This window comes from Telopea speciosissima, chromosome 4 (genome assembly GCF_018873765.1).
Source record: "Telopea speciosissima isolate NSW1024214 ecotype Mountain lineage chromosome 4, Tspe_v1, whole genome shotgun sequence".
In the NCBI taxonomy this organism is placed as follows: domain Eukaryota; kingdom Viridiplantae; phylum Streptophyta; class Magnoliopsida; order Proteales; family Proteaceae; genus Telopea; species Telopea speciosissima.
In genome coordinates, this window is record NC_057919.1 from 5,879,003 (window position 1) to 5,951,091 (window position 72,089).

The 72,089-nt window shown below is 40.8% G+C and overlaps 3 protein-coding genes across 4 annotated transcripts in view; 1 reads left to right on the forward strand and 2 right to left on the reverse strand.

The window, feature by feature from the left end:
- Positions 1-391: 391 nt before the first annotated feature.
- Positions 392-56,002, reverse strand: LOC122658355 (suppressor of RPS4-RLD 1-like). The gene is made up of 24 exons (XM_043853276.1): positions 55,810-56,002; positions 55,596-55,705; positions 52,749-53,281; positions 49,435-49,479; positions 49,232-49,333; positions 49,053-49,139; positions 42,310-42,376; positions 41,734-41,834; positions 41,505-41,612; positions 29,175-29,245; positions 29,025-29,081; positions 26,438-26,546; positions 26,233-26,313; positions 17,661-17,747; positions 10,717-10,923; positions 7,393-7,727; positions 6,877-6,963; positions 6,694-6,793; positions 3,007-3,098; positions 2,802-2,840; positions 2,616-2,706; positions 1,140-1,237; positions 744-1,052; positions 392-660 (listed from the first exon to the last, which is right to left on the reverse strand). The coding sequence occupies exons 1-23, from the start codon at positions 55,929-55,931 to the stop codon at positions 764-766; spliced, it is 3,018 nt and encodes a 1,005-aa protein (XP_043709211.1). The 5' UTR covers positions 55,932-56,002; the 3' UTR covers positions 392-660; positions 744-763.
- A 3,488-nt stretch (positions 56,003-59,490) lies between these two features.
- LOC122660603 (cytochrome b5-like) lies at positions 59,491-60,226 on the forward strand. Its single transcript, XM_043855982.1, has 2 exons — positions 59,491-59,618; positions 59,719-60,226. The coding sequence occupies exons 1-2, from the start codon at positions 59,535-59,537 to the stop codon at positions 60,067-60,069; spliced, it is 435 nt and encodes a 144-aa protein (XP_043711917.1). The 5' UTR covers positions 59,491-59,534; the 3' UTR covers positions 60,070-60,226.
- A 10,686-nt stretch (positions 60,227-70,912) lies between these two features.
- Positions 70,913-72,089, reverse strand: part of LOC122657318 (zinc finger SWIM domain-containing protein 7-like) — a 5,812-nt gene continuing 4,635 nt past the window's right edge. For both annotated transcript variants that reach the window (XM_043851982.1, XM_043851983.1), the window contains one exon: positions 70,913-71,199. In XM_043851982.1, coding sequence (XP_043707917.1) covers positions 71,155-71,199 — 45 coding nt within the window. In that variant the 3' untranslated portion in view covers positions 70,913-71,154. The remainder of the gene's footprint in view (positions 71,200-72,089) is intronic.

Consider the following 72,089-nt stretch of genomic DNA (forward strand, 5'->3'; position numbering starts at 1 on the left):
GACAGATATGCCTCTGGGCTCTGACCGCAAATTAGTTTTACAGGGAAATGCTGTTCTGAACTCACCGACTGTCACTGACCCCCCGTGCCCTGGGATATACACCATTGTAATATTACATGTGTAGTGATAACACAACCTAAGTAAAGCAACAAATACATGAACTTCTTGCACTACATGATCTATAGTCACTGACAATCCAAGAATAAAGAAACAAGGAAATACATGCTCTTCAGAATTTGTCAACAACAATAACTTCATTTTCTATTAATTCTATAATGGTCCTATATGAAGAAGAGGAGAAATTTCCTTGACCAGTCAATCAATAATCAGATTTAATGTTTTTATTATTTTTATTGTAAACAGATTTATATAAATGTGACAGCCAGGGCTTGTTTACTTGCCTAAGCATGAAATTAGGCCCGTAATTGGGTATAGACCTATAGTCTAGGCGAAAAAATCCCACTGCTTTGAGGCCTTGAGGGATTCTTACCTGGGTGGACAAATACCAATGGCTTGTTCCTATAATATGCAGAACATCAGAACCAATTTAGTGCAAAAGAATGAAGAATTCATCCTGCCTCTCAATCCCTCAGTTCCAAGGAACAAGACGTTCATCAATCAACTTCAGCAATGGTTAACCATATGTTCTCCCCCAATGTTCTGCACAGTTAGATCCAAAACCACAACTCAGAATGTAAGTTTTAATATAGACATCAAAGTACTAACAACTACAGCTTACTTACATCTTCATGGATCTAAAATCTCAGTCATCATAAGAGCTCAGAGCAGCAATGGCTGATCCTGTTGTTGTAAATGTTGACTGTACATCTGGATACTCTTTCCAGGAAGTCTTGATCTTAAGAGATGGGTACAACCAATGCTTTATAGAATCCACAAAGGAGTTTGGGTCAGAGGTCAGGATGACTTCCCAATCCACCTGCAAACCCTGTGGGATGCTCTCCGTGAACTCCATATTGGCAGCAAGGAACAATCCAAGCAGAACCACAAATCCAACAGATGCAGATCCTCTTGACAGAGGCATGAAGTTGTACCTGCAAGATGGTTTGCTTTTAATTCAAACGAAACTCTACTAATTAATGTCCAAAACAAAAGTGATCTGTGTTGAAATATTATTTTACCAGTAATAAGTCATCCTCAGGATTGCATCTCGAACATTCTCGAGCATATCAAAATCAGTTGATCCATATGTTTCACCACAATAAGCACTGGATATGGCCTGTAGGCATAGAGGTCAAAGTCAGCATTATTGCATCCTTGAGATGTGACATGGAGTAATTCCTAACTCTTAGTTGATAGATATAATTTTCCTCTACAACATTTTAGATTAGGAGCAATTGACAAAGGAGCTAAGCTCCTAAAAAGGAGGGAAAGCCCAATGGTCATGTAATACGCAGGGATAATTGGGCTTTCATGATAAGCCAAAAATATGAGCCTAAAAAGGGTAGGTATTAAATGAGCCAAGACTACATAGGCACGTGGATTGATTTAGGCCTAGTCCACCTGTCCAGCCACTAGGATGAACTGGGAAGCTAAAAGAAAGGTACTAAATCTGCAAATTATCTAGAGCCAGCTTCAGATCTGTCAACTTTTTGTTTTGATAACTGCACTGAATGTATGTCATAGTCTGTCATTTGTTTCTTCCTTTTGGCATTCTTATTTTGTTTAGAAGCTCCTAATCAATAGAACAAGACTCAGTCACATATAATTGCAGGTCTTGCATTCCACCTAGACTATCTCTATCTGACAACTTCAAAATAGAGGAATCCACAAGATGCAAAATCACCCTGATCCAAAGCTGGGGTCCTGAAGTCAATATGCTACTCCACCATGAGCTCACCAATTTAGGGCAAAAGAGATGTTCAGCAAGGACCTCTCTGATGGGTTGAGGAAGCTCCAAAAGACCTTTTGCTGCTAACTGATCCATCAAATCACAGTGGATTAATTCCCCCACTGAAATCCTCTTATGGACCAAAGAATGAACAGCATTAACTCAGCCCTAACAAGGCAACCCTCAACAATTGACCCAAGTAATCTCAGGGCTACAGCACAGCCCCAAGTCTCTTGACAACTCCAGTGCCAGATGAGACACGATTCCCTAATGACTGATCATCAAAGTTGACTTTGGCAGTTTTCTCCAGAGGCGGACCAAAGCCAAAGGCCTAGAGATAAAAATGGAGGGGAGGTGGAGATAATATGGAAATCTCAAACCAATTGCATAAAATTGGCCCAATGGGAAATTCCTAAAATTAGTCCACTGTTGTGTGGCAAAGTTTGTCAGTCTGATGCTAAAATATCAATGTCCTTCTTTGAGGAAGGACTCCTAGTGGAAGTTCATTCATTTGATCATGTGGTTTATTCTCACCAACAACCTGCTACTCATAGAAGTTGAATTCTAAAATGTTAATGCGAATCAATCTCATATTTTAATTTACATCGCATGAAGAAATCAAGTGAGCCACTATAGTGGTGTAAGTAATTCAACTTGACGCCATATGTACAAGCACTGTAGCCCAAAGTAGCAAACAAAATGCCATACATCTCAGACAGTTCAAAGAAAGAAACCATTACTGAAGTTTTGATCTCTAGTTACATACTTCCCATGCCATAGCCATCTCTGCATCATAATCATTCCATCTAGAAGGCGCACAAGGTGTTCTAATCCCAAATTCAAATCCATGTTCACCCCTGTAAGAAACATGTAGAGTGTCTGAGATGATGAGGCAAAATTATGATGATCATTACAGAACAAACAACAACAACAACAACAATTAAAAGAGTACATTTTTTGTAGGGTGATCCTTGTCCCTTCAAGACGTTTCCTGTAGTGCATGCCATTAGAAATTAAAATGATGCCAATAAACATTAGTTGTATTAGATGTGCTTTACTTTTTAATTCTGCTAGAGAGCAACGTAAACTTGCTGTATAACAGCATACATTATAAACAAAGCAACAAATAGTAATTTAACCTCTATAGAGATTATTACCCCTCAAATGCTGTGCTTTCACACCAAGTAGCTAACCAGAAGTCCTCACCAACGACATCGTAAAGATCAGAACAGGACTGTGCGTGCATTATCTGTATTTTGTATATGCTAAGTCACGGATTAAGCAGTGAAACTATGAACCAAATTAGCTAGCTGAGGCAAACAACTAGCAAGTGAAAAAATCTAATCAGATAAATCAATGTTGTATTGAATCAGTAGAAATTAAACTTCACATTATCTCTAAAAGAGGTAGACATGCATGATGCCAGAACATTTCACTAAAGTCAAATGGCCTCATCAACTTTCACATGCATCATTCAGTTTCAACCATAATCATTTTGAGACCTTTATTCATTTATTGTGGGACCTTCTTCCCCTCATTTCCAAAACCTAGCTCATTCATCAATTTGTAAAGGAGCTGGTTCAAGGGTTGACTGGTGTAACTGTTCAAGCCAAACCATAAGAATGCAGAAAACCATGGGTGTTGGATCCAGCAGTCAACTGGATGGGTCAATTGGATTTTAAAACATTGCTCCTCTCCATTCAATAGACTCTCAAAACCAGCCAAAGTTTTAAATCTGGCGCAAATGTTCTAATCAGAAATACCTGCTCAAGGGCCATTAAGTGGCTGAAGTATTGAACCGATTTTATCTACTATCCCCTACGATAAAAGGAATGGAGTCTTTATTATACATTAATTATGACAGATGAATTTTATTTACTTTTCTCAAAGATTTTAAGTATCTTAACATATCTGCCGATACTAACCGATATGTATCTTATTTGAATGGTACCGATCCTATACATAAAAAAGGGTATCAACTGTATATGGTGGATACGTGACCTGACATAGTTGATACTTATTGATACAGTTGATACGTTGCTTATAAACTATATAACTCGATCAACGACTCAAAACACTTACCAAGAGCTATTGCAAGGCATTATAATCAATTTTTTTGGCAAAATCAACTTGATTACTTGTTTCTACTTGCAAAAGTGACTCTAGTAGTGTTATTAGGTAATTTAACAACCTGCAATCAAGGATTGAAACCGGATTTGCGCTAGAGCAGATTTCTATCAGAACTTTGATTTGTTTGCTCAAATATTGATTTTTAGTGTCGTTTTTTTCCTTTGATCACTAGGTTAGTGAAAAAAAACCTGAATGATTGCATCATTTTTTTTGGGAAAATTACAAAAAAAACCCTTGTAGTTTGAAAAAATTTACACTGATCCCCCTCAAAATTACATTCACCTCCCCTTTGGAGGGGGGTAGGCATAATTTTGAGGGGGATCGGTGTAATTTTTCCAAACTACAGGGGTGGTAAATGTAATTTTCCCTTCTTTTTTTTTTGGCAATGAGGTGTGTATCTAAACCCTAAATCTTCCCCAAACTGAAAATGACTTTTTTTTTTTTGTATAGTACAAGTAAAAAACTTCATCCTTTATAAATAATCAATTGAATGCACTTGTCTCATCGTAATTTGTTCTCTTCTTTATAAGTCCATTTTATTTCCTCTGACCATGGAAGAGGAAAATATTGAAAGCTGACTCTAACCTCCCCCAACCCACCTTTTATTTTCTAATTTGGTCTTTCAAACAAGCTACCCTTCGTAAATCAAGGTAAGAGTGACATATTCATCTGTGACAAGTCACACAACCTTCTCTATCACTGAAATTGTTCGCCTTCCTGAAAGTGCTATCTGGTTCAGCTGGTAAAATCTATGACATGTTTGGTGACCTGGGATTGAGTCACTCCATCAACTTACTACCTATCTCCCCCACTCCCTCTCCACCACCCCAGAAAAAAAATGTTTTTCCTTCTCCAAAGAGAAGAATGAAGCAGAGAAAGCATGGCTGCTCCTCCATTGCTGCTTGAGTTTTCTAGGACAGACTTTAAGATGATAGAAGGGACACTTGTGAAAAATGGAGGTGAAGATGCATTAATTATTTGAATTTAGAAGGAATAAATGAGAAATTTAAGCTATCCAAACCTGGGATTCTTGAAACAATGAGGGGAAAAGGATAGGGTCTTGTAGTAATCCCCTGTGAAACCCAAACAAAGTCCCCAACACCCCCACCCAATGAAAAAAAGTAAGGTTCACTGTTAGAAGCTGTCTCCTATCCATAACTGGCGCAGGTTGATCGTCTGTAAAGCACAACATCTCTTTCCCGCCCAGACTACCATAGAGCAAGGCACAACAGACCACCCATTCAATCTACCTTGATGACATTGCCAAATGATAAAGACTTCAAGATTGGAAACATAAAAATTTGGTATGACCATTAAAAATTCAATTGAACAAAATGCAGCTTTTGTATCTCTCATTGCACAAATCAAGGCATATTTAAGTATAAGTAAGTTGGAAATGAGGATGTTGGTGATCAGGACTTCCACCTGAGTCTCCAATAATATGATTTATGCCCAGCCTCCTTGAATCCAGTTCGCCGTTATGCCCAGCCTCCTTGGGGTGGCTCCACCACCTCCAGGCTCTTCCTCCCTTCTTATCCTGGCCTTCTCCCAAGACCCTGCTGCCCGCCCCCATATCCCCCTGCCTCCCCCCTCCTTGTCGTATTCCCCTCTCGTCTCCACCTCTCCCTCTCGGTGGAGTGACCTGGAGTTCCCCGTTTGGCCAGACAGGCCTTCCATCGGGTGGAGGTCTTTCCCTCCATTTAGTTTCTCCATCCTTCATCGGGGATTCAAAGGTGCCCGTTTGTCCATCCAGTTTACTGGAATCTGAAGCTAAGAAATGGCATTGTGCGCTTGTTGGCCACTTTCATCAGAAGCAGGCCACCCTTCAATCTTGTTAAGCTCTCACTGACTAAACAATGGAAGCTGCGTGAGGTAGTTGATACATACCTATTGGATAACGGGTTTTTCATCTTCAAGTTCTCTGATGAAGCCGACAAGATCTGTGTCCTAGAAGGAGGATCATGGAATGATGGTCTGAAACCTATTGTGCTGCGGCAGTGGAACAGATTTTTGCAGGTCAATTGCGTCAACCTTTCCCCCATCCCTCTATGGATGGCCCTTCCAGGCCTCCTGCTGCACTAATGGTGTGAAGATGGCCTAAGTATACTTGGATCCGTTCTTGAGAAACCCTTGTTCTCAGACAGGAGAACCAAGACCATGGACAGGCTTGCTTACGTCTGTACTGGCGTTAGTCTCTACAGGGTGCAGACTCTACACCTCCGCCTCCATCATAGTGGTTGTTACGATTGGCTCCCTCCCCATTGCCTGATCTGCAAGGTCTTTGGACATACCCGGAACGCCTCCTGCACCCCCTTCTCTATTGATCCCTGCCTTCCACGTGACTTCAGAGCATTAACCACCACTGAAACCCTTGATTCTCATCCATCCACATCTGAAACCCATCACTCCCACCCACCTACCCCTGAAACCTATCTCCCCCATCCGGCGGGAAGTCATATGTCTTCAATCTCCCCCTCCTCATTTACCGCCCCAGACAGGAGAACCAATCAGCTCTATTCAAGGTCATACTTGATACAAGGCCTAGGCTAATCATGTCTTTCCTCACTTCTCCTAAGGTCATTTTAGGTATAAAAAAAATTTGGTAGCACATGCACCCCCCCCCCCCCCCCCCCAACACACATATACACAAAAAAAAAAAAAGAGGAAAAAGAAAAGAAGCTAACACATAAGAATGGAAAATGACAGGAACTCACCTTTTGTAGCCTCCCATCTTTGGATAGATAGATAACATCATCAGTCTTGTTGTTTACAAACATTGATTCCATGATCACTGTTTTTGCAACACTCAGTGTTCTGCAGACATTAACAAACAATAATGGCTTTTGAGAACACTTTTGCCAATTTTCTTACAAGCTGAATTGAGAAAAGGTTTACACCTTCGATAATTTGGAAAGTAACGGACGACTCTTGCTTGTCCAAGAACCATTGGAGTGTGAGACCCAAATCCAGTACTGTAATTTTCACTGGATTGCAGAAAGAATCATAGTTATATTAAAATAAAATAATAAAAGTCACAAGAAGTAATATCGTCAAGGTTTAAGAGTTTCAAATTTTTAAGGATAGACGAGGAAGAAAAGATACAAGAGAATAGAAATCTCAATGCTAAGCAGCCTCAAGGGTATAAAATGAGGCAGTGATTAGCTGGACTCTAACATAAGAAAATAAGTATGAAGAGAAATGGAAAGAAGGCCTGAGCCCGGGGCATTATTAAAGACCACCTCTTTCAAAAAATATAATCTAATTTTGAATCAGACAAAAGGTCAACAAAACAATAAGGACAAAAAAATTTCTATAATACCAAACCCAAAAGAGTCTGCGAGATCAAGTAGCAACAGTGACAAGACACTATAAAAGCAAGCATATAAGTAGAAATAACAAGACTGAAAGATAACCTTAGTTTGTTAACCCAGACAACTGGATCACAGGGTTCTGATATCTGCCTCCACTTAACAGCCAAGGAATAAAGATCTTTCCAAGACATCATAGAATGGCTTGAACCTTTGTCATCACTAATACTATATGAAGCCGAAGTTTCAGAGGAACTGCTGGTACTACAACCAGCACCCCCTCTGTTTTGACTGAGCACATAGGCTTTTTCCTTTCTCCTAACTGTCTTGCCAATTTTTGATCCCCTCTTACTTGAATGTTTCCTTTCTGCTTGCAGAGAACGCCAAGCCTTTGAGACCTTTTGGGCAATTTCAATAGCAGCTAATCCCGCCATACGATGCTGCAAAACATTTTAACTAATAAGTTTCGAAGACAAGCAAATGCAAATACAAGAGCATAGAGACAATAATTGTAGGACTGTGGAGGCAACCCAAGAGTGGGGTGAATTGGGTTAATGCGGAATCTTAGCCCAATTAAAATTCTTCAGCACTATCTTTGCAAAAGCTTTCTCAAAACTTCAATCAAACGTTAGTAATAAAAAAAAAAACACAATAAAAGATTTCATCAAAAAAAAAAAAAAAAAAAACACAACAAAAGAGATTGAAGGGAATATAGAAAGAGAGAGTGCACACCCAGATTTATCGGCACGGCCTCAATACCATCCTACGTCCACTCCCAAAGCCCTTGCAGGCTTGAAATTCCACTAAATCAATCTCCTGGAAAGGTAAGAGAAACACCCGCACAATGATCTCCCCGAGATCAACCACACTCAACTTGCAAGGTAGGAGAAACCCCTCACAATAGTTTCCAGGGACTATCAACCCTCCCACTGATCACCTCGTGATCAGAACACAATCACTATAAAGTGATTCACAATGGCTATGTTGTGATTTGGGGAATGATGGCTTGTCAATGTGACAGAGGCTAAGCTTTATTTATAATAAAATAAAATAAAATGGGTACAAGTACAGTAATGCCCCTAGGACAATTCTACCCGTATACCCATATTACAACACTCCCCCTCAAGTTGGTGCATAGATGTCAAACATGCCCAACGTGCACACAATTGGATGAAAAACTCTACTACTAAGACCTTTGGTGAAAACATCAGCTATTTGATCATCATAATTAACAAAAGGAACACAAATAAGACCCTGCTCTAACTTTCTTTTTGGATAAAACGCCGGTCAATCTCCACATGCTTCGTCCTATCCTCCTAGTCTCACTAGGATTCCCTATTATTCTCCGATTCAACCATTGGATCCTGCTGAAACTTTCAGCAAGGTTCTCATACACTATCAGGAGATCTCGACCTGAATCTTAGGTTGATCTGACATTTCGCTTTGTATTTATTAGAAATCTCTTACTTTCTGGATTTTCAATTTCAGCTTTGATTATTCTGCAATTACTCTTAATCTGACCATTGGATCCTTGTTGTATTTTGAAGAACAACCATTCTATTTATTTGTGAGTGATTGCTAGAGTTTCACCTTCGTCTAAGACGGTTGATTTTTATTGACTTTTTTATTTGGGTTTGCTTGGGATCCTGTCCGAGGGATGTTAAGCCTGAACCTAGGGTTCATTTCATCCTACCTCTTGTGGACAACTTCAAGTGGAGATTTCAGCTCATTGCGGAAGCGGGCATTGTTATATACCAGCCAAATATGCCAAATGACACTGGCCATGAGAGCACCCATCCATTCACGGTACCACCTTCTACATCTATCGGTCGGGTATCTTTGGGCTTCCCAAATACACCATTAATAAGCTTGAGTCCCTCATTTGGGCTTTTGTCTTGGTCTGAAAAGAATCAAAGATGTCATTATCTGGAAGCTTGTTGCCAAGAAAAACATTTGGTTGACTGGGCTTATTCTAGGCCTCTCCGAAATAATTCTGTTGGGACCGCTTCTATCCCTCCAGATGCTCCCTGGATTTGGAGAAAAATTTTGAAGCTCGAATACCTAGCCTACGGGATCATTAAATCCCTTATTGATGATGGTGCTGATACCCGCCTTTGGTTGGACCATTGGCACCCCCTTGGGATTCTCATCCATTGAACCATATTCAGGCTCGGGCCCCCTTGATTCCTTGGTGCAATATTGTCTGGTTCAAGAAGCACATCCCCCTTGCTCGGTGTTTGGAATGTGCTCTGCTGATCATTCCCAGCAGGCCCCATGGGAGTGGTGATCTTGTTGTTTAGTTTACTTCTTCTTCTATTCTGCCCCAAGTCCGCTTTGAACCATATTCGGGCTTGACCCCCCTGGATTCCTTGGTACAATATTGTCTGGTTCAAGCACATCCCTTGCCACAGCTTCACTGTTTGGCGAGCCTTGACCCGGTCCCTTCATACTCAAGCTTTCCTCATTCAGAGGCAAATTCCAGTACCACCCCCCCCCCCCTCTCCTGCTGTCTTTGCTGGAATTCGGCCGAAGAGGTGGATCACCTCTTTTTTGCTTGCCCTTTCTCCACCTCTTTGGAAAGGGCTGCTTGCCAAATGTTGGCCTCAAAGGAAAAAAATTCTTTCCTCTGATCAAGAATGTAATTAGGTGGACATGACCTTTGCCGGAAAATCAGCCGTGACACTGTCCGAAAGCTTCTTTTCAGCGCCGCCATTTACCACATCTGCATGGACTGCCAATTCCAGAACCATCCAGCAGATTTGGGATACGATCATTTTCGATGTTAGAAGCAAGTTGTCAGGGGCCCCATCTTTGTGCATAGATTCCCCAAGGAACATGATGATTATTGTTGCCTGGGGTATTCCTTTATTCTGTATGATGTCCCCCCCCCCCACCTGAGGGCAGCGCTTTGCTTTTTGGTTTGTTTTTTCCTTCCCACTCCTTAGCTTGTGCTTGTACATTCTTTCCCTTCGTAATATATTCTCTTATTCACCAAAAAAATAAATAAATAAATAAATAATAACTCGATTAAATTTTACGAGGAAAAACAGAAGATAAGGTAAGTCTAGTAGGTGTGGTTTCCCCCATTTCTTTCTTCACATAAGGCATTGCAAGCACCCTCTTCCTAAAGCGCAAATCCAATGGGTAAAATTCACAAAACAGATGGAAATGGAAATCAATAACCAATATTAGATACTGAACTGAATTAAAAAATGTGGCTTCTTCGAGAGGTTTACTTGTAAGCTCTAATTATTCCTAATAGAAGGACCTATATAGGAATAATTTGAATGGATTTTGAGGGGAGGAAAAGAATAAAAGAAAATATGAACACATCCACTCACAATCAAAAACAAAAAAATAAAATCATACAACAATGACAACAGTGAAGATTAAATCATAATTTTACAATAATTCGTGAAATAAAATCACCTGACGCCTATTAGGTAAGAAGCCTGGACAATCATATTGTATCCTCTCACCAAGAGAGTCTGCAGCTTGTAAGAGAGTAGCTTTTTGCTTCGTAACAACAAAATCTTGCTTCGTATGCCTGTTCTTTTTCAAAGATTTACGCAGAGGGGGTTGCCTGAAAACCTTGTCACTCACATACTGTGGGTGCAACCCTTTGCACCAGTACTCCTGAAGAAAGTAGGTCAATTAACATACAAATAAGTTTCAACATATTCATGATGAAAAGTAAATCAACATATAGTACTTAACGAATACATCCTTCATAAAAGCGAAAAGGCCTCATATTTTTTCCTCATAAAGACAGTAAGCCCTGAAATCCTTTCAGACAAAAACTTTCCAACTAAAAAATTTTATGCCCAAGTGTTTTTTATGTGTTAGTCCATGGAACAAAGAAGACACCAAGTAAATAATGGTCCACTGCAAAATGCTCAGACCCAAAGGGCATAGTTTTTTACAATTGACTAGATACCTTCATGCACTTATAATGTGAAAGTGTATTCTCTTATTTACTGAGAAATAAGAACAAATTTCATGTTTCTTTCTCTATTAAACGTTCATTGTACAAGGAGACAAATGGGGCCAAAAAGGGGGAAAAGAGTTCAACATCCTTCAAACAATTTTTTCATCTGATAAACGTGAAATGAAATACAGAATAAAATATCAACTATACACTAAAATCATACATAACAATTAAATACAAACCAAAACTACTCAGAATTGTGCAACTCAAACGGAACAACAAATTTTCAGCATTTCCATGAAGTCTACTAATTCAGCAATCCATGTTGGACGTCACCAATCACACCAAGACACAAACAGAAGGCCTATCTGATTCAAAAAAATAAAAAAATAAAACAGTACTTGAAGATGACATTTAAATTAAAGAAGAAAAAAAGGCCACGTGCAGCATCTACAGAGGACACTCCCAAAGCTACGGAGCTTCATGCTTGCTAAATCAAACTACTTGTAGTTGAAAGGGGAATAACTTCATGATATTAGGACAAGAACCTATGGAAGAAATATTGAACTGGCCTCAAGTGTCCTTGAAATGTAGGGGGGGGGGGGGGGAACAAAAAAGCCCAACATGATGAAATAAATAGTCATTCATATGCAGTCCTTAATGCAAAATCAACCTCGAACCAGGGGGAAGAACCAGTGAGAGATTGATTCGCAGCCAGGATCAACACAATAAGGAAGAAAATATTGAATATAACCGAAACTTTATTGCTTTTTTTTTTGGTTTACATATGAAAGAAGAAACATAAAAGGATAAGAATAAGAAGAAGGGGATATAGAAGGGGGAATAGGATCAGCTCTCTCAGCCAGGCTCTCTCAGCCCATCATCCTCTCACCCAGGGCCTCTCACTGACGGTCTCTGACCGTTGCCACGTCTCACAGTTTCAACCATAACTCTTTTCTCTTCAATCTCTGTCCTCTACGCAGCCTCATACTCTTATTTATAATAACTCAATTACAAAGCAACCCAATCCCAATCTAATTAAGAAACTAAATAAATCTAGAAAAGGAAACTACTAATTCATAAAACCTATAAAATAGAAACTTAAGAAAATAGAAACTTCTAAATAAAAGCTAAACAACTAAAATAGAAACTCTAACTTACCTAAGACTAATAAGGACTGAAATAACAAAAAGGCAATAAAATCTTTAGAAGCTATCCCATCGATCCTTCAGTGTCTTGCTATCGAAGGCTTCTAGAATATTGGAAAAATAGATGCACACATAATCAAAGCTTGGCTCACAACACTGTTCACGTGAACAGTGTCACGTGAACAATAACCTCATGATACTGTTCATGTGAACAGTAACTTTTTCCTTTTTTTCTGAATTCTGTCTTCGTCCCTTCTCTTCCTTTATGCTTCTATCTGGAGGATCTTCCACAAACTATGCTGGATAGATGGAGGGAAATCAACTGGACAGATTCTTTCTCTATTCAACCACCATCGATCTACATCAGTGCCTGAGAATACCAGTGGCTTTTGGCATTAACTTCCAATTAAAGGTGTCAATACTGAACCAAAACCGAAAATTGGAACCGGGTGGTAACCACTTTTAAAAGTTTTTATTCCAGACTCTTCGTCTTCGACTAAAGAGGATGAGATGGAGGAAAGCCGACCAAAAAAGGGGAGACTGACAGAGGATCAGACCCATAAAAGGAGAGAGAGCACATCTCAGTGTCGGATTCTCTATTGGAAGATTGTGATCTACCCAAATACCCCATCCTTAGTGTTGGTGTTTTGGTGATGTCAAACATGGACTCCTATGTGTCAATATACTATGTGGACCATAGTTGTCACGGCGTCTAAGCGACCCAAGGCATTGGAGAGGGTCCAAAATCAAGGCGACACCAACAAGGCGCCTAGACACCTAGGTGACGCCTTGAAAACTATGATGTGGACATCTTGATGATGACCAGAAAGACGGTCATGATGGTTTTGGAAATACTAATATATTTGTTTAAGTATGAAAGATTGATATATTCCCAGAAAATTTTAGTTGACCTAAATTGAAGCTCCAAGCATCAAGCTTGTACTGACCAGGAAGTATCAAGCAGGGCAGTTTTTGAAGAACAATAGAGAAGCTGGCGAAAACAACATACAAGCTTCACCAAACCCCGGTTATTCAGAAATTGACAAATGGCAATGAATTGGAAGGATCTCATGCCACAAAAGTATGAAGAGATCAAGTCCAGGCTTCAAGAGTTCATAAGATTAGTCTTATTTCATATATCTCTAAGTAATCCTATGTAACAACTCCAACAGCCTAAATGCCCTTTAAACATGTGTAATAAGTCACCCATAATGCATAGGTAGTCAACCAACCTCTTAGGAGTTAGGAGAACAAGTTGACAATCTTTTATGACTTAACAGAGAGTGATCTACCGGCTACAAGCTGCAGTCGACCGAAAGGGTTCGAAGAAGGGCTAGCCAGTCAGTCCCTTGCATTATATGATCCAACCGGATGTCCCTTTTGGTACGTACGACCAACCTGGACGGTCGACTGGACAACACGCTTTGTCAGGAAAATCTTCCCGAGAGCAAATAATTTGGGCAAGGATAGTGGACAGTCGACCATGTACCCAAACGGACAACCGGCCAAAAATAGCCTTTGGAATGTAACAACTATAAAAAGAGCCGTTGAAATGCAACGGCCATAAACAGTTAATTTGACAGTCAACTGGACCAAGCCATTGAAATGTAACGACTATCAAGTATGGGCCTCATTACTCCTCTCACAAGTCCTTCGTAGCATTTTTTCCCAACACTGAGTATTTAATAAGGGCCAATAGGTTGAGGGAGTTGATTTTTATCTTCTAAATCAACCTAAGACAAAGTCACAAAGGTTTTTTATTTGCATTGTATCTTGCATATTTACCTATTCTAGAGGTTTGAATTCCTAGGTTCGCAAAAACTCAAAAGAACTCTTGCAAAAGTCAAAAAGTTAGGTGTGCACCTGGAAACACCCTGGGGGTTTGGTTGTTGCCAAAAAACAACTGGATTAATTGTTATCACTGAAAATGCGACTCCCCACCAAGGAGCGGCAAATTGGCTAGGTGTGAACTAGAGTAAAACACCCAGATTTGGTTGTAATCCAGAAAAACAAGCAAGTGCTTCCCATAGTAAGTTTGCATATTAAGTGCCGTACCCGACCGTATAAATCAATATCCCGACTCTTACCGTATTTTATGAGGTAGCTTAATTCCGTACGCGACTCTTAAGAACAGGTGTATTAATTGCCGTATTAAGTGTCGTATTAATACATATTTATGTGTTTTAATTTAATTAACCAAAATAAAAAACTAAAACCTAAAACCTAAAATCCCAAAAACCGGTGAGAAAACGCCCAACACCTGAAGACTTGTTCTATTGCACCAAAAAAAAGAAGACTCTCAAGCACTCTCGTTCTAGGCTTCTAGCAAACCATGTACTCTCAAGCTCTGTAATTCTAGTTCATATCCATCAATTCCAGGTATCTTTTATCTTTCTTTCTTTCTTTCTGTCTCTCTCTGTCTGTGTTTTTTTGTGTTGAAAGATTTATATAGATTTGCAATTCTTCACAAACTAGGGTTTTTTTTAATTTGTGTTATTTGTTTTCGATTAATGATGCAGGGTAATTCCTTTCTTCTTCTTTTTTCTCCTTTTTTTTTTTTTTTTGCTTCGTTGCTTGTGAGTTGTGACCTTCAATATAACTCTGATCGACCTGAAACTTTGCCTGAAGGTTCTTCACTAAGGGGCAATTCAAGCTCTAGAGTCTACATCTAATATTTTTGTTAAATGGTTGTCTACTTATTATTATTATTATTTTGACTGATAGATGCTATTATTTGCTATGATAGATTGTGGTTGATGGATTACGTATCAACATTTGTTTTGATAGACATGGTTAAACTTAATTAATATTAGATGTAGAGATCCAAAAGAATGGGAAATGATTTCAAATTGGAAATATGAGCACTTAAAACCAATATGGGGCTTTCCAAAACCCTTTTAATATTTAAATTTTTTTAATGATTGTCCAACTTCTTCCAGCCATTATCCTCTTTCTAGAGAGTTCCAAATTCATTTAAGATAAAACTTTTATAGTGTTCAAAATTTTTCACTCAGAAAACATAGTTTATTCAAAACCCTAACTTTTTCATAAAGATCCAACATCTGATTTGAAATTGTTAGTTGTTACTGCATAAAACTAAGGAATATAGATACCCATTAGTTACCCCATTTGGGATCACCAAAGTATCATGTGAAAGAATAAAAATCTGGATTTTTTTTTTGGCACAGGTGAGGGGGTAAGTACTAGGAAGGATCAACAATTTAATTTTGTTCTTCAAAAGCCATGAACAACTTATATTTCAAACTTTCTTTTGGACCAACACATCTACTTCACAGCTTCTGAACCAATACATTGGACATCTTGTTATTTTCTCTATCAAATAGAAATAGTTTTTATTGAACAGAAACAAACTCAGTGAGTCGAGTACAAGTCATCATTGTAAAGAATTCAAAACAAATGCCAGCTAAAAGAACCATCCCACAAATTTTCCACCAACTATTAATTATAAGGAGAAAAGTTCCCTGCATGGGACGCAGGGGCCACACCCATAGTACTATATCTCGCGATATATCGGTATCTCGGGCCTACCGAGATATCCGAGATATCACGAAATATGACCGAAATATTGCATTTTTTCTGCAATATTTTGGGGGTCCATCTCGGGGGGTATTTGGCCATATCTAGGCTTGAAACTTCATGGACAGCCTTATTTAAGCTTAATAAACACATTTAAACCATAAAATTGTAAAAATGTGAATTCAAATTGGTGTTTTGGGCTTGCACCCTTGATTGACATACGGTCGCCAACCCTAATGTATAAATAGTTAAATACACATAGATTAATGAAATCACAACTTAAGTTACAAATTACAAGTGCTAAACTGCTAATAGTAGTTGTTGTGCCTCCCTGGATCAATCCCACTCATGCCTCGCTGGAGTCGATGTCCATTGCTCTCTGTTTGAAGGACATATGTGAACCACGGTATAGAATCGGAGAAGAAACGAGTGTAGTCATCCACAAGTGTCACGTAAATGGAATCATCAACATACTGTAGGTAACCTATCCTAGGATATAAACTAGGGTTACCAATCGATCCAGTCCGTGAAGAAGATGATCCACTGTGATATGATGTTGGCGCCGGCACAAGAGGCGATGGCATTGGCTGCATGTATGGCTGGTGAGGTTGGTAGCTAGGTCCGCTAGGGTATGCAAAGATGTTATCTACAAAAGATGATCCAAGATGTCCCTGGGACTGGGACGTAGTCATAGTCCCCTACCCCACTAAACTGCCCATATGATGATGATCCATATCCATATCCACCGTAAGGTTGTGATGCACCATAATACGATGCCAATGGCTGCGAAATATGGTAGCAAAAAATGAGAAAGAAGAGAGAAAAATTGATTTTCAGCAGCTCTTGGTCGATATTGAAATATGGTATAAAAGGGGCCTTAGTGTGACACTATTTGTCACTTTTTCAATATCTTGCGATATATCGTGAGATCCACGATATATCGACGAGATATTGTATTTTTTTGTTTCGGAAGTGTTTCGTATCTCGGACATGTCGAGATTTACGAAATATGGCGATATATCGCCGATATATCGCGAGATTTTATACCATGGCCACACCCAGACACATTGGGGGAAGAAATGACCTCCCCGCCCCCATGAATGGCGGAATTGCTGCCCCCAATGTGCCAGCACCGTGCTCTCATTGGCTGCCGCGCACACGTGGCCCCTGCGCTCCCATGCAGAGAACAGTTCCCCTAATAATAAATTGCTTAATATGGTTCTTTGTAAACTCTCCATTGTAAGTTACAGAGTACTAAAAGCATAACTTTTATAAGAAAGAATACTTAGTTCTTTGTAAAATCTCCATTCCACAAGAACCAGTAATATTTAGTTCTTGTAAAATCTCCATTCTACAAGAACCAGCACCACTAGCGAAGCCATGCCTCCATGCTTGCCTCAATGGAAAACCACAATTTCTGCAAGTAGTTAACAACAAATTTGTAGCTCCAAGTCTGACTCTTGAGGCGTAACACTTCTTTTTAGGGTTAGTAGAGTTAACTCCGGTACAGAGAGAAAATGATCACCATCTCCTAAAGTAAGAGTTTTGATCTCTCCTGGACCGCTGGACGTCAAGGAAAATATCACACTATAAATCTCTTGGGCGTGCCTTTTTCAATTTGGCCTGAACTCAGTTTAGACCAAACAAGCAAGATAGGTTATTTGATTTCCAAAAACATTTGTCATTATTTAAAAAATGAAAGGACATCCACCCATGGGTCATTATATAAATTCTACTGTACTATTTCTACAACACATTACCTTAAAAAGGGGATCAATATCACCATCGATATCGAACCAGCAAAACTCCATATTGATCTTTGAAGCAGTGTACAGAGCAATTTCTTTCTGCAAGAGATTTTGTATAAAGTACAAGAAAAAGAACAGGTAAACGCTACCATCAATATTCAATGATCAAAGAATGAAATAAAAGAAGTAACAATGGCAAAAGGGCCAACTGACAAACTGATGACAATTATAGCATTGGAGTTACACAATGTGCATCAGGCTGCAAAACAGCTCAAGAAAAGTAATATCCAAAACCAGTAAAAGAAGCAAAAGGCTTCAGTAAGTATATCATTATAACGGCAGCTAAAGCATGTTTTAGACATGGGAACAGGTTTTCTGTGTGGGCAGTGGGCCTCCCAAATAGGTGTCTGTTGAAGACAGCGCTAGATGCCCTTAATTTATGATATCAAATCCAATAATCCATTGAAACCCCTCCTCCTACTTCCCGTATGAAACCTCCATTAAAGCTCTATGAAAACTCAACTAAATGAAAACCCCGGTGAAATCTTCAACCTTAAAACTATGAAACCATGAAAAACTCCGGCAAAATCACCGAAAAACTCTATGAAACATTAAACCGTAAAATCATGAGATCTGGACCTAAAATCTATAAGCATGAACCCTAAAGCGAAAATGGTTGCCAGAGAAATTGTTGGAAATTGAGATGCCGGTTTCTGGGGTGGAGGGGTTAACCATAGCAGTTGCAGGTTTGCCTGAATCCAATCACCAGAATTAGGCCACTGGAATCTGTCACTAGAGTTTTTTGTTGGAGGAGGAGAAATGTCAGATTAAATCAGACGGTTGTGGATTACCTGCTAAGAAATTGCATTCTGGGCATGCCACCAAATACATTTTTCCTTTACATGTGCATAAAGCAGAACTAGAATAAGCTGTTTAATGCAGTGTTAAGTTGGAAGGAAAAGGAATTGCAAAGCATATTCAAGCATTCATGGATGTAAAAGTGAGTGACTGAGTCTCATTGCCCCTTGCCAAGACAGCATGATGTAGATAGGTTCCTGGGCCAGAAATATAGCCGCAGGAACCTAAGGGGTCAGGTCCATGTTGCCACTAGTGGACCAGGCTCATAGGCCTTTGGGCCAACCCTCTGTGTCAGTGTTACTGGTTCAGTCAAAACCAGATCGTGGGGGCTAGATTTGCTGAGATTTTACTTCTCATCTTTATTTTAGTAGTTTCGATTTCTGAGTTTGTATCTCAGTTTTCTTATCGTACTAGTCCCACTATTGAGTTGTAAGGGACTTTCTATTTTGCTATTAGCAACATTCATTATACATGTAAGTATATAATTAAGAGTCCTCCCCGTGATTTATGAAGCATGAATTCTGGTTTTTACCAATGACTGTGTGAAGCAGTGAGCATGGTTTAAAGTACCAGTCTGTATCGTACCGTATCGGCCGATATGTATTGGTATCAGTCGGTGCCGATACGTATCTTTTAAAAAAAAAATAGTGTATCCTGTGATGAAGATACACTACCTTGGACTGACCCGAACCCAGTTGGGTATCCAGACGAAGATGAACCGGGTCCAGTTTGAGATTTTGGATCTCCTAGGATTTTAGGAATTTATGTTATTTGGGGAAATAATGTCTTTTAGTTTATTGTATTCTGTTTATTTTAGAAGTTAGCTACGTAGGGATATTTGGTTCCCAATTCTTCTTAGTTTCCTAGTTAGAGAGTTAGTCTTTATTTTTTGGAGTCTAATATATGATGTAATTCCCCATCGTTGGACAGATTTGAAGAACGAATTAAATTTATGAGTAGCCTGAGGGCTGTGTGCGTGTGCACTCTTCCCCCACCCCATTCTTCTTATGCAATTTCTTCTCTCTTCCCCCCTACAACTCTGATTTCTACCAAGTCCCCCTCTTCTCCTAACCGACCCTCCACCGTCCTGATTGGTATCATATTATATTAACGGATACGGCCCAATAGGCCGATACGATATTGATGAAATGGGTCCAAGGGTAATATTGTCTATATGGGTATTATTGTCTTTGTATCAGTTCTGGAAGGTTCCTCTTCCTATTATAAATAAAGAGGATGTGAGCACATTGTTCACAAGCCAGTATTCACAAAATTCCACATGACATCAGAGCGGGAATCCATCCGGGATTCCTGGAAATAATTTTTTCTTTTTCCGGTTCTCCTCTCCCTTTCTCTCTTGCGATTGTGACCTAGCCCCACCACCACCGCCGACCGCCACCCACCTTCAGCCTCACCCCCACCCTTCTTTCGCCTTCTTCCACCCCCAGCTACCCTCGGCCACCACCCAGGCCTTCCACCCCCCTTCCACCACCTCCTTTCCGCCTTCCCAAGGTCCTCCCGAGAACCTCTCTTCCTCACGGGAGGGTTTCCCCACCACCTGCTGCTTCTGCCCCCCTTTTCTCACCCTTAGTGGTGAGTTAACTCCCACCAAGGGGTGTTATTGGTCCCTATGATTTAAAAATCCCCTTTGCAATTTTTTTTCCTTCCCCGGTGATTTTTTTTTTGGTACAGAAGCCATGTCAAGAGACTCCGACCTTACCACTGCATCCTCCGGACACGAAGGCGCGACTCAGCGCGATTTTCTTTCGTTCCCTACTAGCTCCATTAAATTGAATGGAAGAAATTACCTGATATGGTCTCGCTCCTGCCTTTTCGCTATCGGTTCTCGTGGTCTCTCTAGCTATATCACAGGAACGGTAGCCAAGTCGTCTGATGCTGGTTCTGCATAGGACAAGTGGGTGACTTTCAATTTTCTTGTCATGTCCTACCTTGTTAACTCTATGGAACAAGATATCGTCGGGCGTTATCTTCTCCTTGATACAGTTGTGAAGATTTGGAAAACAGCCAAGGATACTTATTCTCAGGTGGGCAATGTTGCCTCCCGTTATGAACTCTGCCAGAAAATTCTTACGACCAAACAATTGGAGTTGTCTCTTTCCCAGTATTATTCCAAGTTGTGTACCATGTGGCAACAACTGGATTTTTATGGGACCTTTACTGCTACTTGTGATGTGAACACTACTGCGTTTCAGAAGTGGGAAGAGGACTTGCGTGTCTTTGATTTTCTTGTCGGGCTAAATATTGAATTTGATCAAATCCTGGCAACAAAGCTTAATCGTGATCCTCTTCCTATTCTTGAACAAGCTTATGCCATTGTTGCTGCTGAAGACAATCACCGGACAGCTATGGTTCATCCTGTTACCCAAGAAAGATCTGCTCTTCTATCTGGCTCACAGACCACTTCTAGGGGTAATACTTCTCGCGGTGTTGGGAATGATTGTATGAGCAGTGATCGCTCTCCGGTCAAATGTGATTACTGTGGTAAGGAACGACATAAAAAGGACTAATGTTGGAAGCTTCATGGGCGTCTTGCAAATACTCATGAGCATGGCCCAAATCGTTCTACCATGGCCAGGGCCAACCAGGCATCCTCTGACGATCAATTTGCCGATCAGACCGGGCCTCTTTCCCAGGAGGAGATGTAGCACCTTCACACTTTGATGACTAGGCTGGACCCTACTGCTTCCTCTTCCACATCTACGGCTCCTTCAGCCATTTCCTTACCCGAAAATTCTGGTTCAGGTATTTCCTTTAATGGTAATTGCTCCTCTGTCAATTTCACCTCTTGGGTAATTGACTCCGGTGCAACGGATCACATGACAGGTTCTCCTTCAATTTTGTTTGAAATACTCTCCTTTACCTGATAATACCAAAGTTCGCGTTGTTGATGGTTCTCTTTCCTCCATCTCTAGGAAGGGGATTGTGCAGTGTTTGCCATCTATGCGTCTTTCCTATGTTTTACATGTCCCCAAATTTTCTACTAATTTCTTGTCTATTAGTAGCCTCACCAGGGACTTAAACTGCAAAGTAACCTTTTTTCCTACTCATTGTTTATTTCAGGACTTGGACATGGGTCGTATGATTGGTAGTGGTAAGGTGGTTAGTGGTCTTTATGTGCTTGATAGTTCATCTCCAGAAAAATCTGCTTTGGCTTCTCAGGCACCAAAAACTGGCTCTTTGGACTCTGCCCTTGCTGAACTCAATAAATGGCATCGTCGTCTTGGCCATCCGTCTATTGGCGTGCTTTCTACTTTATTTTCTAGTTTGATTAAACGTTGTAAGCCCAATAATTTTACTTCTGATGCTTGCATTTTGCAAAGCAAAGTAGAATTTATCCAATTTCTAACAAAAGAAGTGTAATTCCTTTTGGTTTAATTCATTCGGACGTTTGGGGGCCTACTCGGTGTGTGTCAACTTTTGGGTACCGGTGGTTTGTTACTTTCATAGATTGCTTTAGTAAAACAACCTGGGTTTACTTGATGCATTAGAAAAGTGATATGTTTACTTGCTTCCAACTATTTCACAAGATGGTTTAGACTCATTTGATGCTCGTGTGAAGATTTTTCATACAGACAATGGGAAGAAGTACATGGATAGTTGCTTTCGCAGTTACTTCGACTCTCATGGAATTATACATCAAACCTCGTGTGTTGACACACCAGCTCAAAATGGTGTTGCGGAGCAAAAGAACCGACACCTGTTGGAGGTTGCTCGGTCTCCCATGTTTACAATGAGTGTCCCTCCACGGTTTTGGGGGGATGTTGTCCTTGCTGCCTCCTATCTCATTAATCGGCTGCTTACACGAGTTTTGGATGTTTGTTGTCCTCTTGAAGTGTTTTTGGGAAACTCCTCTTTTGTTGTACCTCCAAAGGTGTTTGGGTGTGTTGTCTTTGCCCGAAATCATCACCCTATTGATAAACTTGATCCTAAAGGGTTACAGTGTGTCTTCTTGGGATATTCCGCCACTCAGAAGGGATACAAGTGCTATCACCCTCCTACACGGAGACTGTTGGTCACTATGGATGTTGTCTTCCATGAGTCTAAGGCATATTTTTTACCCACTACACCTCTTCAGGGGGAGCCTAGGAGTGAAGCGGTGTCTCCTCTTATTGAGCCGCTGGAAGTAGATGTTCCCATTGTTGAAGAACCATCTACAGAAATAGAACTCCAAACAGGGATCAATGGGCAGGAACAAGAACAGCCCCTAATCCAAGGAGAATTTGAGCAGCCTCTAGTTCAGGGGGCGACTGGAAAATATGGAAGCTTCAAGGAGACATTCTCCAAAGGAACATGGCACAAAAGGACTACCACCATTGAACCTGCTTCATCTCTATTCTCTACTACCTGCTCCAAGTTCTACTCCTGGTAAGCCTGTCATGATCTTAGTCTTGATTTACCTGTTGCTATCCGGAAACCTAAAAGGAGTTGCACTCAACATCCCATCTCTAATTTTGTGTCATATGAATCTTTATACCCTTCCTTTCATGCATTTGTCTCCTCTCTGTCCTCTGTTTCTATTCCTACTCTTGGCAGGAGGCAATTGCCGAATAGAAGTGGAGAAAAACAATGGATGAGGAAATGTGTGCTCTGGGAAAGAATAAAACCTGGGAATTGACATCTCTCCCACCTGGAAAAAAAACCGGGGTCTGCGCCATTAAACACAAGGCATATGGGTCTGTTAAAAGGTATAATATACCCCAGATTGGTTGCAAAAGGGTTTACCCAAACCCATGGCATTGTTTATCTAGAGAAGTTTGCCCCAGTTGCGAAGATGAACACAGTCAGAGTGATAATCTCCTATGCGGTCAACCAAGGTTTGGAACTTCAACAACTAGTTGTAAAGAATGCCTTCCTCCATGGAGATTTAGAAGAGGAAGTTTACATGGAAATTCCACCTGGGTTTGCTATTTCAAAGACCAAAGGGAAAGTCTGTCATTTGAAGAAAGCATTGTATGACTTGAAGCAATCACCAAGAGCTTGGTTTGGGAGATTTTACAAAGCCATGGTGTCAAATGGCTATGAGCAGAGTAACGTTGACCACACTTCATTTATACAGAAGGTGGGGCAGCACATCACTGTGTTGATAGTTTATGTTGATGATGTAGTAGTCACTGGAACTGGAAGTGAAAAGGTTGAAAAATTATCTGGGAACGTGAAAGATCTAGGGAGACGTAGATATTTCTTGGGAATTGAAGCTGCCCATTCAGCTTGTGGCTTCTCTCTGTCCCAACGAAAATATACCCTTGATTTTCTAGGTGAAACGGGAATGCTAGGGAGTAAACCTACAGATACACCACTGGAGCCAATTACACATCTGAAGAGCAAGGAAGGAGATCCGGTTGACAAAGGCAATTACCAAAGGTTAGTTGGTCGCTTGATATACTTATCTCACACCCGACCAGATATAGCCTTTGTCGTGAGCTTGGTAAGTCAATACGTGCATGATCCTTACTCTTTACATTTGGAGGCTGCCTACAGAATTTTGAGACACTTGAAGTCCTCTCCAGGAAAGGGAATTTTATACTCACCTCACAATCATACTTGAGTAGAAGCATATACTGATGCTGATTGGGCTGGTTGCCCTGATGACAGGAGGTCTACATCAGGTTATTGTACCTTTGTTGGAGGTAACTTAGTCACTTGGAGAAGCAAGAAACAGTCTGTTGTTGCTCGGTCAAGTGCAGAAGCTGAGTATAGGGCTATAGCACATGGAGTTTGTGAGCTACTTTGGCTACAAAGTCTTCTACAGGACTTATATGTTCCAGTGGATCTTCCCATGCATCTCTATTGTGACAGTAAATCTGCCATTAGCATTGCACACAACCCAGTCCAACATTACCGCACCAAGCATGTGGAGATTGATAGGCACTTCATCAAGGAGAAGCTTGAGCAAGGAGTTGTGTGTGTCCCGTTTGTTCAGTCCAGTGATCAGTTAGCTGATGTTCTCACTAAAGGTCTTTGTCATAAGTTATTTTCTTCTGTAATTAGCAAGTTGGGCATGCTTAAAAAGTTGACATACATGCACCAACTTGAGGGGGAGTGTTGTAATGGGTACAAGGGTAACCGGGACTCTCAAAACTTGCCTTTAACCAAGTTTTTTCAAAAAATTGGAGTTGCAGGTTCTAATCTACACTCAAAAACGATTTACGAGGTGCTACAAAAACTTAGTTTGCATCATTCAACAATCTGAGATCAGAGATTGAAGGAGATTTCATAGAAAAATGTAGGTTTCAGAAAACCTTGATCTTTGTGTTTAATCATGGTTTTTAATCCTATTTTTTGCTATAACTCAATAGAGTTAGGTAAAACTAAGTTAGCTGATGCATCAAACTTGATCATTTGCAAGGACAGTCTTCATGGTAATAGATTATTACAATATGTAAGACACCTCATCTTTTACAACATTTTCAATTTAAGGCACTTGTCTCGTTATACGTTGTTCTCCATTTTAGTGTTTATGCATGATACATGTTATATATTGCTTATTTATATTGTTTTTTTCTCCAAAAGTGTATTTCCATGTGTATCTTGACTATTTCCATGCGTATTTTTAGCGTATCATGCGTATCTCCTTACAATATGATACATCTCTTAAAATCATCCTTCCGATACGATACCCGATACTGATACTTTAAACCTTGGAGGTGAGAAGCCTAGGTGAGAGAGAGAGAGAGAGAAAGAAAGAGACTGAAAGCCTTATCCTATCTTCTTCTTCTGTTTCCTACCAATCGATATCCTTGTTTCTATTTTCTGTTCCGTGACATTCAAAACATCTGAGAGATCTTCAAGCCCTGCTGTTGCTGCCGGAATTATTGTTTGGCTATTTGAAGAGTGCGTTGTTGCTGTTTCATCAGTTGCTGGCAGAAAAAGGCAAGAATATACCCTGCGGTTCAACTTCTCTGGTGTTTTTGTTGAAGCCTTCAAGACCTCAAAACTGCAGATCCATCCATCAATCGAAACTGATATTTTGACAGTCAAATATACTCCTTGTAGCCTTCCTTTCGATGGTAATCTGAGGCTGATCCATTGGCTAGGTTTGTAATACCAGTGAGTTACTAATTCTGGATTTTAGTTTCTAATTTGAGAAATCCTTTATAACTTAACATCTAACCAATGAAATAGGCTAAGATTTTGGAAACTTAACCCTACCTAAGATTATACCTTCAACTGGAGAATAATCCCCATCTAAAGTGTTGGTTTCTAATTCTGGTACTCAGTCAGTTTCTGGTTATTTGCACGCTTTTATCCTGCGATAGACCAAAACTTGTGTGGGTTGTTTCTCATGGTCAGGTCTCCTTCTTAGTTACTGTTATGTGCTGTTGGAAGTCCTAAGAGTTGTGATGAACTCTGTCGGGTATTCTATTATTCCTGTTCTGGACATTGGTGAAACACTAACCTTTTGTAGTGTTGAGTGATCCTATTGGGGCCATATTCATAGTTGCATTGTTGTGAATTAGTCCAACATTACGGTAGGGACAGGAAGATGTCATTGAACTGCTACAAGGTAATGATACACCCAGAATAAACCAAATAACTGGAAGACTTCGTTTGTACAGCAGCTGTATCTTTTCTAGGGGGCTCTTCTACAGTGTGGCCTGACCTTTTGTACATCCTTTCCTGGGTAGCTCCTCATTCTTAGTAAAACCTCCAACTTTCCACGCACACACACAAACACACAAAAGGAATCCCATTTCAAATCACAGACCTGATAATACGCCAGACATTGAAGCACAAATTTTTCCATGGATTCTTGATCCAAACTCAAAAGAGCATCATAGTCTTTGACCTGTAACCATGGGATCTAATTTAAGAAACAAGCAAATGGAGCAAAAGGTTTTATGAAGACAAAGGAAAAGTAAAGAGGTAAGGAAAAAATAAAGAGAGAAAAGAAAAGGAAGAGCATCCAATACCGCATTCCTATATTCTCCAATTGCATGGTAACAGGAAGCTCGCAGGTACAAACACTCAATGTTCGAGCTCTCAATACTCAACCCAACAGATAAATCTTTGATAGCATTCCTGCAAGATTTAACTTGGCCAACTAACAGTGAGAATATTGAGCTGATAGTGGAAAGCAGACAGAATATCTCAACCAGAATAAAAGCCTATGCATGATCTGGCATCGCTTCCCTCATATTTTTAGTGGATGAGGGGGAGGAACCATTTATTAATAATTCTTCCCATTTTTTTATCATTCTTCTCTTCAGAACCAAACAGAAGCAATACAAAGAATTAGTAGAGATTACAGTTAAGGAGAGTTCCCCTTGCCTTTAATGCATTTCCTCTAAATCACCCAAAACATTCTTATGAATGAGATGTTTATTGTTGATTAATTAGATAAATCAAACATCTGCTGGTTCCATTAAAAAGCCTCACATGATACGGTTTGAATGGGGTTATGAAAGGGGCTTGTGGGGCTCATTTAGCTCATTCTTTTGAGAACCAAATTGGAGAAACTGTAAGGAGAGAACAGATGAGGAGAAGAGATAGAAAGAGAGATTATGAGCTTTGAATCCACTCACCTACCATCATCAATGACATTGAAGCAACATTAAAGGAGTTGAATGGTAGTTGAAGCATATCATTGAAGACTTGGTGAAGCTTCCTTGCAAAGAGAGAGAAGAAAGAAAGAAAGAAGGGTCCCATAAGCTTGTGTTCACTTGAAGATTCAAGTTTCTCACTTCATTGGGCTAGTTGATAACAATTGTTGTGGAACCTGGGTTTGCTTTGATAACAATTGTTGTGGAACCTGGGTCACAAAAACCCTATTGGGTTCGCTTATGGGGCCATGGGCCCACCCAATTATCACATGGCTCAACAATTGAAAAGAATAGCAAAATTATAAATAACCAGGATATTAGAGAGGCACTTGTTTGCAAAAGAAGAGGGGATAAAATGAATTACTATTTATTGGGGAGGGATAGACTTGGAACGAACCCAAACTATAGGACAAAACTGGATTAAGTAAAGAAGGAGCGGTAATAGGGGAAATGGACCTTTTAAAGATAACAACATAGGGGGTTGGAGGTTGTCTTCAACCTCCCAGCTCTGAACCAAATCAGAAAATCAGCGGAAGAAAAGTTCAGTTCGAATGAAAAGAGTTCCCTCGCAAGAAACCCAATCGAGCTGGAATCTGGGGCTTGAATCGCAACTATGGGACCTCTGAAACCAGGTATTAACCAACTCAAATATCTGCTCTAATATCAGAAGAGAATCTGTGCAATAGTCACTAGAAGTAAATTGCCAAGTTCAGAACTGAACTCGACGTATACTCACAACAGAAGTCACATTCAGACCTGAGCTTCCTAGGCTTGAGTCGCCTTATAGTGATGATCCGATGCCCAAAATATGAGGGGAAAATAAGAAGACATGAGAGAGGTCAGTTAGCTATAGTGAATGGCTGTTAGGTCGCTCAGAACAGGGTAATGATATCAATAGCAGTAGAATAGAAACAAAAGGGAGACTGAAAGAAGAAAGATAAGACAGCAAGGAAGATGGAAAGAGAAGAGAGAAGGAGAGAGATCGAACAGAAGAAGAAAAAAGTGGGGGGGGGAGAGGAAGTTCGCACACTCACTGGCAACCGAGGCACTCAAACAAATTCAAATCATTTCATTATCTTCAATCAGCTCCACAATAGGGATTACAAGCATATTTGAAGAGAAATAAAAGACTCCTAAAAATAAAAACTATCAACTAAGAAACAAACTCAATAGGGAAATTAAAGCAATTAGGAAACTTGAAATCCTACGTATATAACTCTAACTTAAAGGGAATAGGTTTCTCTCTCACTTGAAGACAGGGATTTGATATCTCACTAAATAATAGAATTTTCAAAGAACCACAAATTATAAATTAACAAAATCCTAAAATATCCTTCAACACCAATACCAGAATTTGGACCCAAACCTCAGTCTGGGTACACTGGAAACAGCCTCTCTGTGAAAGCAGGGGTAAGGCTGCGTACATTATGACCCACCCCAGGCCCCGCAGTGATGGGAACCTCATGCACTGGGTACGCCCTTTTTTTTCTTGGTCTGGGTTCCCAAACGCCAAACCGGTTTGGCCCGGTCCAAGGAAATGCTCCTGCATCAAAGTTGCATGCAATATCGAACTTTTTACCCTTGGTTAAGGTTATTCAGTTGCTTTTCCAACAAACCCAATACCTTGTGAATTTGATAGGGTTTGTGAAAGTTGAAGATAAAATACGATAGTGGTATCAGCATGTGACAATTTTTTTCAAAGTCTCATCAATGAAGATTCGTTGTATATTATTGCCAATCAAATGTCCACATTTATCCATGATAAGTATCTTAAGTAGGCATTGCAATAAAATAATACTAATATTTTGAACTTCTCCTGTAGTATAAACTATAATGTAGACTAAACCAAGATAAAAATGATCCACAATACTCAAATCAACTCAACTCAGCCTTATCCCAACTAAATGGAGTCTGCTATAAAAATGAACTACAATGAAAAAAAACATAAATAAATGACCTGTGCTCTCCCATCCCATGACGCAGTAACCCACGCAAATGATATGCTTTGGTGAACCTACACATCATATGCCATAAGGCCCATAAAAACAATCAAGTAAATGTAAGGGAAAATCCAAACTAACAAACCAGACCAGTCCAGCAAAACTACCTCACATCAATTTGTAAGACTTGTTGAAGGCATTCCAAAGCCTTCACTGGATTTGCCAAATCTTGATAAAACTGCCACATTATGCACATATCAATGCCATTAACTGGAAAGGGAAAATCTTGTTGTAACCAAGGTTGGTGAAAAAAAAGTCATAACATTACTTTTTTGCCCTTTTAGTATAACACCCTTTTTTTATCAACGAGGAAAAATCCTGTCATTTCACATGCTTACACAAAAAATTGCAGCTTTTAATAATGACATAATCACAAGTCACTTCAAATTATTGTGAAAACCTTTTTTACCCCTATATTAAATAAATTTTAGGAATAAGACAAGGGGCAATCAAAAAAAGGTTACAACTTCTCACTTCACCGCTTTGGTGACAACAAGAAGCACCCAACTAGAAATGTCCACTTTCGTTTCTAAAATATAATTCAAATCCAAAGCATAGAATAAGTATACAAACTAATACAATAATACCCACAGTAGTACATTCTTTGTAATTTGACATTGCACAGATAAGTGGTTATTCATGTATCCATATGGCCGATGACTTTACGACTTGAGAAAGCAAAAGTTATAGTATAATTCCTTCCTATATGGAGTGTTCAACTTCAACAACAGACCAATTAACAGAACCTACATGGAGCAGCACAATGATAAACCAATTAAAACATCAGAGAGTAAATGTTAACCTTTCCATTTCTGTATGCTATTCACAAACAGTGTTGTCCATAAGAAACATATTTCATTGATTTCATGATTCAACTATATAGCAAGGTTCTAAAACTCGGGTCTCAGTACCAACTCGACCCTTGGAAAATCAAGTCAAGTCGAGATCTCGCCGAGATCTGGCCGAGTTGGTGCATTTTTTTTTTTCGACTCGAAGCCTCAACTCGGCGGGTTTTAGACCTAGTTTGGGTCTGAAACTTGGTATTCAGCCTATTTTAGGCCATTTAAACACAATGGCACTATCAGATTTTGCAAAAACAAAGTCCAAATAGGAGTTTTAATTCGGACCATAGGTTGGTAGGCGATGATGTACTAAAATACCCTACTCTACACATAATTTAGTAATAGAAAGCAAGCAAAACATTCAATTAACAGCTAAACAACTTAAATAAGAATTAGAAATGTTAAAGTGATACATCAAACTGTTTAACAGTGTTACAACTATCATCACATAAAATGACTTTGAATCAAGTATTCAGTCCCCGCTAGTGTCACATAGTCTTCCCATGACATAGTGTTGCTGCAATGTTGCATATAGTGCTCCATAGCAAGCATATAAGAGTTCTGTCGAGTTAGGTAAGTAAATACATAGTAGATGAGTCATTTCCATGGGTCAACCCGAGATCTCGCCGAGATATGTCGAGTTCTGTTGAGTTAAGTAAGTAAATACATAGTAGAAGGGTCATTTCCATGGTCAACCCAAGATCTCGACCCGAGATCCTCGGCGAGATATTGCACTTTTATGTACCGTACGCCATCTCGTCTCGATTTCTCAGAACAGCGAGTCGAGACGAGCCGAGACGAGTTTTAGAACTATGCTATATAGATATTGCAAAGGTGTCAATGTCATACAAAACTCTAGCAATCATTTCTGAAGTCATCTACCTCCCTATATATATTGATTACTTAACACCATAGGACGGCATTTTACAATACACCGTGGATTAAGATAGCCCAATAAAATGAAGTCTATTGGACAAATAGAACGCAAACAGCTGGCATGTTGACTATGGTCTTAGTACGACAACCAAAACATATTTTCCATATGACCCAGCTATACATAGCTGAAAAGGTGGTTGATCTACGTAACAGCCAAATTCTATTTTGAAGGGACAAATTCTAGATTACTGTTCTCTACTATTTTCATTACTACTCTTTTGTATCAGTTCCAAAGAAATTTCTTGACAAGAAGAAGAGAAACAAGGAAACACAATTCATAGTGTTCATTTGTTATGATTCCTTCAGTTGAATACTTTCTTCTCTCTTTTCTTTTATATTCAGTACATATATTATAATATGTATGTCCTCTCAGACCCTGCACGAGCAGGACCCTCGTGCACTAGGATGCTCTTTTTTTACATATATTATAATATATGAAAATGCTTCTGATAATATCCACCTACAAGCACTACATGTTATCTTTGGTCTTAGAAGTCTTCTCCAGAAGTATCCAATCAAAGATAGACCAGCAGCTCCCCTTCCGAACTGCAATGCTCTCCGTATTTCCATCTGGCCTTCACGGACAACCTCATCTTCTCTAAAGGCAACCATTCCTCAGTGTAGGCTTTTATGACCTGCTTGCGGTCCTTTGGAGATATGTCTGGCCTGCGTGTCAACCACCAGAAATCCCTTTTATTCTTGGTCGGTGTCTCCGAGGTTGAAAAGATCAGCCAACCACTCCTCAGTGTAGGCTTTTATGACATGCTTGCATTCCTTTGAAGGTATGTCTGGTCTGCATGTCAACCACCGAAAAATCCCTTTCATTCTTGGCCAGTGTCTCTGAGGTTGAAAACCTCAGTCTAAAGGGCGTAACTGGTTTTCCTTAGGCTGTCTTCTGGTAAAGTACCTTAGCCCGCCCTTGATCCCTTTCAAGCTGTCATCTGACCACTGCTCTCCCATCATGGATCTTATGTGCAAGAGGCTCCAATTATGGAAGGGCAAGCTCCTCTCGTATGTTGGTCGGTTCGAATTGATCAGATCTGTGCTCCAGTCCTCCTACATTTATTGGCCAGGTATATCCAGGCTTCCCCATTCCACCATCAAGAAGCTAGAGTCCTTGATGTGTGCCTTCCTCTGGAAAGGCTCTGACACTTCCAAATTTCTTCACCCTATTAGTTGGGCTTCGGTTTGTCCCCAAAGATGAAGGGGGTCTTGGTCTGAGAATAACAAAAGATGTTACCATCTCTGGCATTCTTAAGCTGACTTGGAAGCCAGCTGCCAAAAAGGAGAGCATTTGGGCCATCGGAATGATTCCATCTGGACTGCCCCTTCTATAGATGCTTCCTTGGTATGTTGAAAAATATTGAAATTCAGGCACCTTGCCTCTGGTGTCATTGAATCCCTTATTGACGATAGAGCAGACACTCGTCTTTGGTTGGACCACTGGCATCCCCCTTGGGATTCTCATCCACTCAGTCGGCGACAGATCCAGATATAGCTCTGGCTATGGCAGGTTGGCACCTTCATAACAATTGTTGAACCCCTTGGCCTTCTTCCTCCCCCTTCTTGCTCTCCCCTCCCTATTATTTTCTTCTTCTTTTATCCTTTAAGCTTCGTACTTCAATCCTGTTAACAAATGTTTCCCTACCCTTTTTACTGTTTTTCTTTACATTTTGTTATTGCTAATCACCTAACATGCTAGTACACTGCCATCAGTTCACACTTCTTAGTTCATTTATATTGAATGTTTGCTGATTCCATATGTTAGTTGAATGGTCAAATCATTAACAAGGCACACATCATTTTAGAATATTGAAAGTCCATGCCATAGTTCAAAATCTAGGCGAGATCTCGGAAAACTCGAGCTTCTCGAGACGAGTTATTATACGAAACAAAAAAAAAATGTAAAAACTCGAAAAACTCAACCGAGATTTCAAATATTTCGAGAATCTCGGAGAAATCTCTGTGAAATCTCGAATATTTCGAGATTTCACCTCCTCAGTACTCGGAGTCAATATTATGTGCATAATTTACTTGTTTTACTTGCCAATTATGTCTCATATCATTCAAACAAAGTGTAATAGGCAATATTACATTAAGGGTTCGGCCTTTACTACCAACCAAGGGTGCAAATCCAAAACACCAAATTGGGTGTTTTTTTTTTCAATTTGAACCATTAAATATGTTTATTAAGCCTAAAACAAGCTTACCTTAAAGTTTTGGAGCCAACTATGGCCATATGCCCACCGAAACATAATTCCGAAACATTTAAAAAAAAAAAAAAAAACATTAGTCTCGCCGAGATCTCGGAAAACTCGGCCTGGTCGAGACCGAGTTTTAGAACCTTGGTCCATGCATTCAATTTGATATCTTGCTGCCCATACTTCCCTACCCCCTCTCCCCATGTTCCCAATTGGTGCTCTGTTAAGTTGATTGCATTCAGCTGGGACTATATGTCTATATTGCTCATTGTTACTCTAATTCTATGTTTTAGTCTCTATGTTCATCATGTATGCTGCTGCCATTCCCTGACTTTAGTCCACCTTTAGGGTTTGAATAGTCTTGCATAGCCTATCCTAACCAGCCTAGTTTCTAGGTAATCCCGTACATCATTACCACAAGGGCTTGTGTTTTAGGGAGCTTTCTGTATGAAGGCATTGTACAAGAAATGATCTACATTGGTGACTATAGTAGTATAGGTGATCTGCTTATTTCTTCTTTGACAGGACTCTTGCTTCTTCTATAAGAATCTTTCCCACGAATGCATTATGATGAGCCACTGAACTGTGGAAATGATAATACCTTGTTGTCAACCATTTCATGGTAGTTTTATAAGCTCCATAAGGCATTGTCTTGGTTTTTTGATAGGTCCCAACTTTGTCTTTCTATAGCAAAGCAGGTTTAGTTTTGACCACACAGAGAAGTTAAAGGTAGAAGATTAAATATGATATCCATTTGCTGCCAAGGTATGTGTTTTAATGATTAATTTTTTTGGGTGAACAAATATGTATTACCTTACCCCGGGGGGGGGGGGGGGAGGAAGAAGAAAGAATATACAAGGGAGAGGGGGGGGAGGGGAAAAAACAACAACCTACGCAGAGGTGGTAGAAAAAAGAGAGGGCAGGTCAAGGCCCCAGTACACGGCAATGTGCCTGTTCCTAGGGGTGTCCCTGACAGCGCGAAGAAGGGCACAGCTGAGCTTGGAAGAGACTCCAAATGAGATGGCTTTCCAAATCAGATCGAAGGATCAAGAGTTGGAAGTCCATCTCCTAAGGTTAATTTATTAGTATTTAATTGATTTTGTGGTTCATTGATATTATTATCGTACAATAATATAACATTTGCATTTGATTCAGAAAGGAATGGAATTCATGAATCTGAGAAACATGTGTTGACCACTATTCGAGGAACTCAAGGAAGTTGTGGGTGAAGATCATGCCATAGTAGAATGTTCTCAGTCGAACAAAGATTCTTTATGTCAACCAAAAGATAAGGGAATGACTTCTAAAGAATCAGGGCCATACATCCCTCTAGCGGACCACTTGGAGATTGGTGAGAAGGGTGGCACCCAAGTCCTGATGTCCACATCACAAGTGGGAGAGGGGAGTAGAGCTGGTTCATCAAATGATGTGCCGAGAGAGAGAAAGAGAGCAAAGGTAGCATTGGGTGATCAAATGTTTGTTGTTACTGCCTCCATAGAACGTTCGGCGACAGTGGTCCAGGAGCGGCATGGTTTCTTTACTTCCAAGCCATTGTTGGAAGCCATACAAGAAGTAGATGCATTTAATGAAGATAACACTGGACTACGTCTATGATTTCCTCATAACAAATGAACCTCAAGCAAAGGCATTTGTAGTTATGATTGTAGAGCAATGGAAGAGGTAGATCTTGAGGTTTCTTGATCAAGGCCATTGATGTGGTAAGACAAATACAAAACAGCAATTTGGACTTTTTAATTTTCCTAAATATGAGTGATATTGCCATGAAAGTGTTGTGTTGGGTATGTTCCGCGGTTGAACATGTTGTTAGACTGACTGAATTCTTGAATCTCCATTGCATTGCAAGCAGTAGTCGCCACAATAGACTTCATATGTGTTGACATCAACTCCCTCGTCATTGTTGATGCAACTGAAGAATGAAGCTGAGAAGAACGAGAAGAAGAGGAAACGGAAGAGTAAATTGACCCAAGTTGAACTTGTTTTAGAGACACGAGATGAGTGCAGCTTTAAGTGCTTGAATAGTAGGAGTATAACTGATCTAAATCAATAGGGATACACTTGTACGCCTTCAACTTCACAATATGACAGTCATGATAACATTGACTGATTGGGGATCCCTCATAGTAAATATATTACCTAGATGCCTAGTTCCTTCATATAAGATTATGATGCAAATGGGATTGTCTGAAATGCAATTACCAGGCTATATTGCTTATAAAGTTTTTATGGTTACTGGTCAGAAAACAGTGTTGTAGGTTGGGTCTCTATGTGGTATTACTTTAATAATCTGATAAAAACAGTCCAACACCTGAAAATTTTACCACGTAATAGAATTGATGTTTAAGTTTCAAATTGACCTTCTTACCTTAGTGCATAATGTATAGGATGAAGCGAATTACTTTGGAATATTCATTTTGGTGTACTTTTCTGTCTGGAACATTGTCCTTCTGGTTTATGCGTGCATCTTGTGCTTTACTGCCGTCCATGTTTCTTCTATTCTAGATTGTCATTTAAGGGCAGAATTCTAACAGGGTAAAGATTGGTTGCCCAAACCAACTATCTTATTCAAAATGGTATTGCTACCAGTTTGTTGGTTTAACTCCTGAAAGGAAATCTTTGACATTCCTCCTGCTGTTGAAGGTGTGATCGACAATTTTCCTATTTCATTCTGTGGGTGACATACTGACATGGAAAAAGCCAAAAGTTGAGGTTTATAAAAGTATCCATATGATTGCTAGACCTATGCAAGAAGAGGGAAGAAATGTGATTAGAATGATAGGAATACACAAGGTCAGGAGGTCTTTTATATTTTATATCAGATATCAATGGTGGATCTGTATAACTTTAATTCTTTAAATTTCAGATTTCAAAGTGGCTTTTTCGAATGTTAATTTAAATTTCAGATTTCAAAATGGTATAAATCCTCTTTTGGCGAGACCCCCTTTCCTCTCTTTTATTTCTTTTCCCTTTGTCTATCAAAAGCGTTGGATCTGTCACTATTGTATACTTCTGATGCTGTAAGAGCTGGACTAGGTAAGATTCTACAACTTTGTTTCAGAAAAGATGGTTCTGATGCTTTTTTTGTTAGAGTTCCAAGGCTCTCTAATTGCCCATGCATCTGCTAACACACGTGTGTGGGTATGTGTCTTAGCGAGGTAGCTCTGGTGTGTTTTTGAAACATTATTTCAAGGGTAATTTACACATACCACCCCTGAGGTTTGACGAAAGGATGATTTTACCCACCAGTTTTGGAAAATTCTGCGTACCCCCCTGAGGTTTGCAAACTGTAACAAATAAGCCCATTCCGTCAGTTCATGACTAACTGTGTTAAAATTTAGATTTGAACTGACGGAATTACCCTTGCAAAAAAAAAAAAAAAACCTGCAACCCATCTTCCCCAAAGATGAGTTGCAGGTTTTATACAGAACCTCTCCGACTTCCCTAAATTTTCTAACAACTTGTTTGCTCCATCTCCCTAACCCTCACCATTTCTAAATTCGCAAGCTTGGGCCCTCGTCGGAGGTTGGAATCGAGGAATGAAAGAAGAGGAGAAGGGTTTCAGGTGGACAAAGTTAGGGTTTTGGAGAGATGGGGATTTGGCAGAGAGGGTTCGAAGGATCTAAAAAGAGAGTGATCATAGGGTTCAATTTCTAATGACTTGGTTGGATCAAGCAGCCCTAGACACTAACTCGATTTCGTCATCTTGGTCTGAACAATGGGACCTAAATTAGATGGGTATCCTTCTACCGAATTCACCATTGAAAGTGAATTAAATGGGAAGTTGCAGGTGGGGCTGGAAGGTTAACCTCCCTTTCCATGGTTGTATCTAGATGGCAACCCATTTTCGAATCTCAAACTTCTCATGCCCTAACTCCAATCTTTCTGTGATATACTTCCTTGAAATATACTTCCTTGAAACCAGAACTGTTTTGTAGCTATCACCCCCGTTGATTTCTGGAGATTACTTATAATGGGTTTTGGAGCTATGGTGGCATGGATTCAAGAGATTCCTTGGTATTTTGGATGAGGGGGCTGCAACTTTCGAAAGAGAAATCACCTTCCCGTGCTCTGTTTCCATTGGGAGGTAGATGATGATCTATTTCAATATCTCACATGTACAATAATCCAAAAAAAATGGAGATGGCGGCAGGGGGAAAGATGGTTGCTGTGAGTAACTCAATTCAGTAGTAGAAGAGAAACCTGAAATTAGGATTTGAAAACGGAATCTGAAACTGGGGTTTTTGAAACCATACTTGCCATAGGACTCTAAGAAAACATTATCAAAATCAAATTTTGCAACCACAGAGATGTTCAGAACAGAAACTACGATGCTATGTATGGAACCAGATTTGAAACCCAGTGGCTCGTAGGGGAACCCGAGGATTTGGAGAAGGAGGAATCAATAGAAGGTTCTGAGATCTCCATCAGCAAAGAAAACGAAGGTACCCCCGATAGCTCCTCTTAGCAATTAGTATTAGAGATTCAATTAGGAGCAGAGAGCAACTCATCTTCCCCAAATCGATTTGGGGAAGATGAGTTGCAGGGTTTTTTTTTTTTTTTTTTTTTTTTGCAAGGGCAATTTTGCCATTTCACCCCATGTTTTTAACGGTGTTAGTCATAAAATGACGGAATGGGATTATTTATTACCGTTTGCAAACCTCAGGGGGCTATGCAGAATTTTCCAAAACTGGGGGGTAAAATCATCCTTTCGTCAAACCTCAGGGGTGGGATGTGTAAATTACCCTTATTTCAAATTCATCAAAATTTTGTGATATTCAACAAAAGTGTGTTCTCAGTATGGTTCACTAAAACTGAAATTTTATGCTTTGGGAGAAGTTCTGTTTTCTTTTGAATTTCAAATTGTTAATTTAAGTTTGTTTTATTTATTTTTTTTAAATAAACTATTAAGGAAAAATAAGTGGGCCAGAGCAAATGGGAATGGGGTCAAGTTGGTTACAAGTTAGTAGAGTGGGTTGGATTAGAAATTTTTTTAATTTTGCATGAATTTTACATCCCACCAAACATGTCACACCCCTATCCCGACAAGGGATAAAATACAATATCAGGGTGTGATTGGGGTGACACGCGTCATCCCACCTCACCGCCAGGATCTCGATGCAGTGGCCAACTCACAGTCATAAACCAATATTATAATACAATAATATCAGAATGCGAAAGATAAAGGAATATTACATTTCCAACGATCATAAAATAAGCGGAAGCGTTACTGATGAGTTACCTCATGTTCACACGGCTAAGTGATACATAAATAGTTTGGATGGATATCCCGAATGACCATAGCATAACTACCCCAAAACAAGTATAATAATAAATATTTATACAAGGCACGTGGCCCCAAAAAAAAAAAGAAGGGAACAAGTCCCAAGTATCAATACGCCCGTAGGCACAATCATCATGGGCAACCATCGCCATGATCCTCGCCACGGTCTCCGGCTCCACAAGAATCATCTCGCATCAAAATCTAAAAAGAATGTGTACACGGGGTTAGCTCCACCGAGCTAGTGAGAGAGAAAAGGGGATGCACAATCACACAATCACAAATAGTCCATGGTGCATGCTATTATTAATTCATTTACCACCTAACACACAATGCTAAGTCAACGGGTATATGCTATCGCAATAACTCGGAAGACATGTGGATCCTTCCATTCTCACCACAATGCAACCTCAATTATTACTATGGAGCCGCGCCGGTCGTAGTCATCACCACCCGCAGGGCAGCCCTCGATAACCATTACTACCCCCGCCTGGCCTCTCTAACTCTCCACAAAGCAGTGTCCTGCTACCCAACACCTAAACCCCGTTGGTAAGGGTCGAGCATAGGAATCGAGCCTAACCACGATATACTACATGAATCCTATCGTGTTGAGAGGTACATCCGGGTGTCAACGTCCCATTCCATCTAACACCGGTACCAAGACAACACGGCGCATACAGCAAGAATGAGATGCAATATACAATTCCATCGTGACACGGGGTTCCGGTGCGATTTCCTAAGACCGTAACCCAACATAAATCCATATCATCCAAAACATCATCATCGAATAAGAATAAATGCAAATATGCAATCATGCTTGAATGATAATGTCGCAATATAATTCATAAATGCATGAATAAGCAATAGTAAACAAGCTCAAACAATACCCAAACCCACTCACCAATTACTTCAAATGGAGTTTGTATAAGCGAACGATTCCCGCTCAAAATCACCCCATCGCACATATGTTGGCGCCTATGGAAGTGAATAAGAGTGTGCGAGAGAGTGTAGGGAGGCCTCATAGAGAAACCCCACCGTTTACATAAGTTATAAGCCTTAAAACTGCATCGGAGGCAACGTCGGACTCAAGAGTCGCCTCCGACCTGCCTCCGACCTTCCCGCAGCTCAGGACACATCGGAGGCAAACATCGGACTCACGCAGCCTTGCCTCCGATGCAACCCAAGTGTGATTTCAAGGTCTTTAAAAGCCCGGGTTGTCCCATTTGGTTCTCTAAGCCTCAAGGGACTAGGGAGGGGTGTCTGGAGTCTATTTGGGTCTTAAACACCCAACATTCAAAGATTTAAGGGGTTTAAAGGATCAAAAGCTCAAAATCCAGATTTGGGGTTTTCTTTGGTGGTTAAGCTTTAGAATCAAATAGATTCAGCAAGAGGTCAAAATAGAGGTCTTTATAGGATTGTAATGAAAATGGGATAGCATCCTACAAGGGGAAACTACACATGGCTCGAGCTAACCCTTTGGGTTTCCAAAAAGAAATCCCCATCTTGGGGCGCAACCAACGAACCACCCAAGCTCAAACGAGCAAGGGGGAAGAGAGAAAATGGGGAAAAGGGCACTTGGCTTACTGGCTGAGGTATACACGAGGTGCCCTCTTTAAAGCTCCAAACCCAAGCAGCCGCTTCCTTCTTCTTCTTCCCTTCCTTCTCCTCCTTCTCCTCCTCTCTTCAAAGCTCTCCTCTCCTTTCACGATTAGGTTAGGAAAGAGAAAGAAAAAGAAAGACTAAGGAATAGTCTTACCCCTCTCTCTCATATAGACTTCACATTTATTGGCCTATTTGGATAAGGCCTCATAAGTGTAACCTAGGTCTATTGGGTAGGGTCAAACATGGCAGGCACCAATAGCACCTTAGCCACAGGTCTCACCCACAAGGGTCCTTGTTAGCAAGCATTGATGCGTGGTCGGAGGCAGCCAAGAACCCGCTCTCCGATGCGAGTAGGAAGGTGGTTCCCACCATAAGAGGTCGTGCCTTGGACCACACTTCGAGGGCTTTGAGAGGGCGAAGCACACAACAAAATTTGGTCAACTACTTACCCCGACACGTCAAGGTGCAACCTCCGTGGTCCCGACTAGTTTCCACAGCAACCTCGTACTATGGTCAATATAGTGGGTTTGACCACCAATGAGAACAACTCACCAGCATAAGTGGCAGTGATAACTACACGTCACGGGGAAGAATTAATAATTAATTATACTCCCGGGGTGCGGGTATAACAAAACAGATCCACTAAACTAATTTCACTTCACTTTCCTTGCAACCAAACGACTCAAAAGGGCAAAAATTTCCCTTCACTTCCCTTGCAACCAAACAGAGCCCGAAGTTCAAATTGCCCACCATTGAAGGAATAAGAAGGGGGAGAATCAGAGGAATAAACATAGATGCAGCTAACTGGTCAGCACCTCCTCCCACTAACAAAGACCTAGCTCCTTTGATTCGCTGCTCTTATCAACCTTAACCAAGGTACTAAAACTCGGGTCTCGGTACCAACTCGACTCTTGGAAAAACCGAGACGAGTCGAGATCTCGGCCGAGTTGGTGCATTTTTTTTTTCAACTCGAAGCCTCAACTTTGGGTCAACCCGAGATCCGAGATCTCGCCGAGATATGTCGAGTTTTGTCCAATTAGGTAAGGTATTTAAGTGGTAGGTGGGTTAAAATAATGGGTCGAAACCGAGATCCAACCGAGATCCGAGATCTCGCTGAGATATTGCACTTTTGAGACTTGTAGGCAGTCTCGTCTCGGCTTTTCCAAAAACCGAGAAACTTGGCAAGATCTCGCGAGTTCTCGAACTATGACCTTAGCAAGTAATAAATGTGAGCGGATATAAATACGCAACTTAAACGTCTAAGAAGATGATTCACCTTGCAAAATAACCTACTATTACAACTTGCATCAACCATAAATCGAACATCCAAATAGAAATTCATAACATTTGGCATCTTGTAGAAACATCTAATACTCAGCTTTTGGGTACCACCTACGAACACTGGGAATCCTTTAATAACATTGCAACAAATCCATATGGGTCAAAAGTTAGGCCACAAGAAACAAGCAAAAGAGTATGCACTCAGTTTCTTATTTTCATAGATTGTATATATATATATATATAATAAAAAACTAACTGCAAGTGATTTCACATGGATACCTGTACTAAATTGGCCCATCCCTCAAGAAAATTTTGATCAAGCTGTATTGATTTCAAATGTGCCTCCTCAGCCCTTCTGTACTCACCAATTGAAGCTAGAGCCAAACCCTATATTAGAATAAAATTTTCTCGATCAATATAAATAAGCATTTTAGAGAAGTGCATGAATCATTATCAATTAACATTTTCAGCCCTTGCAGAAGTCAGCTTTTAAGAAGTAGATACCCACTAAGTCTGTGAATGCAGATTTGTTATCCTTATCAAGCTTCACACATGAAGACAGATCTTCAACAGCAGCATTATAATCCTTAAGCTTGAAATTAAGCATTCCTGCATAAAACTTTGGCACCATTTATCACTTGTACGCCTCTAGAGTGGAACCCCCATGTACGAAGTAAATACAAATGAAAATGTATTATTAGTTTTTTCCAATAATAACAGTTTAGCTTAGACTTTAATAGATGTAGGATGGAACAAACATGTTACATGTTACTCAATGGCATAATGGGGTAGCCAAGGTTTTAATGCTACAGTATGTACAAGATAAATTTTGCAAGAGGAATATTACATAGAACTGAAATAATAATAACAAAGGTTTAAAATCCTTTATCCATGTTATTGAAAACTACTCAGACATCTATTTATCTATTTCTAATTATGGCATGAAGGTTCTAGATGATAGTAGTAATAATGATTATGACGTCACCGAAAAATAAGAACAATAATTATAATGACAAAATAATTTATTACAGCAAGAATACAGTACTAGTAAGGCTGCAGGGAAAGCTGAGCTTGAGAACCTTACCCCTTTGATGCAAGGTATCTGATGAGTTTGGCTCAAACTCTAATGCTTTGGTGAAGTCTTCAATGGCCTGGAATTAATGGAATATTTAATACACCATTTTTTAATAAATCAAAACTCGTTAATTAAAAGTAGACAAAAGTAAAAGGCTTCCGTGCTATACATAATTTATACATCGTATGACAATGTTAAATGAATAGAAAGGCTCAAAGGCCACAGTTTGCAAATTAGAATAACACAAATCATGGGAGTACATCCATAAATCACAAACACTAAATAAATGACCTCCCTTCTCTTCAGGATGTGCGTTTTGAAAAGGATTATTGTATCGTCCATCACCATACAACTATAATGACTCTAATGCAGAAACATGATCACCACCATAGCATGTGGCTTGATCCTCCATTTTGGACCTTTGATTTGTCTTTGTGTATCTTGGAAATATTGTAATACATAGGATAGTAATGCAGAACTGAATTTGAATGATCAAAACAGTATCAAAATAGGAACTTTTCTAGTCGGATGTCACTTTAATGGTTGAGAATAACTCCTCAAAATTTGATTGAAATCAAATAGTAAGATCTGAAGTTATGGACTAATCTTATTGCCAATAGGACTATAGAAGAATCCCACTTGAAGTAGGGCTTTAAGAAATCAAAACGAAAATCAAATTTTGAAACCATGAGTGTGTTTAGAATACTATCCGATCACCAAATATGAAATCAGATTTGAAAACTGAGATACAAACAATAAAGGGTGTACCCACTGCACGAGGCTCCCGCCACTGCGGGGCCTGGGGAGGGTCAGAATGTACGCAGCCTTACCACCGCTTCGCTGAGGTGTAAACAATGAGAAACAGAAATTTCCAGTAACTAGAACATGAAAAATAACTGATCAAAAACCAGAAATTACTAACTTGAATCAGTGATAGATAGACTAGAAGAATGGAAGAATAGAAGAAAGATATGAACCAAGCATCCCACCTGGTACTTGGCTAACATCCCATCAAGGGTTGTTGCATCCCACAACAGAGCATTCTAAATCTCACAGAACATAGGGGCGGCAAAAGCCCCCCCCCCCTTTTTTTTGGTGAATAAACAATTCATTACCAAAAGGAGATAGAGATACAAGAAAGCCCAGAAAACTTGCGGAAACAGAAAAAACTATACAAGAGAGACAAATCAAGGAAGAACCAGGCCTAAACCTCAGGAAGGGGGAGGGGGCTGAAGCAAGGAGAGAGGGAGACCACTCACCTCAGGAGACAACAGTTAGCCTGTTCCTTGGGGTTTCACCACACCTAGAGGAGACCATAAAGGCTTTGTTACGGACATCAAAATCTACAGAGTCCCAAATCAGCTAGAAAGATCTAGAGCTCTGTGTCCATTTTCTGAGATTGCGATCCATCCAAATGTGACAGATGGCAGCCCCAAAGGCAAGCTTGCCCACCACATCGCAGATAGTCTTGCCGGTGAAAATCATGTCCACCCAAATCCATTCCCTCGAGATGGGAAAAATCATCCTTCTCCTAGGCCAACACTTAGTCAGGAGTCCTTTCCAAACCGAAGAAGAGAACGGACAAACAAAGAAGAGATGACATCTTCAAGAGCATTCCAGCAAAAGTAGCAGGATGGGGAGGGAGGGATATGCCGAAGAATGAGGAATGAGTGCATTGGGAAGCAGTTGGAGAAGGCCTGCCAAACAGAGAAACAGTGGCGGGAAATATGGCACTTGAACCAAACCAACTTGCGCCAAGGAGATATAGGGCCACGAGCCCTGATGAGCTCCCACACCGACTTGGAACTGAATAGGACAATAGAAGAAGGAGACCAACATCTGCAGAACCAATGGGTTCTAGTGATGGAAGGAAGAGCGTTCCAAACTGCGGTCAACAGGAGGAAGAGGTAGGGGGAGCCCAAACAGCTGGCAATCTGGCCTAAGAACGGCCAAACCAAGGACTACTTACAAAAGCACAAACTGAAATGGACCTAGCTCTGACTGAGTAGAGGAGAACACCCTAAGGATGCCAGTGGTAAAGCCAAAGACTAGTGGAGACACCATCATCAATCCACGGGGTAGCAGCCCCATAAGCAAGAGGACGAAGCTTCAAGATTATTTCCAAACGCAAGAGACATCAAGTGGAGAGGGCACAGTCCAAATAGAGTCATTTCGAAGCAACACGGAGTAAATCCAATCCACCCAAATACTTTTCTTCTTAGCCACTATCTTCCAGATCAGCTTGAGAATACCGGCACTATTCACCAGTTTCACCTCTTTGATTCATCGCAAGCTAAGGCCCCCTCATCTTTGAGAGACAGACGGTAGCCCAACTGATGGGATGGAGGAATCTGGTGGAGTCAGAACCTTTCAAAAGCAAGGCACACACAAGGGTTCTAGCTCCTTAATGGTGGACTGGGGCAACCACAAAATACCAAACCAATGAATTTATGAGGACTGGAGGACAGATCTAATCAACTCAAGGAGGCCAGCATAAGAGAGAAGCTTGCCCTTCCAAAGCTGCAGCCTCATGCGCAAGAGGTCAAGAATGGGAGTGCAGTGGTGAGCAGACAACCTGGCAGGGATCAAAGGTAAGCCCAAATAGTTAACTAAGAGGCAGCCTAAGGAGAATTTGGTCTTCTCTTGCAAGAGACTCTTGTCATCATCAAAGACACAGGTTAAAAATAAGAGAGATTTCAAGAGATTGAGCTGCATGCCCGAAAACCCTTCAAAAAGCGTAAACAGGACATAATAGAATCAATCGAAAGGTAATTTTCTTTGGAGAAGATCATGAGATCATCCGCAAAGGCAAGATGGGAGATCTTAAGGGCCTTACACTTAGGTATGGGAGTGATGAGCTACTGGTCTGTGCTGGATTGGATGCTTTTGGAAAGGACTGCAAGGGCTAAAATGAAAAGGGAGAAAGGGCAGCCTTGGTGAATGCCAACAGTGGAGGCAAAGAAACCGATTGGGCTACCATTGACAAGCACAGAGAGCTAAGGAGATGAGATGCAGTTGTAGATATAGTTGACGAAGACAGGATGGAAGGCCGTCTTGAGCATAATATTAACAATGAAGTCCCATCATGTAAATTGGCTGTCTAAAACCAGGGATTCTTCCCTACACCAGCATGAGTAGCCACCGGGTAGGTGTAGGGGAATCCCTGCACCAGCAGTTAAAATCGTGGGCTGAAGAGTTGTTATTTTTTTAGGCAGTCTTTATTTGAATTGTAATTCTAATTGGGATTCCTAGTGCAAGTTTGAATCCTAGTTAGAAGTCCTAGTTAGTATTCCTAGTTCAGTTATGAGTCCTAGTTAAGTTTTGAGTCATAGTTCAAGTTTGAATTCTGTCCAGCCATAAGGCCATATATGTGTAAGAGCTCTTGAGAGCCCCCCCCCCCATGATTTAATGAATAAGAATTTGCTTTGCAATTACCACTGCCCTGAGATAGGCTGTGACGGTGAGATACCCAGGCTGAGATAGCCTTCACTGCCTCCCTCTCCTGCAATCAAGCATTCAAGTTGTTTCAATTCTGCCATAGCCAAAAGTTTGAAGTTTGAATTTCAGTTGCTGGTTTTCTGCATCAAAGTTCAAGAACCCTAAGCTAGCAAGTACGTTCATATCCCCCTCCCCAAACCCTTCTTCTCTTAATCCTCTAAACCCAACCCTAACCATTCCCCATACTCGAACTTCATTCCCCATACCCTAAATTCTGTCTAGGTCTCCAGCCATCAGAATCCAACCAAACTTGGATCGAGCAGCCCTCATATCCCTAGGAGAACTCGACCTGAACCCCTGTCCTTAACCCTAACTCTAAACCCTAGATCTCTTCTTCTTCCACTTTCCCAAAATCCAAACCCTAATTCCATAACCATCTTTGTTTACATATTCAACCTCCATAAAACATCTCAGGACCTTCATTGGAAGACTTCCCTTCACTAACTTAACCTAACCCTAACATCAAACCTTAGATTCCATTTAACCCTAACCCTAATTTTCAAAATCCCACTTATTTGACCTAGCCGATTACTCCTATCCTTAGCAGATCCTGGTTATTGGTTCTAGTTGGTAATTCAGCCATCTAGAATTACATTATCCCATCTCAAAGAGTCAAAGGCTATGTGGATGTCAATCTTCAATAGGGCAGCAGGGGGTGAGATTTTCTACCAAAACCTCTAACAAGCTCATTGCAGAGGAGGATGTTGTCTGAGATACTTGATACTTCTACCAGCTATGAAGGTCGATTGATTGTCACTGATTACGAAGTCAATGCCAACTAGAGCCTGTTGGCAAATATTTTGGCAATGAACCCGTACAAGAGATTGCACAGAGATACAGGCCTGAAGTCTGATATAGAGGAGGTGCCTTCTTTCTTGGGAGTTGGGGATGAAGCAAAGGAAGGGGTGGTTAATCCCTTCGATCTGACACTGCAGAGGTTCTCTTTGATGATGTCCCAAGTAGAGAAGAAAAAGCCCATGCTGAAACCATCTGGCTCGGGTAAGAATAGACAAAAGCCAAAATCTCTTCCTCAAAGGGTAGCCTGGAGGGCACCAAACAGGGAGCTGGGAATGAATTTGTTGAGCAGACCCTCTGGGATGGGATTGAAGGAGGTTGTGGTAGAGGGACGAAAGAGCTGCATAAAGTAGTCAACAACCTCCATCTTAATATCTCCAACAATGGATAAGGTGGAGCCATCGCTACCCACTAGTAAGGGGATGGAGTTAACAATGGTTCTTGCCTTCATAGTGCAGTTAGAGTAGGCAGTATCGGAGTCACCAAGCTCCAACCATTACACTCTGGACTTTGCTTTAAAAACTTTCCTCTTGAGCAACCAAGGAGATCAATTTCTCCTCCTCGGCCAGGAGGGAGTTACGGATGTTGAATTGAAGACTCAACTGAATAGCAGTAAGCTTATCCCTATAGTCAGTAACCAGGGGGGGGATGTTCCCAAAATAAGGGAAATTCCAGGCTTTGAGGGCACTTTTAACATTACAAAGCTTTCTGGCAAAGGATATAAGGGGTGGAGTGGTCATGGACCGGCTTACCTTAGGCATCTTGGACAATTTTATTCAATAGCAAAATCATATGGAGACCTATGGCTCTTACATCAATTCATAGAAACTACAAGTGTACATAAAGGAAAGTGTACTTGAAATTAAAAAGAAAAAAAAAAAATAGAAACTCTATACATAATATAAATATATGTCCCTTATAATTAAAACCCTACCTTAACTGGAATAGGTGTCCGACATAATTAAAACTCTATCCAAAGTAGGAATAGGAGTTCTATTCAGGAAAAACTCTATCAAATCCTTAACAACCAAGGAAATAACAATTACTTCATGAAACAAAACAACTCAAACTAACCTAATAAAGTAAATCTCGTATAACTACCTCCTACCGATAATTTAGGTCCATTTAAGTGACCTACTACAATGAAAACCCATTGGACTTAAGGCCCAACACATAAATAACCCAACCCAAAGCTTGTTTCCACTAAAATAAGCCCAATTCTATGTTTTATCTGCATTAATAACCCAAAAGTACTAGCAATAAAGAAGTAATTTTTGTGGGACCTAAGTTCTGGACTCTCACTTTCTATACAACCATTTTTCTTCTCTTAGTTTTCATTTATTTTTTACATCTACTACTAGTTTATACTTATGATATGGACATTTATACAAGTTTCTGGTGTAGACACAGCAACCCCCAAACTCCAGAAACGGGAACATGCCTTTATATATTTAATTGATCAGCTCAGGTTGCCAGTATGACGATACAGATTTGAGGCTGAGGACGGCCACTTCGTGAAGAAAATGCCAAAAGTTAGGACCGACTCCAGTCCAAGTCCAACCCTACCCGGAATCTGCAAAAGTAGGAAATGAGTTGTGGCCTTCATGTAGCTATGATTGACATGCATTTCCATATCTCAAAAATAAGTAATCCAGGTTCCCTGCCAAGATTGAAAGGCACCTCATTTTGGGACTGTTTGATGCTTAGACCATGTGCTGAGATAGCATTATATTTTGTAGGTGAAAAGGCAAGTCAATAGTAGTAAACCAAGGGCAAGCACAACACTATATATTAAAGCGTATTGTAATGAGTGTTAGTAAAGCAAATCAAAGAACACAATCAACAAGAAAATTGGGATAAGGAAGTACAGAAAACATCCAAATAAGATCATGTTCCACTAACTTAAGGGCAAAAGGCGCAGGGCGATATCCAAATGACTGTCGAGCTGTGTCCATACAAGTGAGAGACATAACACATAACATGTGGGCAATGTACAGGCACAAGAAATCTACAAAAGGAAGTGTCTAACAAGTAATAGGTTTCAGTTAATGGCACTACAAGTGGCATCCAGCCAGGACTTCACTAATCAAGATAACTAAATTATTTCATTGGTAAAACAGGCCAATCAGAACTGGCAACATGATCCTGTCCTGTTACAGAGAAGCATCTAGTTTCACCCTATAGACAATGTCATCAAAAAAGCACCTTTTTTTAATGGAGGACCAATAGTAGAAAGCATCAAGGACAAAAAAAGGAAGACTATTCAAGAGTATTCTGGTCCCTATAGAGAATTCCAGTTTTCTATCCCCTTAAAGACAACATAAGCTGATAACGCTTAGCATGCATTGTTTCAGCACAAACATCTGAGAACACCAACACATGCACCTCAAATATTTAGTGGAAATTGCAGCAGCATTTATTGCACTTAAAGATCAAAGAGAACAATAAGCAAGCCTTGCCTCTGCAGGTTCTCCCAAGGCAGCTCGAGCCTGCCCCCGCCGCTTCCATGCCTCTCCAGTCGAAGGGTTACATTCAAATTCGATAGCCTAGAACAGAAAATAAGTAACACCCAGTTATGAGTCAATATCAGAATATATTTGCACAACTACTGAACATTGAAATTCATAATTACATATACCTTTGTAAAGTCAGCAATAGCAGCATCAAGTTCTCCTTGGAATGCATATGCTGTTCCCCGTCCTATCAGTGCCTCAGGGTAAGTAGGATTTTCTTTCAATATCTGTGAATTGATTATGAAGATTATTATGAGCAAGAAAAAGAAACACCAGGAGAAAGGAAAAGCAGGGGGTAGAAACAACCATGATGAGTAGAATGTATGACCTGGTCAAAGATAGATACAGCATAAGCAAACTTCCCTTCGTTGACCTGGAAAAAAAACAAGAACCCATCGCCACAATATTAATAATAACAATAACTAATAATATTAATCTTAATAACAATAGTAGCAATATAAATAATATAATAATAATATTATAGTAACAACACCACCAACAACTACAAGTCTACAACAAGAACAATAATGATATAACAATATCAATAATAATGATCGCAACAATGATAATAATAATAGACCAAAGCCAAACAATTGTCAAATAAAATATTTTAACTTTAAGAGAACCATTATGCCATCCCATACAGTGAAAACTTTGCTTCATTGGTTGAAGGCAGGCATGGTTGTAAAGGCGTCCAGGCACCTTGGTCGCCTAGGTGGGCGCCTTAGATGCCTTGGTCACCTTGCTGGTGCCCTCTTGCATCCAGGCCCCCTCCAACGCCTTGGGTCGCCCAGATGCCGTGTCAACTTTGAAGTTTGAACTTTGAAGGCAGGTTTCAATTGGCAAACGGGTGCATTACATGTAGGGATGTAAATTATCTGGTTGCTCATTGCAAGGTGGCTAGAGATATGAAGCATTTTCTTACATTTAACGGTGCAATTCTTTGCCAAAGGCCTAAAACACACACACAAACAATCTAAGATAATCAACTCTTACCTCTCTATTACTTAGGACTTGAGGGGAAAACCGTTCAGAAGATTGTTTCCTCACTTTTGGTGTAGGACCTTAAAAGGACAGGATTGGAAAATATTTTACGATTTGGAATGGCTTGCATGAATATGCTTACTTATGTTGGAAGGGAGGGCCTTTATTTCAAGAGAACTCACAAGAATTGTGGAGTTCAAAAATCACTGGCAATCCCATATTGTTAAATGCCTCACACAATTAAATCTATGTGGATCCTTCTATTAAAAAATATTGAGAAAGCTCACCGCTTTTATTGATGGGGGAATTGAGTTTCCAAAAAAGACATGATCCAAGTACCTCTGGGGTTTGGGGGGATATCCAGAGATTGCACCTGAGATGTAGTCCAGTTGTACTGGGTCCAGTTAGAGAGGAGGATTCTCTACTCAAGCCGACATCATGGTGCCCATTTAGCATCAGAAAACCTCTTACTTCCAGGATCTGGCACCTGGTTGGAGGTGATTCAGCAAGTGTTATCCATTGGTTCACCAAGGACTTTGGATATTATTCCAGATAATCAGCGCAGTTCGAGCAAATCATTTCATTGGATTCCTTGATCAGCAACCCCATCATGAACAACCTAGTGAAACATGAGTTACAGAGGCCAAGATGTATATTTGGGATCTTCCCGTGTAGCATAGCATGTGATGGCCTCTTTTGTTTTATTTTTACCTTTCAACTAGAGTTCTTGATGGTTAAAAAAAACCAAGAAATATGAAAAAAATATGAATCATGAAGCTTCTAGAATTTCTAATAATTCCATGCTGGGGCGAAAGATACGCAAAACTGCCAAAGTCATTAGAAGAAGCAGAACATCAGAAGCCAACCAACCATCATAAAAAGTATAATGAATACTAGGCCAGTACACAATAATAGATTTTTTTACTGCTTTAAATAAACTGATAAACTCATTCTTTTGTTCAATTCTATGAGCTAAATAGTGGGCAAAGGGCCATATAAAAGGCTGAAACCCTGAAATAGTCCAAAAATCTTGAATTGAGAAGTTGGGGCAACCATAATATACTCCAGTATCTACCCAATTTAGGGGCTAAACCAGTAAAATTTCCCCAAAAGAGTAAAAATTCACCTAATTCATCCAGCACCTAAACCTAAGGCTCCAAGGTAATTTGCTACATACATGCATTTGCATGTCAGTAGAGAGGACAACTAGCACTTTCTGACTATTGTTTTCCACATGATTCAAGAACTTGGCGAGATCTCGGCGATCTCGCTTAAAACTTGTTTTTTTTTCAATTAGCGAGTCAAGATGGGAGGCGAAATACAAAGTTACACGGACTCAGTCAAGATCTCGGTTCGACCGAGATGTGGACCAAACCCATGTTTAAAAGGGGAAAGATCTTGACCGAGACAGTCGAGATCTCGATAGGGAAACCAGTGGTGAGCTGATTTTTCAGCTTTTGCCACCTTATTTCGACGGAAAATTTGTCGGAGACGTCAATTAGCATCCTACTTGCATCAAACTTGTAAGATTTGTTACAAATCCTCACTATGGCCATGACTTCGACATTCGGAGCACTGGGTCAGGATTTGTTGACGACCTATACAAAGTCCCAACCCAGCCATACATGCCTGATGGCAGTGGCATTGAATCGACCCCATTATTCTCATCGCAACCACCTCTTCTATACCCTAGGATAGGGTACCTTCGGATAGCTGATGACAACACTTATCTAGGCTGTGTGGTAGACTAGATGCATTTCTTCAGCAACACTTTGACATGGGAATCCCATGTGGCACAGTCTGAGCCTTATTGGCTTCGGAAACATGGCTTGGAAGGATAGAGGTATCATATATGTTAAAATTGATGTAAAATACTCTACTTTACATTTCTAATGCTTATGTAAGTTGTTTTACATTAATTGAATGCTTTGATTGCTTTCTATTACTAAATTATGTGTAGAGTATGGTATTTTAGTACGTCGTCGCCTACCAACCTAGGGTTCGAAGTGAAACTCCTATTTGGACTTAAAAAATCTGATAGTGTCATTTTGTTTAAATGGCCTAAAATAGGCTGAGTACCAAGTTTAAGGTCCAAACTAGGTCTAAAACCCACCGAAACCAGCCTTCGAGTTTTAAAAAAAAATGCACCAACTCACCGAGAACTCGGCCCAACTCGGTTTTTTGGCTCGGCGAAACCAGTACCGAAACTGAGTTCTTGAACCATGGTTTTCCAATCATAAAACTATACTGTACACACGAGAAAGATGATAATTTTGGAGTCATCCACTTTGACTCCATTGACAGCAGAGCACCTCTTCATGTGACCAGATAGCTTAGTCGTAGAAAGCCAATACTAGGCAGGGAAATCACACATATTAAGAACCCAAGTAATTAGGGATAGAGAAATTATTAAATGTCACAGGTCACCAACAACAAAAGGATTTTGAAAACAAAAATGGCAATTGAAAAAAGAGAGTAAAACAAGTCCTAAAGTAGCAGTAAAAATACTGCTCCTTTTTATGGAGTTTCAGTCTTCAGCTCACGTTCAAAAAAAAAAACATCTAACACATTGATCAACAGTAGAACTCGAAACTTCTAAGCAAGACAAAAAGAAAGAGTTCCCATCCTAATTTACCAAGCAATAGGATTGACATATACCTGTGCTATTCCTCTCGCTAATCGAAGATCCAAGCTGAAAGATTTGTTCTTTGAAATACCTGTAGTGAAAAGTTTATGATACCTCTTGGATTCATCACCCAATTTGCTATGTATTTCAGATATTTCTCTTGATTCAGAATGTATTTCAGACGCATCACTTGATTTACTGTGTGTTTCAGATTTAGCACTTGATTTACTGTGTGTTTCGGATGCATCACTTGATTTTCCATCTATTTCGCATGCATCACTTGATTTACTGTCTATTTCAGATATATAAATTGTGCTGTCTATTTCAGATGTATCACTTGATTTACGAGTTTCACACCCTGAATCAGAAACTGACAAGGTTGGGCCTGAGTCTTTCAGAGCTTGGTCTTCAGAAACATTAGTTTTATTCTTTTTCGCACAAGCCAGTAGCTCTTCCAGCTCCAGCAATTGGTTCAATTCTGCAGATTGATGAACAGCACATTCATAACCTTGCTCCCAAATGAGAAGAGCCTCATCCTTCCTTCCCAAAGCTGATAAGGCACGACCTGGATCATAAAGTGACAATTAGAATTAAGGTGAAAACAAATCACCACTTGCAAGTGCTGCACTCCTTCGGAGAACCTGCACTTGTGGATTTTGAGGTAACCATAAACCTCATTGTTTGTAATCATCCAAACCTGTATTGCACATTCCATAGTACGGGGATGCAAAAATTTTGTTAGGCATTCCCCACCACCAAAATCGGACAACTAAATACAAGTTTAATGTGTTTGCCAATTTGAAATGTAGTCAAAAAAAATGAACCAAGGCAGAAAGTTAGATTTGGTTTAACTCGGGTACTAAATATTAACATTTCAAAAACACACGACCTAAAAATTAGCATAGGGGCTCCCTTGACAACAAGCAATAGATAACTCTCTTGACGGCTCAAATATTTGCCATATGGCAGCTTGGACGGGCCCAATTTCTTGTGTTTAACTTTTGACCTCCAATTGAGTTTTCCATGAAATATACTAGGAGATCATCCAAAAACAGAGAATGGGATTTTGCAAACAATAAGTAGAGAAAACACAGTCCTAACTCCTAACAGTCCTCACCTAAGTCTCGTTGAAGGTCCCTAGCAAGAGCCCTCTCAGCAATGATAAATGGGCTGCTCTTTGACCTATTTTATGGGTCTCTGATGCCTGAACAATCAACCACCAGGGACTCCTTGAAGTGTTATTCCAGAAGCTTTTTAATAGCTTCTTTGATCACATGACTTAATCTTTCATACTATTTTACAGTGTGTACTTTAGCTTTTAGTTGATTACTTTGTTTAGTTAATTACTCTATTTTGATTATTGGCAAATGTTTAACTAATAAATCTCTTTAATCTAGTTAGATACGCCACAATGAAACAATATATGGTGACTGAGGGGCTCGATGGATAATAACAAGCAAATAGATGAGGTGGTTGCATCTTCAGATAAATGAACTTCACAAGAAAAATAAAATGATTCTTTTTGGTAGGGAAATGAAGTACCACAGACTAAAACCCACAGCATTAGCCACTACGTAACTAGTATGAGGTCTATACCAAATAGGAAAATTCTCAATCTACTCCAATAGCAACCATATTTGTTAAACAAGCAGATCCCACAAATAATATAAATAATTCATTGTTGGCATACACCCCTTATGCCCTTTTTGTTCCATTTACTTTTTCTGTCGGAAATGGGGGTAAGGGTATTCAAAAAAGTTCATATAAAGCAAAAAAACCACATGTGTCTATTGGCTAGTAATCCAAATAGTCAACCAGACTGCTCAAAGGGTCGTTACCCAGTGCTGGCCTTGCCTATGCCAGGTTTTGGCAGGGGTGAGTTTGGAGTCGGTTATAACCTTTGGCACTGTTGCACAAAGTGGCTGCCCTAAAAACTCGAACCCAGGCATTTACCCTGGCAACCCAAACATTTTACCACTACTTGCAATGACCCATAAATAATCAAGCAGACTGCTTACTTCTGGATCATTAAAGACAGCTAATCTTTGATATAAGAATCGAGGAAGAGTATGGCTGTCACTTGAGAAACATGCGCAACAAGACTTCTCTAACTTTACAAAGTTAGGCAACTTGTTTAGGCGGTTTGAGCAGTCTCTGTACCCTACATTTCATATGTTGAATCAGATTAGGCCTGGGTAGGTGGCTCCTCTTGACACCACCATTAAAGGACCCTTCTAACCTTTTTATCTGTGTCCTTTTAGAACTAGGAAACAACAGACACTATAGGGTTATAACACTCATGTGCTACTAAGAACGACATATATTCTCCAGTTGTAACAATAGAGTGAGACTGAGTTCTCTCTCTTGGGTTTTAAAAGAGTGCAAGAGAGTAGTGTTTTGCTAGGGTTTTATGAGACAAAGCCACAGAGGTATGGGTGTATAAGGTTTAGGGTACCAGGTTTTGGATGAGTGCTTAGAAGTTTGAACCCCTCTGGTTCTATCTCAGATTTTGGATGAGTGCTAAGGAGCTTGAACCCCTCTAGTTCTGCTTAAACTCGTATGACATATGGTATAAAGCCAGACTAGATAAACTTTACGCGTTTTGTGGCTAACGGTGGTTTCTAATTTGCATTTTATTTCATTTATTGTGATCAGTTTTGTGCTCTACTGCTCAAGAACACGGAATATTTCAGGCAGAAAAAAATAGCAGGGGATTCATATTCTTGCAATCCCAATTAAAGATCCTACTGGGCCTACAAAAAAAATTTACCAGAAGAAACAGAAACAGAATAACAAATTAGGAAATGAAAAATGTAATTGGATAAATTAAATTCAGAGGGGGATTGGAACCCGAAAGTCCATGATTCCTTCGAACAGACCCTTGAGGATATATGCTTGAAGAAGTTTGGGGTCGAGTTGAAGTGCCTTGTCGCAGTCCTTGATCACGTGCTTGTGCAGCTCAAGTTGGCTGTAGCAGAAGGCTCGATTGCTTTGACAGAAAAAGGAAAAAATTAAAAAAATAAAAACAAACTCGTAATTGCTTTTATCCATGATTACGTAATGCGTGCGAGATAGCAAAGGAAGAACACTAACCAGAAGTCTTGAATGGCACATGATTGAGAAAGGAGAGAATCGAGAATGCGAATAGCCTTTGACCAGTCCCGAGAGCTGCAGAGCTTGGCAAGCTCAACCCTCTCAGAAATGGTAGACCCCATGAGAGCAGAGCTGCTCGAACCGCATAAATTAGATACCCTCCGTTATTGTTCCGCTTTCCCGCCTTTCCTCTTCTCTTGCTCTTACTGCTTCAATTGAGGGACAGGCGCGGGGGTGAGAAAGAGAGATGCAGTCAAATTGAGGAAGAAGTCTCGGAGGAAGGAAGGAAATCCAAAGGGTAGCCGATGGGGTAAGAGTCTCTACGGTTAATGCCGTCCTCTACTCTTTTTCTTTTACCCTTTTTGTCCTCTGAAATTGCATTACAGATATGTTTAAATCCAACCCAAAATACAAGCCCGTCACGGTCTACAGCCCAGTCCCAGGACCACTGGACCAGGGACCATGTCCCTGCTACCTGACGAGGACACAAGGAGCCCTACTTTGAAAACCCTAGAAAAACATATAGGACAACCCATCTCTGGTTTATCCCGGCCCCAGGTGGAATGGCAATTTCTCAATCCCAATAGGGAAAAAGGGCCACTGGAAAAGCTTGAGTGCATATGAACCAGGACTGGTTCCAATATTTGCAAAATATCGAATAATCATAGAGCGAAGTATGGCCCACTGTACAAAATCTGGCCCAACCCGCTTAGTGGGAGGCCCACAACGCCCCCAATGCTCCAAACTATAATAATTCGTTGAATGGTTTCCTGCTCCAAAGTTGCTTTGGTCATTTCCATTACGGGTGTAATCCCAAGCATGTGCAGAGGTAGGCCCGTATGGGTGTAATCCCAAGCCCATGGTAGTAGGCCCGACCGAGTCCGACGGTAGCTTATGTTTTCTACCCCAATAGTTGGTTAGGCGGTGATGAACAAGTAGGTCCGAGAGGTCCTGGGACCCGTTTTTAAGACCCTGAAGGTTCTTCGTGATCCAATGATGTTTTGAATTCTTAAAATGAACTAAGCAAATCGTCAAAATTGAGTTTTAAACAAATGATGGAAAATGGACTTTTCAATTTTGGCCTGAATCCAAAACAAGGCTTAGCCTTGGCCCAAGACTAGACTTGGACCAAGCCCAAACCCCATAAGTCAGCCCAAGTCAGTTAAAATGAACTGACCAGGGCCGACATGCAAAGTTATCTACGCCGTCAACTTGTCAAGTTAGTTAAAATCAATTGAATCTTTTGAGATTGTGGCAACCCCAAAGATTTTGGATTAAGAACATTACTAGGGTCGTTGGAAACGAGTTGTGCTCACGTTCACGTACGTGAGCGTACAAGAACGGCTCACAGCCGTGGGGTGGATTCCATCTTGACGGCTGTGAACCGTTCTCGTACACTCACGTATGTGAACGTGAGCTGGACTCGTTGGGAACACCCTAGGTTATGCATATAGGCCCTCTAAGCCGTTGAGGGGTACCTGTCAAAATCTCAAAGTTTGCAGCGACACTCTCTCTCACGTAGTTGTGCAAACTTGAGATTATGGAAAGGGTCGATACCGGTGTTTGGTTGTAGCCCGATCGATAGAGATCAGCTGGCACCGTCAACCGACAGTGTATAGCTCATTTTAAGCCCGGGGAGGTGAAGAAAACCGAACATGTGATATAACATCAACATAGCATTTTCCTATACCAAATCCAATCAGTGCGGTTTAGCCATTTTCTCATCTGATTTTAGCAATTGTTTTGAGCAAAAGATTTTCTGGTCGGTGGGAGCAGAGTACACCCAAAATCATTTTTTTGTTACAAACTATTGGGTATGGTGTAGTGTTCCGTATTGTTTTTCTTATGTTCCACTCTCTAGCAACATAAGATTAATATAATAAGTTTTTGTTACAAACTAGGGGAGAGAATTCAAAACTTATCCACGAAGGTGTTAGTTATAAATTTCATTAAAAAAATTTGAAACTAAAAATACTTTGGATTTCATAAATGCAACAATACATAAATATGCTCGAATATTGAATTTTGGTTTCAAATAATTGAGAGGAAAAATGCATTTTTTATCTCGATAAGATTTTGAAACTGCTCATTCTATACAATAATTATAATCTAATACCAAACATTTCATATTTCACAATTGACCACCTCTTGCATGTATTTTTTGGGAAAATATTGTTTTAACCAAGGTTGGTGTGGAAGAAAAAAAAATCATAGCTTTACGTTTTTGTCCTTTCAGTATAATACGGTTTTTTTTCCACTAAGGGTAAATCATGTTTCTTCACTTACATAAAAAATATGCAGCTTTTACTAATGATTTAATGTCGAATAACTCTTTCTTACTTCTATATTAAATAATTTTGGGGAATAAGACAATGGGCAATCAAAGGAATGTTACTACTTCTCATTTCACCATTTTGGTGACAAAAGATGCATGCACCAATTTTATTAAACTTGTTACCAAATATTTTTTTTTCTTTAAACTGCAAAATCTATTTCTATTAAATATCGATTTTTATTTTCTTTTTTGTAACTCCCTTATCCTTGCACCTCACTAGTCAAGATCACATCATCACGAGTACGATTTTCATGACGACATGTTTCTCATTTTTTTTTCTTTCATAAAATACCCATGTTAACACGATTAATGGCAACATGAAGGGATATAAATATATATATATATATATATTGGTAAGAAGCATGAAGGAATATTTATGGAAGCAAAAAAGGACACGTGTTATCACCAAATCAATTTGAAACCTTCACGTAAGGAAAGGTGTTCCAAAGCAACTCACAATGGTTTGTGATTTTGGAGCTCAGCAGACTCGCTCGCTCTCTATGGTTTCTACGTGTAGCTCCATTGTCAACAGAATCAAGTTTGAATTGGCCAGAGTTGATTCTGATACGATTCTGATCTGGATTGGATTGGAATCAGTCTGAATCGATCCGATCCAGCCGATTCTAAGCTATTTGGAATTAAAAATAGGATCAGCTTTGAGATAGTAAATCTGCCTTAAAAATCAGTTAGATTCAAGTTGGAAGATGAAGAACTGACTAGGAATGAATCAAGCTGATCAAATTCAAGCATTAAACTAGGATCAGTGGAAACCGAGATCAATGTCGACTCACCGATCCGATTCCCAATTGTTGAAACCAAGATCCCAACTCTCAACTACCTCGTCACCTCTGAAAATTATCGCCCCCACTACTGGGGGCGGTCCAGTGCGCATCGTGTGGCTGGGCATCACCCATGTGTGCATAATGGACCCCACCGTGCACACATGGGTGATGCCCAGCCGCACGATACGCACAGGATGCCCCCAGTACTGGGGGCGATAAAGATCCTCTCCCGTCACCTCCACTCTTATATCTTAATTCTTACCGGTCTACACACTAAGACAGTCAGATATACTTGGAAAGCTGGAAGCGTAGTTGGGTCTGTGGTCTTCCAAGCTTTTTACCTAACCAGAGAAACAAATTTTATAATTTTCTTTCTTGTTTCTGTTTGTTTTCCCTTTCACTTGACTATTTTCGGATTAAGAATTGAAAAGTGGTTAGGTCAGATCGTGGATATCGAGCTAACCGTCGCCACCACTCTCAAGTCTCACTTATATCCACCCTTCCACTCCCTACAAATTCCCCATTTCTCTCTGCTGCTGTACCCGACACACGTCCCTGCTTTGCTTCTGCACTCCAAGTCTCGGAGCCAATTTAATTTACACAATACAATGGCAGAACGACGGGTCTTCACCCTCTCACAGGTCGCCCAGCACAAATCGAAGAAAGATTGCTGGTTCGTCATCAATGGCAGGGTATCCCATCTCTCTCTCTCTCTCTCTCTCTTCCCCTGTCTCTCTCTGTATCTGTCACTGACTCCCTGAAATGATTTCTTATTGGGTGTGTGAATTACAGGTGTTAGACGTGACGAAGTTCCTGGATGAACATCCGGGAGGGGAGGAGGTACTGATAGAGGCAGCAGGAAAGGATGCTACGAAAGAATTCGAGGATATAGGCCACAGCAAGGCTGCTCAGAACATGCTGGTCAAGTACCAGGTGGGCGTCCTCCAAGGATACAAGGTACAAGGAGAAAACGCTTCTGCTGCTGCTGCTACTTCTTACAAAGAAAGCAAGGGGAAAGAGATGTCAGCATTCGTGATCAAAGAAGATGGGTTGCCCAAATTTAAGAGCTTCATCGAGTTCTTTGTTCCGCTCATTGTCGCCGGTGGCTTCTTCGGGTACAGGTACTTGACCATGGCGGCCTAGGTCCTATTACATTAGACATTACTCCGGTCCTCTGCAAATCCCCACTCTGTTTTTCCCTTTATTTTCTTGGTTTGTTGGAGTGTGAGACAGCGAGAGGGAAGAAGCAAAATTATGTTCATCAGTCATATTTTTCAATAAGTTATCCTATATTGAATGATGCAATTTCTTTCTTCTGATTCTTACCCCAAAAAAAAAAATTCTTTCTTCTGATGATGAAAGAGCCCACATGAATCCACGGCCCTTTACTCCCTCTTCTTTCTGTCCCACTAGTAATACAACAACAACAACCACCACAACCTCAACCTCAGCCTTATTCCAATGTAATGAGGTCGGCTACATGGATTCAAATAAATAAAATACTCAAAATTGAGAACTAGACAAAATAAGGAAATGAAAAGATGGAAAAAGAGGGAAGCAAAAGAAAGTGAAAGATAAAAGTAAGAGGAAAGAGACACAACAAGAAGTAAGGAGAATCTCAGCTAAATAGGGTGTGCTACATGGATCTTTGTGAAGAATTCCTCATTTTCATTAATTAGATATGTAACAAGTTACACATATTTATATTACAAGAGATAGTTTTCCAGCTAACCATGTGATGACTCTAACCGTGCACATGGGTTGCTTGGTACAGTTGTTATAACCCTAACTGCCTGTGATGACGTGTCTCTGTCAAGCCCCCTCAAGCTGATGGGAGGTGAGCCAACTGTCAACTTGCCATGCAGAAACATAAACCGGACACGAGACAGACCCTTTGTGAGAATGTCCGCTATTTGATTAGTAGTGGTGACATACTGGACCCGCAACTGCCTCGAGGCCACCATCTCGCGAACAAAGTGAAAGCCTATCTCTATGTGCTTCGTGCGAGAGTGAAAAACTGGATTCGTCGTAAGATACATTGCCCCGATGTTATCACACCAAACTATCAGGGCTTGTGGCAAGTAAATCCCTAGCTTGCCAAGTAGAGATCGCACCCAAACCAACTCCGCAGGCACTGTCGCCATGGCACGATACTCAGCCTCGGTAGAGGATCGTGAGACTATGCGCTGCTTCCGAGAGCACCAAGAAACCAGGTGTGGCCCAAGGCAAACACAAAACCCAGTGGTAGACCGCCGGTCATCCGAGCAGCTGGCCCAATCGGCGTTGGAGTAAGTGGTGAGTGTAGGAGAGGCAGCACACTGGCAAAAGAACAAACCATCAGTCACCGTGGACTTGAGGTAATGCAAGATGCGTTTCACGGCAGCCCAGTGAACATCCGTGGGACAGTGCATGAACTGGGCAACTTTGTTCACAACGAAGCTGATATCTGGTTGTGTGATAGAGAGGTACTGAAGCGAGCCAACCACTTTGCGATACTCATTACCATCAGCCAATGGAGCACCACTTGAGGTCGTTAAGGGAATAGTGGATAGGGGGAAGCCACCGGCTTCGCACCAGCCATATCTGTATGGAGAAGAAGGTCAGTGATATATTTTCGCTGACTGAGATGCAAACTTGCTGGAGACCTTGTGACCTCTATCCCTAAGAAATAATGGAGGGAGCCCAGGTCCTTTAAGGCAAAAGATGCAGACAAGACCTGAATTAAATCTCCGATAGCAAGCGCTGAATTACCTGTAACCAACAGGTCATCAACATATATCAAGAAGTACAAAACAACCCCATTTTTGTTGTAGATAAACAAGGAGGAATCAGTTTTAGAGGACTGAAATCCTTGAGAATTGAGGAATGTGCTGAGTCGCATGTACTAAACCCTTAGAGCCTGCTTAAGCCCATACAACGATTTTCGAAGGCAACAAACAAAGTCAGGCCGAGAGGGATCCACAAAGCCAGGAGGCTGAATCATATGGACTGTCTCTCCCAAAGTGCCATGCAAAAAGGCATTTTGCACATCTAGTTGCTTCAATGGCCATCCACTACGTACAGCTATGGAGAGCACTACTCGAATTGTAGCCGGTTTAATTATCAGGCTAAATGTCTCAGCAAAATCAAGTCCAGGGCACTGGTGAAAACCTTTGGCAACAAGGCGCGCCTTGTAGCGCTCAACAGTGCCATCCGATTTACGTTTGAGGTTGAAGACCCACTTGCAACCGATTATATTATAGGTTGGAGAAGGAGGCACTAACACCCAAGTATCATTGCGAAGAAGAGCATTGAACTCCTTTTGCATTGCAGCCCGCCACGGAGCTGAACGTAGAGCCTGTGTGTAACACATTGGCTCAGTTTCAGTCAGTAGAGGATGCGTGGTGGTAGTGAGATTCAACCGGCGCAATGGACGAAGAGAACCTGTGGAGGAGCGAGTGACCATATGATGACGCTGAACTGGTGGATGGGCCTGATGAACATGGTCCGCAGCAGAACCAGAACCATTATCGTTGGCCTAAGTGTCACACCCCCATCCCTGAACCACGGGGAATGCAACTGGAGCATACCAATACGCTCTCTAACCACCGAATCACGATGCAGACCCAAGACTAACTCATTCACAACGATAAATAATAGGTAAAAGGAAAGGATTAATATTAATAACATCGAGTTAGCGAAGCTAGGTGATAGCATATAAAATATTGTCTATTCAAATTTACCCCTTCATATCAATGGGTTCTAATCGGATCTATGTATTATCACCGTATAATAAATACACTTATCAAGAAAGGAATAAAAGAATACACCTTTGAATCGGAAAATAGTTTATCAAAGTGTAACAAAAGATGGCCACCACCAAGAATCACTGTTCCCTCGTGAAACACATCTCACAAGAGCACTCCGGTCCATGATCCTCATACTCCGAAGTCCACCACTCTTCATGACCTTCATCAGAGTCTTGAACTTCGTGCCGTCATGCTCGAATGTACCGCATCAACTAAAAATATGTTTCCTCGAGGAGTGAGCTCCAATCGAGCCCAATGAGTGGCTAAGCCACACAAGCATACACAATAATAATAATGAATGGGGTTGATGCAAACCATACATGATGGACGGATACCAAGGTGTCCCATACCACCAAGGTAGACCGTACATCACATACAATTTACAATCATGCTACATGAATGAATGATGATGTATAGTTTTATTGTTAGCCACCTAACACACAACTAAGTCGTGTATAGTACTATAGCAACACCTTAGGTAGCATCCCCGACATCGGTACCATAAACGGATGGTATACCGACGATGACAAACCCAGTCGCGCTAGAAACCTCTGCAGGTCTCCACCAAGAGATATACGCAAACCTCCGAGTCAAATCCCGCCCTGGCGTTCGGCCCAAAATACGGTTGGTGTCCGAACTTCCGGGTGGGTATACCCGAATAACGGTCGGAACCCACGGATTTGACCGACACCTAACCCCCCGTCGGTAAGGGTCATAGTCTTGGGTAAACATTTATCCTAGCCAACATTCACCTATTGTATGAGTGAGGTACGCATGTGCATAGGCCGAGGCCGAGTCCATAGATACCGAAATACGGGGCCGGCTATCCTCTCGCCCCTCTAGCCCATACGTACGTATACAAGTACGAGATGTGAATATCGAAGGCGATCGGTCGGTCACCATCCCGTTTCCACCTAATGCAATGGACAACTCTAATGCAATTTCAAGTACGGCAATCTCAAGCCCAAGACCCACCGGCACTTGGATCCCGCTCGAAGCCCTAGATCTACATGCCATGAGTGAGTCCATATTATGGAATCCTCGTGTCCAGCACCAACAGCACCCGAGTCCCATAACTAAATCCAACACCATTCGCACCATAGTGCAGTAAAATAAATAATATCGCAAGACAAGAATGTAAAGTCCTCTCAACATCTAAACATTTATATCGTCCTATATCTTACTAATAATTATATATAATAGCACACATGCATGAATGACATTCGCAAGACACGACACACAAACATTCCATAAATTAAGACGTTTGCTTAACTCACTCACCTTGATTCTCAGTCAATCGTCAGTACGGAGCTCTTCAAATCGGCGTTCGATGCCAAGTACACTGTCCCACGTACTAATACGCCCCCGAGCCGGGTCAATCAACCTAAAGAGAGTGTACAACGTGGGGAGAGATTAGTGCCTTAGGGCTAGAAGAGTTGGGCCCCATAAGTTATCAAACAAGGCAAAAATAGGGGACCGGCACATACAGCAAGGCTATATCATGTGCCTGTCCATGTGCCTGTCCCTCTCGGACTTTCCCACCGCAGATCTAGGTTCTCGGGACCGGCACTTGCATGTGCCTGTCCATGTGCCTGTCCCTCTCGGACCTCACACCAGTAGATCTTTCTCGGGACTGGCACTTGCATGTGCCTGTCCATGTGCCGTCTTATTGTTCATGCCATTCCGAGAATGGTTTTGCAGCCCCAAAGTCTTGGGCTAAAATGGGGTATTCTTAGGGGTTTTTAGGGGTCTCTTTGGCCATGAGAACAACCCCAACCAAGGTGCCATAGCACACACCCAACATGGGTTTGTAAACCCCATGATCGATTAGGTTTTCCTCCATTAAATACATATGGAAAGGAAACTCATGGGTTTGGGTATTGGGGTTTTGAAAGGGTCTTTAATCAATGTTATTTAACAACCCACAAACCACACCTCTATGGTCTTCCATGAGGGTTGGTGAAACCCATAAATGGAGGTGAATCCCCAACTTAGGGTTCATAAATGGAGAAAGGGTGAAAGGGGGTTCAAGGTAGGATTAGGTGTCTTTATAACTAAGCTTCAAAGATTAGCCATTGATGGCCTTTCCATTAGGGTAGATGAAGCACTCATGGCTCATAAGTCCAAACCCTAGGTCTATAAATTAGGAGGTGAGAGAGAGTGAGAGAGAGAGAATGCTCACCAATGTAGGAGAGCAAGCTTGGGTTCCACCTCTCTTCCTTCTTCTTCTTCTTCTTTCGTTCCTTCTTCCTTCTTCTTCTTCTTCTTTTTCTTCTTCTTTTTCTTCTTCTTCTTTCTTTCTTTCCTTCTCTCCTTTCCTCTCCACGATTTAGGTTTTCTATTGTGAGGTGAATAGTGGATTGACCCCTATTTACCTCACTTTAGTCTTAAGTCATGTTTGGTTGTCTTAGGTCTTTAGGTCAATTTTAAGTTATTGGGCCCATTATACTACTAGGCCCATAATATGATTAGAATGAACATCAGGTCCTAAGCCCATTCTAGTATTTATACTCATGAGTTAGTAGGATATTAACTTACTCCCAATCATCTGTAAGTGGGAATGGGTACACCGGGCGAGGGCCGGGCGGATCCTTGAAATAAGGAAATGCTAGGAATGCACCCTCGAAGACAAACTTTCCCCTACCTCTGTCGATGTACCTATCCTCGATGACTTCTCCAGAGTCACGGTCAACAATCTTGTGGGATGGCTTGAGTATCATGGTCCACGATTCACAAGCGTACTCCGCTCCCGGTTCTACATAAAAGGTTCAAACCAGACGGTGGTCAGACCGAGTTTTAAACTGGATTTTGGGCACGGATTTAACACTAAGAGTCAGTACCGTGGACCCGAGAATCATTGTCGTGGGCCTGAAAATCTGAATTGTGGACCTCAGGCTCATTAGCCTGTGCAACAGATCCGTGGGCCTGAGTATCAGAACCGTGGGCCTGAGAATCATAAGATATACCTCCCTGAGGCTGAAAAATATCACGGGCATGTGACTCACCATGGGCCTGAGACTGGATCACATCATGGGCTTGGTGGTCACCATGGGTTGGAACAGCACGTGGTGCATGATAGACCCCATTGTGGGCCTGCAATGGAACACCCAAAGTGGGAGATTGAGGCTGTACCAAAGGCCGTGAAGTATCCGAATAGGTAACAGTAGAAGATGGAGAACATGGAAATAAAATAGGAGGGGCAGAGGACAGCCAGGACTCCAGAGATGGTAAGGCAGGCACCAGGGGCCAAGAGGAATCACCACAAAATGGAAAAGTGGCTTCGCCAAAGACAACATGACGCGAAATGTACATTCGCCTAGTGCTATGATCATAACATTTGTAACAGCGATGGGTTAGAGAGTATCCAAGAAACGTACAAGCAATAGAGCGAGGATCAAATTTGTGTTGCGCATACGGACGAAGCCAGGGATAGCACACACAACCAAATGTTCGTAGAAAAGTATAATCAGGGGCATCCCCAAACAAACGCTGCAAAGGACTAATGTTCCCAATCACCGGGGACAGTTGCCGATTTATTAAGTATGTCGCAGTAAGAAATGCATGTGACCAGAACTTAGAAGGGAGATTAGCATGAAGCATGAGTGCCAAACCAGTCTCAATGATATGTCTATGCTTGCGCTCAACAAGACCATTTTGTGCTTGAGTGTGTGGACAGGATAACCTGTGTGAAATACCATGAACATGAAGAAAAGAATCCAACATCTGATATTCTCCCCCACCATTACTTTGAAGGGATTTGATCTTACAATTGAAGAAATTCTCAACATGAGACTTGAATGTAACAAAAATAGAGAGCATATCAGATTTTTTCTTTAGATGATACAACCAACTGTAGTGACTAAAATCATCAACAAACAAAGCGTAATAACGGAAATTGTCAATGGATAAAACTGGGGCTGCTCCCCACAAATCACAGTGAAGAAGCTTCAATGGACCTGAACTGATAGAGGACGACAACTGAAATGGTAGGCGATGACTTTTGGATCGCTGGCAAGCATCACAAAGAGCAGCCACAGTTGAAGTAACAGGTAGACTAAATTGTTGTAGTATATTACGTACTATGTGAGAAGATGGATGACCAAGGCGATTATGCCATACAGTAGAGGGAGCACGAACAGTAGTCAGCACACTAGAGCCATGAACACCAGAGGAAACAAAGGTGTTTGGCATGGGATATAAGCCATCCTTACTCAGGCCTTGAAACAAGATCTTCTCCGTCTTGCGATCCTTAATGACAAAAAATTGAGCGTGAAACTCAAACACCTCATCGTTTTTAATAGCAAAACGATTAATAGATAATAGATTACAGTGTATGGTTGGAACACATAGTATATTTGATGCTTTAAACACAGACGAAGGTGTGACAAACTCAGATGAACCAGAGTGAGTGATGGACAGACCTTGGCCATTTCCAACTATTATTTGATCCGAACCAGTGTAAGGAGAACTCACTGCTAGATTGCTAATATTTGCAGTAATATGGTTATTACAACCATAATCCAATAACCAAGAGGAAAAACAAGATGAAGATGATGCCATACCCAAGAACGCATGGTTGAACCTTTGTGGACACTGTGATGCAGGGTGGCCTAGAGTAGCGCAGATCTAGCAAGCTACACGAGGTTGATTGGTGAAAGAAGCAGAGGCACAGCCACCGGAGGGAGAGCCTGGAGTCTGACGGGGCCGAGATGAACCAGAGAACTACTGGTTTTGATTCTGATAATAAGGTGCTCAATCATAAGACTATTGATTCGAATTCTGATTCGCATAATTGCGACCCCGAGAATTATATCCACGGCCATGATAAGCACGATATCCGCGAGATTGGAAGGAGCTCTGACCAGAACCACGAGAACCTAGAGTGCAAAAATGAAGGCTGGCCAGAGGAGGCCACATTGGCTATAGAAACAACAGGAGTCGTCTCAGAGAAGGCAGATTGAAGAAATGACTCATGATTGATCAAAAGACCAGTTAGATCAACAAATGTTATCGGCTCAGCACGTAGGCGAATAAAAGTCGCAAAGTCCTTGTATTCTGATCCAAGACCCCGAAGAGTGGCAAGAACCAGATCCTCCTCCGAGACTGGTTGATCTATCGTAGCTAAGGTGTCGGCAATAGATCTAACACTGAGAAGATAGTTAATCATTGAGTCAGTGCCTCGCTGAAGGCGTGAGAGACGTTCTTTAAGATCAAGAACTCTAGTGTGAGACGAAGGGGCAAAAACTTTAGCAAGAGTCTGCCAAGCATCGAAGGAAGTGGCAGCCCTAACAACATGAGAGATTGCAGCTTCAGACAAGGAAGAAACGATCCAACTCAAAATGAGTTGATCCTGACGATCCCAAAGATCCGTAGCAGTGTTCGATCTCAGAGATCCAGACGATGAATCAAACGTAGGGCGTGGAAATGAGCCATCCACATACCCCAGGAGATTGTAGCCACCTAGAAGCGGCAAGAACTGCGTGTGCCAAAGCAGATAATTCGAAGCAGTAAGCTTCAATGGAAGCTGTGGTGACACATTCATTGTGATGAGTGGGAGAGACATCTCCGAAGAGGCAGAGCCTGTAGAAGGAGAAGTCGCCATGAAAAACAAACACCGAAAAGCTCAAAGATCAGAGAAAGAAAATCAGGAAACAACAAAGACAACGAAAGCTCAATGGAGTAGAGAACTGAGAACGACAAGGCAAGAAGAAAAGAAAACTGAAAAGCTAGGACAGACAAGACAAAAGCTCAGTGGAGCAGAAAAAATGGCTCTGATTACCATGAAGAATTCCTGATTTTCATTAATTAGATATGTAACAGGTTACACATATTTATATTACAAGAGATAGCTTTCCAGCTAACCATGTGATGACTCTAACCGTGCACATGGGTTGGTACAGTTTGTTATAACCCTAACTGCCTGTGATGACGTGTGTCTATCACTTTGCCATCCAATAGACTCTATCCAAGGTCATACTTGGTACAAGATCTAGACTATGCACGTCCTTCTTCACAATAATTGAGTTATATAGAAAGGGAAAGACGACGACACTGCCAACTTTGGGAGTACAACCTCAATCTGGAACTTTATTTCAACAACACAAATCAACTGTGTTTGTGTTTAATTCAATGTCATTTGGGCTCCAGTTTTTGATAAATTGGGCGTACCCCCAACTAAAATGCAATGTTAGCTAGTGTTTACAATTTACCTTCAATTTTTTTACCATATGCAATTGATCGTAATTCTTATATACTTCATTGGGACCAAATAGGGTTTCTTTTACTGAGGAGTTCTTGCTCATTGAAATTAATTTTAAATAATTATAAGGCAAGAGGTTTGATGCACGGCTGTGCACTATGCAATGCACACTCGAGCACTAATTGTGATATGGGACAACAGAGGGCCAAAATGACTAGAAGCCCCACCCACTCTTTGTAATCCTCCCCCCTCCCCCCCCCCCCCCCGCTATGCGGCTGTGCATGAGAGCCCTCTCCTCATTTAGATCCAATTTGGATTCAAAGCAATTAGATTGCGAGTGAATTGGCCAAATATTCCAAACATTGTCTATCGTCCTCACCCGAAAAAAAATCCTCTTCTATTCCTTTTACAAGTGTAATGCGGTGCAGTTCGGGGCTAAGAACTCAACACCTTATAGACGCGATATCCAACGGTGCCAATCTCAATAAGAAAGAAAACAAAAACCTGATTAATTGAACCTAGACAATTTGATGTCACACCTGCCAAATGTGGAGCTCTCAATCCCAAATTGCACCACACTACACCTTTAGGGAATTGGAGAGGATTTAAATCCTTCATTTCATCATTTTCTTTTCTTTCCTTCTCTTTTCCTCACTTTTTGGATAAGCGGAGGCCAGGTATTTTTGGTAATAAAAAGTCCAAAAAATCAAGATCTCTTCCCTCCCTCCCTCTGGCCATCATCGATTCCTTAATGACACTTAGCCAACATCCGGCCACGGGCCACAACTTCCCCAATTCACTGCTTCCATCAGGATTAAAGACGGTAGAAACGACTAAACGAGAGAAACCTTACAAAGCCACAATTTGCAAAATTTGGATGAGCAAACAGTGATCCCGTACAAGTCGGTTGCCTCAAAATGTTGCTTCCGACAATGCCAAATTTACCAGAGGTGCCTCCACCACCATCACCGCGCAGCCTCCCTATCCCAGCAGCTGATGCCACAGAACCACTTGGCGTCATAGGACCCAGCCAAGGCACTGAAGAAGACAAAGCCTATGAGTTCCTCGGGCCACTGCCGTCAACTGGTTCTTGTCTCTTCGATCACTGCCGGTGCCAACGCTTCGAGAATGCTTCCTAGATGAGCAGTTTCAGCTGTTAGAGGGCTTTAGTCTGCGGGGCAGGACTTCAATCCTTTCCAACTACCCCTCTATCTACCTCTCCGTCTCCCCAATTCTTCCAAAAGTTTCTAATGAGTGAGAAGAAGCCATGTGGCCACCATACATTTGATGGAATTGGGTGAAGCAGCCGATTCCGATCCAAGGGCCTGCTCTAATATCCGAAGCTCAGACCCCGACGATTCAATGGCGTGGGAGATACCAACAGCGTCAGGAACAACCCCCTCCCCCTAAAACCCCCACCAAAAAATATTGCAATTCAGATTCCAATTGCAGTGTATCAAATTTTTCTTATTCAAAAGAAAATACAGCTTATACCATAAGTGGCGTTGCATTTTTCTTTCTTTTTTTTTGGTAAAGTGGAGTTGCATTTCCTGGTTGACCAAAGGGATGGGAGGACAGTTTATCAAAAATACAGAGAGAGGGAGAGAGAAGAGGGAGAGAGAGAGGGGTAGTGATGGAGAATGATATATTTCAACTGAAGTCGCACTTAGGAAAGGGTGCAATTGAAAACAAAAGGTGAGGTAGTGATGGAGAATGATATAATTCAACGGAAGTCGCACTTAGGAAAGGGTGCAATTGAAAACAAAAGGTGAAAACTTGGAAAGAAATAATTCATACTCCAAACTGAAGGGAAAAAACTTGGCAAGAAATGGCCCATACTACAAAACATCAAAGCCCGATGGCAGAAAGCTTAGGAGGCAACATGCATGTCATGATGTCAACCCATATAACTACTAATCGCCGTGTTTGTTTCCTTGTAAAATTTTCCTGCAAATGATATTTTACATGGTGTAAATATTTCTTATTTTTCACATCACTGTTTGCATTTTACATCTAAACAAAGGCAGAGAATGTTATTCTACACAGAATTTTCTTTTCCACCTTTTTGCTTGAAAACAAATGGAGCCTAAATACAACAATGAAACCCATAATGGCAGTAGCCCGAGGGTGTACAGTTTATTAAGTGAATACCATTGACGAGTTAGACACCATATCATTGGAAGTACAAGAAATCCATTGCCTTCACAGCTTCACCCCTCCACATATGTAATGGTAGAGCGATTACTCCTCCGACTTCAATTTCCGGTACATCTGATCCAGGTACCCCTGTCAAAAAACACCATTGTAATAAGCATGAACAGGCTGCTCAGAGTCCGTCAAAATGATAAATGGGGAATATTAATCCACTACTCCTTGGCAAGTAAGAAAAAAACAAGACGGGCGGATTGGGGGGGGGGGGGGGAGTTCAGGACAGCTGAACTCCTTCACCAGTTCTGCTCCATGTGTAATTAAATTAGATTGTAAATCCACATCCACATCAGAGATGGGACACAGTAATAAAGAGAATGCAAAGGTTCATGTGCTCACCAAAATACTGATGAGTTTCTGGTCACCTAAGGTAACTAGGACACAACTCAAAAGGATACCACAATCGCAGTCCAGTAAAGAAACCAGAATTGAAGAGAATTTTATAGTAGAAAATCAGAAACTCAGAATAGAACAAAACTCTGGTAGACGGTCAGATTTATGTAGGAGAACAATTACTCAAAATCTGGCTCAGATCTGATGACCTGATATGGATTTATGACAGTGTCCTACTGAATATAGGATTCAAGATTTAGGGTTTCCAGAATAGGAAATCAATCTCGGATCTAATGGCAGTATCCTACTAAATATAGGATTCAAGATGTAGGGAGAATCATGTTGATATTATGAAACACCAAGCTATTTCATCTAACAACCTTTAGGATGTACTTCATAAATGTTTTATAGGTGTAAAGCAACTCTTGTTAGGATGCAACTATTTTCTCTGTTATTGACACAGTTTCAGTTATATTGCCCTCTGCCCAGAAAACAGAAATAAAAAGTTTTAGTGCGTTCATAAATTTGCATAGTTTTCCAGCACACAATTCCAATTTATGCTAATGAAATATCCAGAACTACTAGATTCATTCATTAGTAACAACCTGTAGGAGATCAATCTCAGCACATGTAAC

Coding starts and splice junctions, on each gene's coding strand:
- LOC122660603 (XM_043855982.1), top strand. CDS start 59,535: ATGGCAGAACGACGGGTCTTCACCCTCTCACAGGTCGCCCAGCACAAA. Junction 59,619..59,718: donor GGTTCGTCATCAATGGCAGG/GTATCCCATCTC, acceptor TGTGAATTACAG/GTGTTAGACGTGACGAAGTT.
- LOC122658355 (XM_043853276.1), bottom strand. CDS start 55,931: ATGGGGTCTACCATTTCTGAGAGGGTTGAGCTTGCCAAGCTCTGCAGC. Junction 29,246..41,504: donor GATGGGCCAATTTAGTACAG/GTATCCATGTGA, acceptor ATAATGTGGCAG/TTTTATCAAGATTTGGCAAA. Junction 7,728..10,716: donor TCTTACCTAATAGGCGTCAG/GTGATTTTATTT, acceptor AATGTTTTGCAG/CATCGTATGGCGGGATTAGC.